We start from the raw sequence: 55,295 nt of genomic DNA on the forward strand, positions 1-55,295 counted from the left end.
TCTTTTCCTTCCTCCAAATCGCGGCTGTGCCCCCTCCCCCCCCCTTTCCCCGAGTGCCGCGACCCCGCGGGGTGGCTGACCCCGTCTCGGGGCGTGAAAGGTGCCAGTCGGCCCACCCCCCTCCGCGCCACCCCCTGGAGCCTCCAGTCTCCAGGCGGCCTCCAGTCGAGCCTCCAGTCGAGCCTCCAGCAGCGGGCTTTCCGTGTCCCGTCTCTCTCGCACCCACACGGGCCTGCGGAGCGCCCCGCGAGTGCGACAGAGAGAGACATGTTCGGCCTGCAGTGGCGCAGCACGAGCCCGGCTCGGCGTGGCTCCGCCTATCGAGACAATCCGAGTCCTCGCGCACGCACCCAGGCCGTGGACCCGGGCCGTGGACCCGGGCCGTGGACCCGGCAGACATGGCGGCCGTCAAGCCTAGCCTGTGGGCCGGATGCCATGCCCATGTCCAGAACAAAGGGGTCTGTGCGGCGGCGGGCTCATCGCTCTGTCTCCCTCGCGCCCTCGCGGCGCCCCATGAGTGCGACAGAGAGAGCCCGCGGGACTCTAGCGGCAGCCGCCCTACTGTCTGCGGCCCGCGTGCTGTACAGTGTACTGTTCACCACCGCCCCGAGGACCCGACGACGCGGACCTGAGGACAGGACGCAGCACAGTGGATTTGCCAGAAGACCGGTGGCGGCGGTCTAAATCCAGGACGCGTTTTGAGCTCCAGAGTCGCTAGGTGGGACTCGTATCGAACGTGTGACCCCACCCATGGATTCTCTTCGAACGGGTCTCGGTTCGAGCCCCATCTAGCGACTCTGGAGCACAATAACAAAACGCGTCTAGAATTTGGGCCGCTCTTCTAGCCCAGTGTCCGCCCAGGACAGGGTTTCACCAATCACTTGCCTCGACCGAACTACGATGAAAACGGCACGAGAAGCCTGCTAGAGGACGAAGACCGCCTCCACCGCGCCGAGGACCGAGTTGGACTCCAAGTTGGAAGTTGGACCGAGCAGCCCAGCCGGCGATGGGTGCGATGGGTGCGGCGACCCAAACAGGACGAAAGGGAGCGCTTTCTGGTCCGCGTCCAAGTTTTCACGCCGCGCTGTCTATGTATGAGAATGGGCCGTTCTGGGCGTAACGACAAGCTGCACTCTCCGCACCCCTGGCAGTGGCCCCGCTCACACACACACACACGACGAAGGCAGCCACCCGCACGCAGTTCTACAGTGAAGGTGGAATGCTTCTTGTTATTTTTCGTTCGTTCGTTGCATTCTTGCATTCAATCGTTCATTCATTCATTCATTCATTCATTCATTCATTCATTCATTCATTCATTCATTCATTCATTCATTCATTCATTCATTCTGGTGCTCATTCGGATGTGCTCTTCCATTCATCATCCGTCCCTGTTTACGTCCTTCCCCGTTCTAAATATACCCCGCACCCCCGTCCTTCCTGCCTGCAGCCTGCAGTGCAGCGCCTTACCCGTCCAGCTCTGCTGCCTGGCTGGCTGCCTGTTTGCCTGCCTGGTTGCCTGCCAGGTTGCCTGCCTGCCTGCTGTTTGCCTGCCTGGTTGCCTGCCAGGTTGCCTGCCTGCCTGCTGTTTGCCTGCCTGGTTGCCTGCCAGGTTGCCTGCCAGGTTGCCTGCCAGGTTGCCTGTCTGCCTGCTATTTGCCTGCCTGGTTGCCTGCCAGGTTGCCTGCTGTTTGCCTGCCTGGTTGCCTGCCAGGTTGCCTGCTGTTTGCCTGCCTGGTTGCCTGACAGGTTGCCTGCCTGGCTGCCTGCCTGGCTGCCTGGCTGCCTGCCTGCCTGCCTGCGCTGCCTGCCTGGCTGTCTGCCTTGCAGCAGGTCGTCGACCCACGGCCAAATAAACGCCGCGGAGCGGATTGGCCAATCCCCGGGAGTGTCGCCGAAAAACAATCAGGTGGATCCGGCACTGCAAATGACCAAAGAGAGAGAGAAAGAGCCGCAAGGGAGACGCGGTAAAGATAAAAAAGGAAAAACAAACTCCCCGCAGCGAAGGTCCTTATTTCCGTTCAAAGAGGCAAACACGGCATTCGAGGGATCTACTCGCAAGATGGATGCCCACGCCGTGGAATCCCCTCTAAGGTGGCGGCGCGATGAGGCGAAGGAAAGAGAGAGAAGAAAAAACTCCGTTTTCTTTTTTTAACGAGGAGAGGAGGGCAGAGGAGCCCAGCGCGACGCCGGGGCTGATGGAACCGACGCAGCCAGCAACAAGATACAAAAAGAGAGGACACATCCAAGTTTACGGTTTGTTTGTCTGAAAAACGCGCGTGGAAGGGAAGGTGCGCGGCGGGGGAAGGGGGAAGGGGCGACATTAAAATGGAAGCCGATACTATCGATACTATCGAAGCTCCGAGCCACTTGCTGCGCGCTGCGCTCAGGGCGGCCCAGGGCCTGCACACGCCGCGTGCAGGGCATGCAATCAGCCCGACGGGCCTCGCCGGCAGCCCGCACCGCACAGTGCATTACAGCCCAGTGCCCAAATCAGCCCTTCCATTTCATTTCTACACTGTAACAAAAACGTTCTATGGAAACTCAGACAAAAATTTATTTAGGCCATTTTAGTGCAGTATGATTTTTAAGATAAACCTTTTCATAACGTTTTTGTTTATTATGTATTTTTACGGGTTTTATCTTCAGTCTCTGCAGCTACCGGGAAAACGAAGGTGCACTCCTTGACTTGCAAATGCGGCAACCGATTTCTCATACCCGCCGAACGCTTGTCCGTCCTTCCCGTCCGCACGCCAACAAACACACGACTGCCTGCCGCCGCCTTTCGCGACACCAGGAAAATATTTTTCCGCCGGCCTGGCAGAGAGAGGGAGGGGGCCTGCGGGGGGTTCCAACTCTCGGGAGCAGCCGGAGAGGATCCCCCGCGGGGGCGTTTCCGCGGCCCCGCGGCCCCGCGTGCATTCGGAAGCTAGGGTTACCCTCGGGGTTACCCACCTCGGCGAATGGGAGAAGGGGCGGGCTGGCCAGAAAAAGCCCAAATTCGCCCCGGCTAATTTACGAAGGCCCGCCGGGCCCGCGGCCATGTAAACACGCTAGCTCGCCAGCATCAATATCACGCAGCCAGCCCACAGTGGGCCAGAAGACCGGTGGAGGGGGCAAAAATTCTAGACGTGTTTTGAGCTCCAGAGTCGCTAAATGGGACTCGAAGCGGACGTGTGACCCCACCAATGGATTGCTCTTCGAACGAGGAATTTATGGGTGGGATCACACGTTCGGTTTTAGTCCTGTCTAGCGACTCTGGAGCTCAAAACGCGTCTTCAGTTTTTGGCGCCGCCACCGGTCTGCCGGCCCACTGTGCAGCCCACCCCGTGGCGCCGTCTCTCTCGCACCCGGTCGGGCCCCCTCGGGCGTGCGAGAGAGACGGAGGCACCCTGCCCGGAATATCGGGCCTCCAGCGAATCATGGCCGCCTCGTTTCCATCTTGCCGATGATAAATGTGCATAAAGACGCGGCAAAACGCGTTACGCCAAAGACTCTGTCCGTTTCCGGAAACCGCAAATAAATTTACATATTCCCCAGCAAACTTTACACCACTAGTAGTCCTATCGTCCACGGCTGTAAATTTTGTCCCGTCTTAACGTGTATTTATTTCTTTATTTATGTGTTTTAAGTTTTTTTTTTCGTGTAGTTGGCCACCCTCTTTAGCGGTGGGATACACCGCCGCCTCCCCAGCTCCACTGCTGCCCGTACTGCTGTACCGAAAGACCCAAACCGCCCCGGGTCAGCAATCTGCTGCCCTCGCGTCCATCCCTTCCAGCGGCACGGGGAAAACTTTGACGGGGCGGGGGAGGGCATCCGACACGCCACCGACGTTTTTCGGGTGTAGGGTACAGCACCTCATCGTCCGCGTGGGCCAATGTACGTAAGACGCGCGCGAGGGAAGAAAAAACACAGCGCGGAAAGTCATATTTCTTCCCTTTTCCGAGTAGCTTGATTTTTCCGCCCGCTTTTAATTTGAAGAATTAAGCACGTCATCCCCCTCCCTCTTGGCAGTGGCGGGGCCGAGCCACAGAGTGAAAGGGACGGAAGCCGTGACGTCCCCTTTGAGCCCTTGTCGACTCCAGGGCCGCTCCAGGGCCGCTCCAGCCAGACTCCAGCGATCATAACAGCTGATTAATTAATTCACGAGGCGCGACACTGTACAGCACAAAAGGGCTAAAGCTAAAAGAAAAGGAAAGAGAGCCCTCTGGGGAGAAGAAAAAGAGAGAAAATCAAACAAATTTAACTTTGTTTTGCCCAGGGAAGCCTATTATGTCGATCCTCCACCCCAACTGGAGAAACTTCACCCTTCAAAAACAAATAATAGGGGACCGTCCCGTGACGTGTGCGTGCGTGTGTGCGAGTGCCTGTGTTTGTCCGCGTCCGTCCGCGGGACGTCGTCCGCAAGCCGCACGTGCGACGCTGCGACGCGGAGACGACGTCGAGGGGGAGTCCGACGACGAGCAGTCGATAGACGCGCAACCAATAAGTAAAGTCAGAGTCACAAGGCGGCGTCACGGCGCACGCCGACGTGACGAGCCGGTCGCTCCGTCTCTCTCGCACTCGAGGGGCGTCCCGAGGGCGTCCCGAAGGGCGTCCCGAAGGGCCCAAGGGGTGCGAGAGAGACAGAGCGTGCATGACAATGGCGTGATTTACCGACTCCGTGCATCGCTACACTGTTGGAGGATTGGGCCGCGGGGGGCAGCCCGGTCCGGCCCGGTCCGGCCTGGTCGGGCGTGCAGTCGCGGCATCGCGGCTACACTGCCAAACACGTCGCTGGAGCAAAGAATGCAGCACAGGGCGCGGAGTGCACGCACGGCCGGGCTGAGGGGAGATACGGGGCGATTGTCCCGGTGCCGGCGGTGCCAGCCCGGCGGTCCTCGGGGACCTCCAGGTCTACCTCGGGGACGCCGGGGACGCACGGGACGCAGGGGAGCGGGAACCCCACCCTAGCCTCGCGCATCCTCGCTCCTTGCCGCGGCATAAATTCAAACGTCAAAGCGAACAATATTCGCACTGAAATATTGATCCGCGTGTCTGGGCGGGGCGGGGCGGGGCGGGGCGCGGTGGCGCACCTCATGCCAACTCGAGGGGCGGAAATGGCCGGGAAGAAGCAGGCAAATGTCCTGTGAAACGGGCCGAGGACCCGGTTCCGATGGATCGATCCCCGCCGTCCGCGGGTTTCCCATTTCACCACTCCACTGATAAATCCCTGAACCGGAAAGAAAGCGGCCCTCCGAGTCCTTCGAGTCCCGGCGGCCCAAAAGGTCGACTGGTGTGCAGCGCCAGCCCGCCAGCCCGCCAGGCCGCACTGCAACTAGTTCATCGCGAGGAGCAAAGTTCAAACGCCCGGCCGGCCAGCGAGGCGCAGAGGCAGCCAAGCGGTTCTGTCGCCGCCTCTCTCGCACCCCCACGGGGCGCCCCGTGAGTGCGACTGAGACGGAGCGGCGCCGTTCGCAATCAGCCTGCAGGACTCCGCGGGGGTCCTTGAATCAAGTCCCTTTACCGGCGGCCGGGCCTGCGGACTCACTCCACGCTCTGCCTCTCTCGCACTCATGCGGAGTTCCCGTGAGTGCGAGAGAGACGGAGCGATGATGGCCGTGCTCGGAGTCAGCCGGCTGCCGCGGTAGACGACATCCTCTGGCACCTCCGCCCCCGCCTCAACCTCCCCAGCCCAGCCCATCCCGCCCTCCTCCAACCAAACACCCCCGGTTCCCGCCCGGCTCCACCGCCAAACTTTGGCCATCGTCCAAATAGCGCCGACCGCCATGCATTAATAAATAGAGACAAATTTGAACGTCCGGTGCGGGCGGAGAGCCGGGCCGAGCCGGGCCGAGGGACAGGCGCAGCGCACAGCGTCCGCGGGTCTGCTAAGCTCCGCTAAGGAGCCACTGGGGCTGCACAGGCTGCACTAGGCCCAGGCAAGAAGCGGCAGCAAGCGCACAAGTCTGAAGTCCATTCCTACAGACATGTACAAGCTAAGATGTCATGGCATGTCCTGCAAAAATTATAACCTGCAGACACGGATTGTTTGAATCACTCCTTGACATGGAGAGAATGATTCAATGACTGTACATTTTCATCAATGGTGAAATTTGAAAAAGACACCAGTCAGCTTCTAAAATCGCAAGGCAGGCATCAGAAATAAAACATAAAAAAAGCCATTTCAATTTTCAATTTTAAAATTTCTGGGTCTGTTACTGACTGAATAAATTCACCACACATTTGTAAGCTGCGGTGATACGGAAAGAAGTGTGTTTCTCAAAAGAATATGGAATAAAATATCGTACGATATAATCTTTTAGCAGAATAGTATAAATTAAAAGAACGGAAGGTGCACTAAAACATCTTTACTAAAAGCAGCAATTTAAAAAAAAAAAACTGTTTCAATTGACAAAATTAATTTATTGTAAAGTAAGATTATAACGAGCTTAAGTGACATTAATATCATGGAAAGCTGTCCGTCCACAGTACGGAAAGAAAAACTAACAACAAAACTGACAATGACAGAACACACGGACACTGTCATTTAAATAAGTTAACACATGCTAAGGATTATGTAAAACTTTCAAAAAAAATAATTTAAAACATTTAAATCTTCTGGTGGTTAGAGGGACGGAAAAATGAATACTTTAGTCCAGAAATGCCCAAAACACCGAGAAACATCCGTTCAATTCACCTCAACCACAATAAACATAACCCCAAAACTGACGTCCGCGACGGAATCAAAACAAAAACCGGCAAGGCAGTCCGGCGTTGTTTAGCGAGACTTGCCGGTCGTCAAGATGCCAGCGGCTCTAGATCAACAGAGGACGCGTCTCCGACACACTCGTTCGAAGAGTCTCCTCACCTTGAACAGCAGCCACACTCGGCGCGGCGAAGGCGAACACCGACACCAACAGGAATGCCAGACTCCGACTGCGACTCCGGGCGAGCGGAGCGCAGCATCCTCGCCGCTGGGTAATCCCAAACATATCGCACTGCACACGCATTTCACTGCAATTCACCCTCGCGGTCCTTCACATTTTCGCACAGGGAGTCGAGCCGAGGCAGGGGTCCGATCGGGATGTAAACAAATCACCAGTCACAACGTCCAGCACAACAAACGCAGCGACGAAGCATAGCGCGCCGCGGCGGCCGACACGGAGCGTGCGTCCGGCAGCTCGCGTCGAGCCCAACTGAAGTCGGCGCGGCGAGGGGGCGGGGCGGGGAGGGGCGGGGGTGAAGCGTGTCTGGGCGGAGGCGGCGGGGGGCGGCGCGGGGCGAGGCGGGGGTAAAACGGGGTAAGGGTGGCGCCCGGTCGACTGCCTGGGCCGCGTTCGAAGCGACACGTCCTTTCCAGGACCGCGCCGCCGGCGATGAGGAAGACAGGCCGACGCCTTCGGACGCAGCCAGAAACACCGGCTGGCTGTCTGGCCGCAACGCAGCGTGTATCCCTCCGCGCACCGGGACAGCCGGAGCTGCCGGAGCCAAAGACCAAAGACGACGAGAAGACGACTCTGCGGCTCGCCGGCTCCCACACTGGTTATCTTCCACCCAGTGCAAGCCCTGCAGTTTCAGCATCAGCGGGGTCACGGCCGCTTTCCGATTTTGCTAAACTTGCAGCTGAGTCAAATACGGCGGGAATTTGTTTCATTCGGAAGCCCCGCGAACGACTCCGCACCGCGCGTCGCACGAGCGCAGTGTTCCACGCCATCTATCGGAGGGACGCAGAACGAGACATTCCCTCGGGGCGCGGGGTAGCGACACATGGACACCGACGGACAGAGAGGGAAAAGACACGTGCCAGCATAGGCCTTTCCCTTCATTTACTGTCTACGTAAAACAGATAAACGCGCGTATTGGTTGGTCTTCGTTTTAATTACCCGTTCATCGCTGTCACCAAAACGGCCCTTTTCCCGTGTCTTCACATCGTCGTTCGTTCTCAACATATTCGGTTATTTTGGCGTCAATGCTGGTGTTTAGGTTGCCTTTTTTCTCGTGCTCCAAAGATTTGCCTTTCCAGCAAATCTGGCCGTAACTTTGCACTTCCCTGTGCAATCTGCATCACGCCGCCCCCAGCCTCCGACTAACTGAACACGGCTCGAGTCCAGGGGAGTGGGGGCGCAGATCTCGCTCGCCATTGGCCAGCACCGTGCGGTCGGGTGCGGTCAAACTGTAGTCGTCTGCTCACTTGATGACGTGGCTAACTGAACCAGTCCTTTGACAAGATTTGTTGATTTTGCAAATGCAGACACGTCGACAGGTTAAAATCTTTTAAAAAGGGACATTGTCACGGCCAATATACATGAAGTGTGAGTTGAATGTACGCAGTTTTGCTCTGACTTGCTTCCAATTTACCTCTTTGTGTACAAGTGTCCCAATTTTGTTGAAAACTTCGGTTGTTTTTAAGTTACTTGACGATTTCCCCCTACCTTTACAGGTTGGTGGAGCCTCCGGTCTCTTTAGTTATCTGCTGTACTAAGGTTTTACGTTTCACTTCCTTCTAACAGGTTCGTGACATGATCTGCGGCTCCATTTCATCATGAGAATCATTCAGCTTAGGAAAAATCGGGTGGTAAAAGTGGTGTTGGGGGCTGCCTGTCTGCTGCCCCTCATCTACCTCCTGTCAACTTACTCCAAAGACAGTAAAAAGAACGATGTGAGTCAGGCCCTTGGGCTTGAAAAACCCAAACGGACGGTAAGTCACTGCTTTCTCTTTAATTTCTGAATTATTGGACTTGATCCTTGGTTTTCACTTAGCAAACTGTCATGTCTTTTATTTCTTAATTTCATTCTTTTTATTTTTGACAGCAAATTACAAAACACACTGATGGTCTGGGTAATTTTGAACCTAAAAATGTCTTGAAGAGGGTAGGGCCAGGAGAGCATGGAGTTCCTCACAAGCTTCGTGACGATCAGGAAAATGACGCAGCCCAATCTTTATCAGAATATGGCATGAATATTGCTCTTTCCAATGAAATTTCCCTGGACAGGGCTATTCCTGATACCAGATTACCTGAGTATGTTCAATTTGTGTTGGATGTATGGATCGTGCATCTAGTGTAAATTCTAACATTCTCTTTCCTTTCTCAGATGTAAACATTGGGATTATCCAGAGGACCTACCTCAAGCCAGTGTCATAGTCGTCTTCCATAATGAAGGGTTTTCTGTTCTGATGAGAACTGTACATTCCATCATCAACCGATCTCCACCCCAGTTCTTAAAAGAGATTTTGCTAGTTGATGATTTTAGTGACAAAGGCAAGTACCTCCATTTTGTAAAATATTGTTTCATTTCTATACCACACTTTATTATACATAAACTCATTTTATTTTGATAATTTCAGAGGACTTGAAAGGGAAGTTGGATGATTACATCACAAAATTCAATGGAAAAGTACGTCTTATTCGCAATACCCAACGTGAGGGACTGATTCGAACCAGATCTCGTGGTGCTCTAGAAGCTCATGGTGAAGTTATAGTCTTCCTGGATGCCCATTGTGAAGTGAATACCAACTGGTTGGTCCCTCTGCTCGGTCCAATCTATCGTGACAGGTAAGGTTTCTATAAATGAATTTAGTACATGTAACCACCTGCATCTTTTCTGAATTTCTCTCCTAATTTTACTAGGACTGTAATGACGGTACCCATCATTGACGGTATTGATCACAAGACATTTGAGTATCGCCCAGTTTATCAAGATGGTCATCATTATCGAGGTATTTTTGAGTGGGGTATGCTGTACAAGGAGAATGAAGTTCCCTCAAAAGAGGCTCGTACCAGGAAGTTTAACAGTGAACCCTACAAGTGAGCACTTAATTTATTCCTTTTGACTTTTGCTATAAGAAAAGAAATCAGATTTTAGCCTCTTAGGAGCATTATTTAACTCATTTTTCTATTTCATAGGTCTCCAACACATGCTGGTGGCTTGTTTGCTATTGACCGTAAATTTTTCTTATCGATTGGTGCTTACGATTCTGGCCTTTTGGTGTGGGGAGGAGAAAACTTTGAACTCTCCTTTAAAATCTGGCAGTGTGGAGGTAGCATTGAATGGGTACCTTGCTCAAGAGTAGGCCATGTGTACAGAGGTTTCATGCCTTATAACTTTGGAAAACTTGCTGAAAGAAAGAAGGGTCCGCTTATTACAATTGTAAGTTATATATATTGTTTGTGAAATTTGTATAAAAAATAAGGGCAACATTCAAAAAATTAATGTAAATGTTTTTGTGTAACAGAACTACAAACGTGTCATTGAAACTTGGTTTGATGACAAGTACAAAGAGTACTTCTATACTCGAGAACCATTGGCTCGCTATCTTGATATGGGTGATATCTCAGAACAGTTGAAGCTCAAGAAAGATCTCAAGTGCAAAGACTTCTCCTGGTTCATGGAAAATGTTGCATATGATGTTCTTGATAAATATCCAGAACTTCCTCCAAACCTTTATTGGGGAGAGGTATGTAAGGGACTACTGTGGTGCCTTCAAGTAGCTATTATTATCATATGTGAACTCAATGCATTATTTTCAACTCCCTTTTTTAGTTGCGGAACCGAGCCACCTCAAATTGCTTGGACACAATGGGTCATGGTCCTCCGAGTATGATGGGAACGTCTCATTGTCATGGAGGTGGAAATAATCAGGTAAATACAATGTTCAGTATATCTTGAAACTAAAATTTTGTTTCTTGGGGATTCTAATTAGTTTTATTTCAGTTGATAAGACTTAATGCTAAAGGCCAACTTGGGGTTGGAGAGAGGTGCATTGACGCTGATTCGTCTGGTGTGAAACTAATATTCTGCCGATTGGGAACAGTTGATGGACCATGGCAGTATGATGAGGTTGGTGTCATTCTGTTTGGTTTTTCAGTCAGTGGCCTCTTATCATGTTGTACTAAACAGTCTTATCTTTTACAGACAACTCGCTTACTCCTTCATTCCACACACAAAAAGTGCATGGCTGTCCATCCTCAGACTTTGCAACTAATATTAGCTCCCTGTGATCCAAATGATAATTATCATCATTGGAACTTCAAAGAAATTCATCCTAATTGGTAACAGGGTGAACACCTTTCAAATGTCAGAAACATAATTAGTTTTCTGAAGACCAATTCATTCCATTGAATAACAGCAGAATTCTTAGAATGTGGTGTAAAAGCATTTATTTCTATCCACTATTCTTTGTTCTGAAATTTATCATTGTTTGTATATTACAAAATTATTTATGTGACTGAGATTTATTAGACTGATAAGTACATAAGCAGTACATATTGGGCACAGTGCTCTAGTAAATTTGGTCTGATGCCTAGACATTTAACCTTGTGCAGAAAAATGAAAAAGAACCCAACTGCAACTTCTGTGCATCATGTTTTAACCTAAGCCATTTGTCAGTTCATTCCTTCCTTGTGGAAGATAAAATCAAAGTTTATAAGATACACTTAATTTATAGTTACAAGATTTGAGTAAGATATTATATTTAATTATAAGGTGATTTGGCACAATTATGAACACAGAAATGTTTTTGTTTGACATTTGTGAGTAGATGATAAATTTTTGAATTCTTCTGCCAGAACTAAATTACAATACGTAATTTTGATTTGAAGTGAGTATGTATTCTCCGCCTGTAATGGTTATCATCAAATGAAAATTGAGTTTTGACCTTGTTTGATAATTTGCTTGCATGTTTTCCATGTGTCAAACACCCTTGCTGGGGTAAAGAGTAAATTCTACCAACAGACATCCTAACTTTGCTGGATGTTGTGATAACAAAAATCATGAGGGTCAAATGCTTCCTTCCTTGTTTTGCAATATTGTGCTCATGCTATCTAGTGGAAAAAGATTTGCTTTATGTGAAGGTGAAATACAGAATGAAGTATGGTGTGTGTATGTACAGTAAACATTAATTATGAGATCAGGTGCCAATGAGAAAATGTTTGAATGGATTTCCTTGTGGAGGTCAATTGTTTCTTATTTATCATACCTCATGGGAAACTTATCAAAATTATTTTTATTTTTGATGTTGACAGCATAATATATGGTGTGTGTGCATTTGTGTGCGCATGTGTGGGTGGCATTTTTCTTGTGTGAAAGTATATCAAAGGTAGTTTCTTAACAGGAAAGCGTGTCAAGGAGTGCTTATGTGTTTTCTTTCCTTCTTTGTCTGTGATAATTCCAGGCAGCGTCATCTAGAGAACTTGTTATATGGCGCTAACTGTTAACATTTCCCTACTTTAGTTATGGCAATGCTACTCCTTTGCTTTCATTTTTATTAATATTTTCACTAATGTGAAATATAATTGTTGACAATTTTAACCTCATACTTAAGTTTTAAAAGAAAACAATCCAACTTTTCGATTTGAGCAATAAATATCATGCCATAGGAAAGGGACAGTGCTACCATTTCTTCTAGTGAAATTTGTATTTTCTGCAAACCAGATAATTGGGTGTGTGTATGTTAATTGTACTTTGAAATGCAGATACTTAGCTGTCATCAACTTGCCAACAATTGTTGAGAACTGTATCAATTTGTGTTTATTATTTGCACCAGTAACTGTATCGGTCGTATTTGGTCCTGGGTTGTGGAATCCATTCATGAAGTTCATAGCATAGCAAATGTAGAATCGAAAATCAATTTTGAGGAATGGGGCTTGTGTACTTGTAGACCATTTGTTTCCAGACTTCTCTTGTGAGTATGATGTTCAAACTTATCTACCATAAGTATTGTCATTGTCATCTTATATTGTCATCATAAATGTGAAATTTAGTGAATGGACTCTCTGTTATTGTATCATCTGTTGTTAAGGGTGCTTATGTGGATGTATTTTTGTAGTGGGGTGTGTCATATCAGATTTTACACAAATATTGTGAATAATTTAAAAATCAAATTTTCAAATGATTTTAAATTGCGAATTCACATGATATCAGTGAACTCATAAAATTTTCCCTGTGTTGTTGTGTTAACGTTTTTTAAAGACTTCTTTTATACAAAGACCTTGCGCACGATTTTTTTTTTCAAACGTGATAGCTGTGCTAGTTTTTTGAGGTCTGCTTTCTTTTTGTTGTACTGTTGTTGCTAAATGTGGACATTAAAAAAAGATAAATGAAAAAATTTAATGCTGGGGTGATTTCTTTGCTGCTCCTTGACCTGTTGCTGTTGGTAGCGGCAAAAGCGGGTGCGCCCTGCTAGGTGTGGCGCGTGGGGTTCTGCTGAGCCTTCGACACCCGTCGGCACCCTTGGGGTGTCGGTAGCGACCTGGCGGCCTGTGACTGCCGACTGCCCTCCCCGAGGCTCTCTAGGCGGGCCTACCCGGCACTCGGCACACCCACGGGGTTCCATATTGATCCCTCGCCCTCCCCTCCACCCTCCGGACCCTGAGGCTCAGCGCCTGGCTCGGCCTCATGGCTCGGCCCTGGAAGACTGGAAGGGGAGGCCCAACAGCAGGCCGATTCGCGCTGTCCCTCTCGCACACGCGGGGCGGCCGTCAAGGGTGCGAGAGAGACAGGCCGACAGGGGCGGCGTGGCTGCACAGCACGTGGAGCCTTGCAGCCGGGCCGTTGCACTGCCTGGGCGTGGGCGGCCTGCGCCACGCCACTGGCGTGCCACTGGCTGTGGGGCTGCCGCTGTTGTGCCGACAAGTCCGCGTGGACTAGGAGGGAGTGCCGCTCCGGGCTTGGGCCAGAGGCTTGGGCCAGAGGCTTGGGCCAGAGGCTTGGGCCGCGCACCGACGCGCATGCTCTGGCGGTAGTGGCGGTAACCGTGCCAACGGAACGGGGTCGTCCGCCGATGGGCCCTTGTGGGCCTGCTGCGGGGTCGAGGTGCGCGCCCGATGCGCCTCCCGGGCGGTGCGTGACGGCGTGCCCGGCGTGCGTCCCCGGTGACCAGGTCGACCAGGTAGCCGCCTAAGATGTCCCGCGGCCGGCGGCATGGAGCCAGACGGGGCGTCGTCGGGGCTTCCAGCCCCCGGCAGTGATCGGCGCGCGCGGCTGCGGCACGGCGCCAGCGTGAGCGCGCCCCTCGACGGCATCCCCGAGGACCTGCTGTTCTTGACGCCCAGGCCGGGGCAGTCGCCGTCCCCGATCAGCTCCGGAGCCGCCGACGACGAGGACGACGAGGGCCGTGAACTGGTACGCGCACTGTGAGCCTGAAGGCTGGTGAGGCGGCCAAAATTCGGCACGCGTTTTGAGCTCCAGAGTCGCTAAACGGAACTCGAACCGAACGTGTGACCCCACCAATGGATTGCTCTCCGAAGGAGAAATCCATTGATGATGTCACTTGCTCGGTTCGAATCCTGTTTACCCACTTTGGAGCTCAAAACGCGTCCAGAGTTTTGTCCGCCTGCCTCCACCGGTCTTGGCCCACTGTGACGCGCTGCGCCGCGCCTCCGTGTTGTGTGTCGGGGCGTGCGTTTTGTTTGCAGTGCACCGCTTGTTTGCTCGCAGGAGCGCTCGCTAGAGCGTGCGGCGAGCAGGGCATCGCACCCCGCGCAGGGCGCACAGGGCGCGCAGGGCGGCCCTGGCGGCGCGGGGCCCTCCGCCGACGCGAAGGACGCCAAGGCCCCCCCTGGCGAGGTGCGGATCGGCGAGTGGGGCGTCGGCGAGCACGCCAAGGAGGGCGTCCCCGCGGTGGGGAACGACCCCGAGGACTGGGCCATCTTCGACGTGCTGGTGAAGCAGCCCGTCCACAGCCAGGACGACGAAGAGGAGGAGGACCTCAAAGGCCTCAAGGACTACGACGGCCTCAAGGACTACGACGGCCTCAAGGACTACGGCGGCCTCAAGGACTACGACGACTTTAAGGACGGCGACGGCCTCGAGGGGCTCAAGGACCTGAAGGACGTCTTGAAGGACACGTGCAGTGAGCGCGGGCGCCAGGGGTCTGCTACACCGGGGCCGGATGAGCTAGCCCATGTACTGGTGAGTGTGCTTGCTGGGTACACTGGCAGAAATAGAGCGGCTATCCTTCGCGTGTACTCGTTTCGAAAACGAGGGCTGCGCCCCGCGGGGCGCGCCACCGCAGGCACGCTTGTTTGGACACAGTGGTTGGCGGCTTCGCGCTCAGCCCGCCGCTCTGTCTCTCTCGCACCTACACGGGACGTTCTGTGAGTGCGAGAGAGACACAGCGACGATAACGACCCTCGGAATCAGACTGCTGTCGCCCTGTAGCCCCTGCAAACGGGAGGGCGGGCCAGCCCGCCGCGCGGCCCCGTGCCGCGGGTCGGCCTACCCTGGGATTCGCAGGGGCTGAGCGCGCTGCTGGCGGGCTGCTAGGGCTGCCAGCGTAAAGCGTGGAGCTAGCAGTGCAGGAGCAGGGCTCCCCGCCCCTTCCTGGAATCGACATCGCTGCCGTGCGTGTCGACGCAGGGCTCATCCAACGCGTCGTGGAAACCCCCCCCCCCTTTTCCCCTGCTGGGTTTGACAGGGCGCCCCCGGCTGTGTTCCCCATACACCAAACCTGACTGACCCGTTGAAAAAAATACGGCAAGCTGATTCCGATCAGTGCCTTCCCTACACTCATGGGGCGTTCCGAAAGCACCGTTTGCTGAAGTCCAATGCCCGACTCTGTCTCTCTCGCACCCCTACGGACGAGATTAGCTGGGTTTGCAGTGAATATTGATCTCACGAGGGAAGGGGCCTGCCTGCCTGCCTTCCTGACGCACGCCGGACCACAACGTCCAAAAGTTTGACCCGCTGGCTGGGGAGGAGGCAGTCAGGCAGCCGCAGCACGTCGCGAAAACTCGATCGTCCGTCGAAAGTCGATAATCACCAGCTCGAATTTTTTGCTTTGGGCAATACGTCCAAAGTTTAATCAAATTTTCTACAAAAAGCAAAAATTTGCATTGAAATTTAGTGGGGACAAGTTTGAGGAGACGGTTCGATGAGTCAAACCCGGCTTGCAATCTCCTCTCACCCTTATTCATTTTTTTTATTTTTTTTAATAACTTTTTTTTGGAGAGTTGTTTTTACTTGGAGGCGGAGTGGCGGAGTCCAAGTAGGCCAGTAGGCGCGCGGGGCAGCCTTAACAGTGCGGTGGGCGGGCAGGGCGGGCAGGGCGGGCCGCTGCATGTTTCCATGCAGTCGCGCTCTGAGCCGACGCGCGCTTCTCGCTCGAGCCAAAACTTTCAAGTGAGGCACTAGTGCCACTCGACTGGATTCCGCCACCCGAACTGCCTTTGGCGCCGCGAGCGAGAGAGAGAGGGACGACCACGCAGCCCCGGGCACGCACTGCGCGAAAGGGGTTACCATTACGTCATTCGTGGATCACATTGAACCGTTCACACTTTGTAAAATGAGTACAATCAACGGCGCTTCAAAGTTGCGAAAATTTATGTGGAGCGTTGGCCTGGATTTGTGTCCGTTCTTGATGCAGTGAAGCAACAAAAGCAGGATGTCGTGAAGCAGAGTCGTGATCGAAGATGAGACGGGACAGCCAGACGCACAGTGGGCCAGAAGACCGGTGGAAACGGCCGAAATTCTAGACGAATTTTGAGCTCCTGAGTCGCTTAATGGGACTCGAACCGAGCGTGTGACCCCACCAATGAATTCCTCGTTCGAGCAATCCATTGGTGGGGTCACACGTTCGGTTCGAGTCCTGTTTAGCGACGCTGGAGCTCAAAACACGTCTAAAGTTTTGGCCGCGTCTACCGGCCCACTGTGAGACGGCCTGCTGGGTCACTGCTAACGGTGTTGCCGCCCCAACCACCCGCTCCCCGCGATAACGCGCTGCTCGCGATACCATCGGACTCGTTCGCGATGGCGGTGGGGGTGGGTTTGTACAAGCACACACGCCATTCGCGGCTATTCGGCTTCGCAGCAGGTGTAGAATTGGAGGGGGGTGCACTGGGTACCGAGAACACACTTTTACGCACTGTACGCCATACTTTTACGCCTGTAAGCACGCACGCACGCTCAGGTGTGTATGTGAGCGTGACTCGACTAAGCGTACACTCTGCAAAGCTTTGTAGTGCTTTGCCGTGTTGAAAGTGCTGAAGTAGACACCCCAGTCTGCGCAGCAAGCAGCTGCCTGATTCCGAAGGATAGTTCCGAAGCTCTGTCTCGGAGATCTCTGTCTAGTCTAGAGACAGGGCGACGAAACGATCCTTTGCTAGGGAGGCGGCCGAGGCGGCCCATGACAGGGCGCGTTGTACAGTGCACTGTACAGTACAGTGTTGCGGTGTGTGGCGACATGCAACAGCGGGAGGCGTGGCTGGAGGGCCTAACCTGTCCGCGACCGCGGGGATCTTGACCCCAATGTGGGTGCCGCCGCGCCCCGCCACTCGTCTGCCTGCGTTTGCGTCTGAACTGGGTTGGCCCCGATGTCACGCCGAGGCACAGCTAGCGCCCTCCCCCCGGAAGGCCCCCCCCCCCCCACCGCCACGGCCGCCCCTCCCTGCAACCCCTTTCTCTCCGCGCCCCCTGATGCGCGCCGCAGCGCCGCCCCACTGCAGGGCTTCCTTCCCGAATCGCAATCCTGACCCGATAAGCCTAACCATGCCCTCGGCTCGCGCTTGCCGCTCTAGACGTTCCAGCATCACTCGTTCAAAAGCTAAAAGAAAATGAAATTTGCAGACGTTACAGACGGCGGACCGGCTGGCCGAGGACGCCATGGCGCACGACGTGGCCACCACGCTGCGCAGCGAGCTGGCCGCGCTGCAGTACAAGCGCGACCGGCTGCTCGCGGAGGTAAGCAAGGTCGCGGGTTCAAATCCCGACCAAGTCCGCATTTTTTTTAACATTTTTTCCGCGCTGTACGGCACCCTGTCTGTGGGCCAGAAGGCTAGTGGAGGCGGTCAAAATCTCAGACGCGTTTTGCGTTCCAGAGACGCTTAATGGGTCACACGTTCGGTTCGAGTCCCAGCTACTCTGGAGCTCAAAATTCGTCTAGAATTTTGGCCACCTTCACCGGTCTTCTGGCCCACTGTGCAGCGGCAGGCAGTCGCGTTCACGCCGTTGCTCTTGTTCGACAGCTGCAGGACATGAAGGGGCAGCTGCGGTGCCGCGAGCAGCGGGCCCTGGAGCTTCAGGTGGAGTCGGACCAGCTGCGGGAGCAGGCCGCCAGGCAGAGCTCCGTCATCGCCTCGCTCAGGAAGAGGGTCCAGGTGCGTCGCTCTGTCTCCCTCGCACGCCTACGGCACGGCCCATGAGTGCGAGAGGGACCGAGCGACCGCGCCAGGGACTAAACTACGGCAAAATGTACTCAAAAACTGCGAAAGGAATAGGCGGATTTGAACCCGCGACCTGTGGTTTCCGACAGGAGCTGGAGGAGCGCGAGCGCGCGGCGTCGTGCTCGCTGGGGCGGTCGGAGCTGGCGGTGCAGACGCTGCAGCGGGAGTCCCGGCAGGCGGCGGACCGCGTGTCCGAGCTGGAGGCCAAGCTGCGCCGCCTGGAGCTGGAGTGCCACGAGGAGGAGGGGCTGAAGGACGCCGCCAGGGGCGCGCTGTCCGACCTGGTGCGCAGGCTGGCCGCCGCGCTCGGCGCCGAGCTGGCCGACTCCAGCCCCGAGGTGCTGCTGGTGCGCGCCGCCGAGCTGGTGCAGGTAGGCGGCCGTAGGCCCACATCACAGTGGGCCAGAAGACCGGTGGCGGCGGCCAAAACTTTGAACGCGTTTCGAGCTCCAGAGTCGCTAAATGGGATTCGAACCGAACGTGTGATCCCATTCGAGTCCCATTCAGCGACTCTTGAGCTCCAAACGCGTCCAGAGTTTTGGCCGCCTCCGCCGGTCTTCTGGCCCTCTGCGCGCCGTGACGGCGAACACGTTTCAAGTTTGGAGCTTCACCTTTTGAATCGCGCGTCGTTCCTCCAGGAAGCGGGGCGTCTCCGCGCGCGCGCCGGCAACATGTGCGAGTCCCTGCAGAGCGCGGAGCAGGAGCTGCGGAACTGCAGGGAGGCCCTGCAGCGGCAGCAGGCCGCGCACATGTGCGAGATGGACCGGCTGAAGCAGGCAAGCACACGCTGCACAGTGGGCCAGAAGACCGGTGGAGGCGGTCAAACTCCAGACGCGTTTTGAGCTCCAGAGTCCCTAAACAGGACTCGAACCGAACGTGTGACCCCACCAATGGATTGCTCTCCGCAAGAGAAATCCATCGGTGGGTTCACACTTTCCGTTCGAGTCCTGTTTTGGGACACTGCTGCCCAAAAGGCGTCAAGAGTTTTGGCCGCCTCCACCGGTCTTCTGGCCCACTGTGCGCTGTCTCACTCGCACCCACGGGGCCAGGCGAAGGCGAAGGGGTGCGATTGAGACAGAGCGACAAGAAACTTGGACATGAACGCGCGTGGGGCTGGTGACCTAAACGCACCGCGCTCGCCGCGCTCGCCGCGCTCGCTGTGCAGGACAAGGAGAGCGTGGAGCTGGCCCAGCGGTGCACGGAGCGCGAGCTGTGCGAAGTCCGCGAGAAGCTGTCCGTGACGAGTCGCTCCCTCAGCGCCTGCACTACAAACTGCGCGCAGCAGGAGTCCGCCATCTGCTCCCTGCGAGGTGAATCCACCCTCCGCCTGCAGACCCATTCGCTTCCGTCTCTCTCGCACTGCCTCCAACTGTTGTCGTTTCGGCGTTGCTCGCAGAGGAGGTGAAGATCCGCGAGGAGAAGTGGCTGCGGCTGCAGAACGAGCTCCGCCACCTGCTGGAGTCCCTCGCCATCATGGTCAGCTCGCCCAGCCGCTTCGTCGAGTCCTCCGAGGGCTGCATCAAGGAGCGCATCCGGGAGATCCTCTCCGACAACAAGGACCTCGTCGTGGTGAGCCGGCCGAACTGCCTCTCTCACGCTCGTGCGAGAGAGACAGGGCCACGAAACGCCCCGTTAGGACGGGCCGCTACACCAACGAACCACAGTGGGCCAGAAGACCGGTGGAGGCGATCAAAATCCCGGACAGGTTTTGAGCTTCAGAGTCGCTAAATGGGACTCGAACCGAACGTGTGACCCCGCCAATGGATTCCTCGCTCGGAGAGCAATCCATTGGTGGGGTCACAGTCGCACGCTCGGTTCGAGCCCCATGTAGCGACTCTGGAGCTCAAAACGCGTCTCGAATTTTGGCCTCGCAAATCCACTGTGCGCGAGGACTCGAACCAGCGACCTTTTCAGCAAATGGACACGCTGCGCGAGAAGGCGTGCGGGCTGCAGCAGCAGCTGGGCAGGCAGTCCGAGATCGCCGAGTCGTCGTCGTGCCGCGCGCGCGTCCTGGAGGAGGACAAGGCCATCCTGGAGTCCAGGCTGCACAAGGCGGAGAGCGACCTCACGGCCTGCGACGTGGCCAGGGACGCGCTGCGCAGGGACAAGTGCACGGTAGGACATAGGGAACATAGGGAAAATGTTAATATTAGACAATTAATATTGATCGTACTCTCAATACATGAACATGAGCTCACGATGATATTGATATAAAGCGCGGATTGCTTGTCGCTTCGGCAGTTCATGGAGTTCCTGGACCGCCTGGGCAGGGCGCTGAACATGGAGGAGGTCTCCAAGGACATCGGCGTGGACATGCACACCGAGGCGCTGCTGGTGCGCGCCGACCAGCTGGCCCGGCTGGAGAGCGACAAGATGGTGGACAAGGTGAGGGCCACTGCCAGTGCCTTTTTGTGGTGTACCAGAGGGAAGTCCCGCGACACTCCCGGTGCCCCCGTTCCCTTCCTCGTTCCCTTTCTCCTGCCCCCTTTCCGTTTCCGGCTGCCCGGTTCCTCCTTCCTCCCTAAGTGGTGTGTTGATCGCAGCTGCTGTTGAGTGGGACTCTGCCCAGACTGCGGCGTCCGCGCTCGCCCCGGGACTCGCCCGGCAAGGAAGTAAGGCTGACCCGCCAATCGGCGCTAGGCAGAACTAGGGTAGTCAGCATCAGGTCGAAATGACGTCATGTTGACGCCATTTCGACTTTTCTGTTCTCACTGGGCATGTTTTCTTCGTCTTCTTTTCCATAGCTTAGCAGTCACAGCCCGCAAGTCACCCATCAAGGCCGCTACCGCATTCGACACAGATCTAAATAAAGTGCCAACCATCTGAAACTTGAAACTAACGCTGCCCCTAGGAGAGACACCTTTAATCATTTCCCCCCAAATCTCGGTTTTTGTCGAGTTTGAAAGCATTTCGTGTAAATGAGAGTGAGAGTTCGTTGGACTCGTTTTCCGCTGGAACCTCTTTAACGCTAACGCGCTGACGTCACAGCTGCCTTTAGTTCACCCATCGCTCACCACGCTCACTTAGCGTTAGTGGCGAGCCCCACGCACCATCCCCAACCGGTTCATGCTGCGTCCTTTCTTCGACGAACCAAGTTTACCCTCTTACAACGCGTAGTTGCTAGTTCATAGGACCAACAGGCGATACTCCTCCTCCCGGTCTTTCATGGAAAATGCCATATTCAGATGACACTTGTTTCCGCGGGAGTATCGTCTAACCTAACCTAACCTAACCTAACCCAACCCACGACTGGCGCTTCCAGACGGCCGCAGTGTACCAGCTGCAGCGCCGGGTGCGCACCCTCCGCGAACAGCTGCAGCGCCGCGACCTGCACCTGGACCTGCTGCGCCGCAAGCTGGCCCTGCAGGTGGACAGCTGCCGCGCGCGCGCCATCGTCGAGTCGGAGCGCGATGAAATCAGCCTCAGGCAAGCAGCCTTTCTCAGCATTTTGTTTGTAATTTTTGTAAAATTCACCTGTTTTGTCAGAAAAAAAAACACTTATTTCGTTAAAAAAAGATCAACCTTTTTTCATTGTGCAGAAAAAAATCTACCTTATTTCTGTAAAAAAAATCACCTTTTGTTTTTGGTAAAAAAAAAAACCGTTCTCCTCTGCAGGGCCAAGAAGCTCCAGAAGAAGACGGAGTGCCTGCAGCTGCAGCTGGCCGAGGCGCGCACGCTCAACAGGGACCTCAAGGCCCAGCTGGCCGACGCGGCCGACTGCAAGGTAGATGGGGAGATGGGTGGAATAGGTAGACAGCGAACGGGACGACTCTGGCCGGCGCTTTTCCCATTTCCCTGGGAAAGTGCCGTCAGGCGCCTGACGAGCACCGGGTAGGCCGTCCCGCGAGACTCCGCAGTGCTGCAGTACAGCCTACCTCGCAGGCGATTGCGATTAAGGGCTGGACCACAAAATGATCGTGTGCCTTTCGGGCACGCCCTGCCATGTCGGTGTTTCACCAGCACATGCTCGGCGTGCTTATTGCAAAGGGTCGGCGACACTGCTATGCTAACCGAGTGCATTGGGCCGCAGATCACGGCGCTGGAGAGGGCGCGGCGCATCGAGGAGCTCCAGAAGAGGCTGATGGACGCCGAGGTGGTGCGCACGCAGTACAACCGCAAGGTCAACATCCTCAAGGACCAGGTCCGCGCCACGGCGCAGTCCGCCAACCAGGAGCGCTCCCTGAGCGACCACCAGGCGCAGCTGCTGAGGGAGGACCTGGCCGCGGCCAAGACGGCGCTGTCCGAAGTGGCGCGCAAGGAGACCCAGGTCAGACGCGTCATCTTGCGTTCTCCGGTCACACTTGAGTCGCGATCCGCATCGCACAGAGGGCCACAAGACCGCTGGAGGCGGCCAAAACTCTGGATGAGTTTCGACCTCCAGTCGCTAAATGAGACTCTAGCCGAACGTGTGACCCCATTTATGGATCCCTCTTTCGGACAGCAATCCATTGGTGGGGTTACACGTTCGGTTTGAGTCCCATTAAGCGACTCAAACCGCGTTCGGGATTTTGGCCGCCTCCCACCGGTCTTCTGGCCCACTGTGCATCGAAAACCTCTCCGTGGCGCTGACACCACTCTGTGGTTGCAGCTGGAGAGCTTCCGCGGCTCGGTGAGCAAGCTGCTGGGCGTCGAGCTGCCCGCCACGGACTACGAGATCCTGGCGCGGCTGCAGAAGCTTGTGGCGGCGCACCGCGACTTCACGCTCGTGTCACGTCGCTGGGACCACCACGATCCGCTGGCCCTGCCCGTGCCGCTGCCCGTGCCGCTGCACGGACACGGGCCGTGCACGCCGCCGCCACCCAGACCCCTGTCGCCGCCGAGGTCCGCGCGATGCGCCCTCGCCGCGGCGGTGGCCGCGGACGAGGCGGACCTCAACTCCATGCTCGACGAGATAGACGACATCAACGGCATCTTCAACAAGCGGCCGCACCGCCTGGCCTCGTGAAGGGAAGGTCCACCGCGAGGATAGAGCTTCTGCACCGGGAAAAACTGAGGCATTTAAATACTATACGAGACATTGAAAACAGTTGTAAGCATTGTAGAATGTTTTTATTGTGCAATTCATAAGTTAAATTACAGAAGAAGGAAAAATTGTAACCGGATATTAAAAGATTTCCTAATGGATATAACAATTTTTAAGAGGGGAAAAATTTTAACATAGCAAAAGGACCTTTAGTACCTTTTAGGCGTTTGTAAACAAAAGATAAAAAACAGAAAACCTTGAAGAGAACTGAAAATACAATTCAAAAACGTTTATCAAGACATAAATTCTAAACATGCAATTCTGTCAAATATTTCCAGAAAGTGGATTTTTGTGATTTATGGGGAAAACAAACATTCTGATCTTATATGATACATTAAAACACAATGCACGAGCAGAGTTCTATCAAAAAGGCCCAACTGAATTACAATTCCACCACCATTCTCAGTCAAACACCACTAAAACACTAAAGTGAAGCTCATGACTAAAAACTTGAAAAGCACATCTAACCATTCAACACATTTCAAGATGATTCTTAAATTAAAGCAGATCACATAATTTCAAGGCTTCAGCCATTAATGAAACAGGAAGCCATAGAGATGCACAAGATAGATTATGAAATGATTATTGTAGTTTGTAGCATTGCTCATGAATGACTGAAGCCTAAAATCACAGACATCCACACCAAAACAATTCTATCAGTTCACAAAATAGAAATGTTTGATTAGCTAATCAACACATTGAAAATCAAACAAGAACAGGGATTCAGCAGGTACATACATACACATCATATAAAGAGACAAAAAAAGGGGGTAGAAAGTTATGGAGTTTCAAACAGCAGCAAGGTTTGCTCAAAACTCCAAAGGCAAAGAATAAGAGAAATTATTTCCTCTCCAGTACAAAAGCATCAAGATGCCAAAATAGATTGAGTAACAAAAACCTTTCATTTAAAAGTTTCAGAAACAAAAAATGAAAATGCATACTATTTCTGTAGAATGAAACATCCAACTTATCCAAAATTTTGGATTTATTAACGGCAGTTAGAAGGCAATTCAACATGAGCACGTTTGCGTGGCATTTGGCTGAAGAATTCTCGGATGTCTTCTTCTCTCACAACCTTTTTGTTTTCAGCAAACTTCTGCAGATACTCTTTCAATCGTTCTTTCATGTCATTATAACCTGAAACAGGTAGGCAAAAATGGATGAAACCTTCAGCAGACACATCAATGTCCAATCTACAAATACCGAAAGAAAAGAAAGAAATAATTTAAGGGTTAGGTATTTGATGTGATTTTTAAAAAAAATTATCAAATGATAACATACCATGCAGAGCCTCAATTTGAGCAGTACGATCAAGTTGGGAAAGAGCACGCATAGCATGGTCATATTGTGAGTTTCCTTGACCATTTGCACTCTTGGCCTTTCCCTGTTCTTCATAAAACTGAACGGTGTCTTGCAAATCAGTAAGATACGGCACCGCCTCAGCTTCATATTTTTCCTAAACATACACAGGAAGTTAGGTACTTATACTCGGTAACACCAACAACATAAGCAACAAAGACAGGACATATTTATCTCACCAGACACTTCTGGCATGTGCATAGTTGTTTGCGCCACCCTTCAGGCCAGAATGTCGCACCCTTATGCTGTTCCACTGGCTTGAATGTTGACAAAGTGCATTCTACCCCATTGCTTTGGGTGGAAGGAGTTTCTCCATTGTTCTAGAACATCATTAAAAACAATTAGTCCAGGAAAAATAGGGGCTCGAAAAGCAACTAAATTTTAATTTAAGGTACCTTTAGAGGAGATGAAGTGTTAGGTGCTCCTGCAGAGGTGGTAGGAGCACATGCAGTGGAGGTAGTTTCAGAACTTTCCGAAGCAGCTATTTTCTGAGGGGTCATTTCTACATTCACCTCTGTTTCGGCAGTCCCTTCAGTAGCTTTGGTTACTGTCATTTACACAAATATAGCAGTTAAATTATGTATGACAATTTGAAAGAAAATCAGTTTTTTTAGATGAAGAATAATGAACTTACAACACAACCCAGCGTAGTTCCACAGGAATGAATGTTGGCTCATGCAGGATCCACAGATCATCTCACCATAATCACTTGGAATGAACTTTTGGGTTCCAAGGTGCTGATAAAAAGAATATTGAAAGACAAGAATAAATTTATCTCATGTTGAACGGAGAACGAGAGGTGCAGGGTACAGAAGCAAGCAAACTTACTCGGCCATGATACCAATCTTCACATATTATGCACTGAATCATTTCATCATCAACTGGATCCTCAGAGTCAGGATAAGGTCTGTGGCAGGTACAGTAAACACCATTGAAGTTCTGATTGTACTTGTTATTTTCATTTATATCCTTCACCTGTTTTGAGAAAATATCACACAAAACATGACGCTTAGTCTACCAAATTCAAATCTCGCAAGAGAAAATAAACTTCACAGCAGGAGGTTATTAACGTACCGGCTCCAATTGACACTTGTTTCCTCCGAACAAAGAGTTACCACAATCACAACGGAAGTTCCTGGATGTCAAGAGAAAAGACCATCAGTGGCAGTCAAAACTTTCACGTCTTAAGAATTGGGAAAATGAATCGGACATGGGAAAATGTCACACATACCGCTTGGTGTACAATTCGACAAGGTCATGACCCTCATGGCACGAATAACTGCAGGCCAGACAAACGCCACCCTGCTTTTGCTCGGAATTGGCTGGAATGCAGGTAGTGCAGGCATAGAGCGCTTGACGTCTCACATATCCCTGCAACAAGCAAAGTCATAACACAACTAAGTCATGATAGCCTAAGCACAATAACAGAGACGAACAGGTAAGAAAACAATAACAACAACAAACACTCAATGGGATGACAACATGGAACAACTACATACTCCCAACACCAACTCGACAGGTTAGGTGTGCTGTCACACAGATGTCAGCGATCTCGATGACAAAGTTGGGAGTTCACGAGACGAATAAGTCACAATTGCGATTGCATTATCCGTAAATGTAACAGAAACCACCTCTTTACCTGAGGGTAGGTGCAGTTCTGGGGGTCGGAGCCTCCGAGCACAGCGTTCGCGTCTTCCTCCAGCTCATTTTCCTCCTTGAGCACATCAACCATGGTGATGGCATTGCTTTCGTCGTCCTCCGCATCCGCCCCGTTCCGCAGAGTTTCTTCACTTGTAGATTTCTCCGCCATTGTGCCGAAATTTGTCGCCAATTGAACTTGGCCAAACCGCCCTTACGCCTGGTTTCCTTGACAGTTTTCGACAGAAGTGATCGAATTGTTTTGTCCCGCCGAATTCCCGCGCAGAGATCGATCGGTCGAAGCGAAGCTCGGGAAATGTATGAGAAATTTATCACTCAAGTATGAGAAACTTGGACCCGGCAAAGGAACCGGAAATCGTGCGCCGTTTTATTCTTCTCACCGAGTAATGGTGTGTTGAGTAGCATCGCTCGTCCCAGTCCGTCCGGTTCAGCGCTGATTGCCGTGTTGCATTAACTCGACCGGATCAAAATGGTACGTCTAGTGCAGATTTTCAATCCCTTGTGGCTTATTTTGCAGCAAGTTCAGTTTCCACTTGCCTACTTGGCCCGTGAGAAAGCTGACAAATGCCGCCACGTGTTTTCTAACCTCTGACATCACACGTGAGACAGTCTGTTTACACCCGCCTCCTGTTGCAGAGTACCGCAGCTTACAAGGACCCCGAAAAGCCCGTGGAGCAGGCTCTGATCCACAGAATTAGGATCACCCTCACCTCCAGGAATGTGCGCAGCTTGGAGAAGGGTGAGTTTGACGTGCCCGGAGATGGGCCCGGGTTCCCGTTCCGCCACCCGGCGATCTTCGACAGCTCCTTGCTCTGTGCGTAGCCGCCTGTGGCTTCACTCGCTGCTTTGATTTGGAACTTGGCGCAGTTTAATTCGTCTACCTAAACTCCCCAGACCGTTCGATTTTAACTTAGTGAATTTTCATTTACTGTCGGCTTGTCATGGCCGTCCTCTCACCGTGTCTAGTTGCCCCCAACGGTTAAGTGGCTTGGATGAGTGTTCTGGTACTGATTCTATTGTGTTTCTTGTTCCAGTGTGCACTGACCTGATCAACGGTGCCAAGAAACAGAAGCTCCGTGTGAAGGGACCAGTTCGCATGCCCACCAAAATTCTCCGCATCACCACCAGGAAGACCCCTTGTGGTGAAGGTTCCAAGACCTGGGATCGCTTCCAGGTATGCCGTTTTTCTCTTAAGTTTGTTACTACTTGATGACTTTTTTGTGGAATCTGACTCCAGTGTGTACAGAGTTAGGAGTTTACATTGGGATTGTTTTTATTTCAGATGAGGATCCACAAGCGTGTGATCGATCTTCACAGCCCGTCTGAGATTGTGAAGCAGATCACATCCATCAGCATTGAACCTGGTGTAGAGGTTGAGGTTACCATCGCTGACTCGTAAGCTGTAACAACTGTACCTGTTTTTTATTCATATTGAATAAAAGGGAGATGCATTTCTATTCGAATGAATTATTTGACCAAACAAAGTTTGCCAATTCTACACATGCTCCCATTCAAAAATTATGGGTGAATTGAAATTTTTCTTTGTGAGGGATTGGAAGCTCAATCAAACTAGAGTTTCAACAAATAGCTTTTATTCACTTAAGTAATTACATTTACTTTCAATTTTGCAAGCATATCATAGATCATATCACAGCCTAAGCACTTGAGTACAAGTGCGACCATGCTCACATTCTTCAGGGCTTTTACCCTAGCCGCTCTTATGAGCGACTGCAAATCTTCACTGTATTGATAAATACAGTGGAAATAACTCTTATGAAGTCAATAGTACCTATCATGAGCACAAGATTAAAGAAATATCACAATTATTTACAAATGTTTCTACACTGGGGTAAAACATGAAACAATAGACAAAATACAATAATAAATATTTTAAATCTTACAACTAGCTTACTCATATCTTTTAAACAAACTTGAAGCAATAACAAATTTTGCATAAAATAACAATTCAAGAATTTTTGAATGGTAATGTCTGAGGCTTTTTCTATTCAGTAATACCCTGTAGTGGCAGTAACATGAGGTTCAGTGTTATTAAAGCCACGTAATTTGATTGTAAATTCCTTCAGCCTCTGAATAAAAATTGAGTCAAAATTTTGAATGTGTCCAAAGCTGTGTTATAACTTCATTGAGCCTTAAGCTTTTGGGATTCTTGGCCTGCTGTAGCAATCTTGTTGCTAGCTTGCTGCTTCCTATGCTGGCTGATAGCATTCTTCACATTTTGAGCGGGCATCTCGAACAAGAGAGTCAGGACAGCTGATGCCATGAAAATAGCTATAGTTTCCTTCATATTGAACTGTAATAAAACAGTAAATGAGTTAATTTCTCAGAAATTCAGGTCAAGTTTACTTGTTATTTTTTGAGTGAAACTTACCATTATAAACAAGCTGTACTGAATGGGAGCTTTGGTGAGTCCAACATTGTAGAAAAATACTGGGAATTGAGTGAGGTAGAGAGCATAAGATAATCTTGTGCAGACAAGAAATCCATGCCAAGAAAAGAATCGCCCAATTGATCCTGAATCAATATAAAATTAACTATGAGTCAAGAGCATAGCCTTATAAACCATTCATGATGATCAAAATGAAAACTTGCCTCCTTTGCCTATGTATGAAGTAAATATGATCCAACCGAACAGGAAGCACCAAGTAATAGGTGCGAAAGCTGCATAATTTGCGGCATGGATGGCTTCATACTTGTAGCCAACTGTTCCCATGAAAGATGGACTTACAACTGATAAATAGAGGCATACAAGCGCCAAAGTCCAGCCCAAGGTCAAGTGTGACTGAAAAAACAGAACAATTAAAAAAACCTTTTCTTAGAAAATTAAACATAGAATGTCAAAGTGGAATTTTTTGCCATATTATTTTTAATACCTGTTTCAACTTGAAGTCCCGACCACAATGGCGCAATATATAGCCAAGGGAAACTCCCATGAGGTACACAGTGAGGCGATGTGTTGGCATGACATAGGATAGATCGGCAGTTTTGAACATTTGTGAAATCCTAGGGGAGTAAAGAAGACAATTTTCAAATCCATTGCCCTGAAGAAATTTGAAGTAGGGAGGCAGTGATTAAGGAACTTACGAAGATCCAAAGTACACAAAGAAGCTCAGTTCATGGAAATATGTGTAGTAAAATCGGAGCATTGTTGAAATTGTGGCAATAGCTCCCAAGATAGCAAAGCCTCGCTTGGGCTTCGACCAGAGAATCCACACAAGCAGAGGGGAAACTAAAAACAGTTGTGTGTCAATTCCAACGTGGTGAGTATGAGTCAAGCACTGCAAAGAAAAGTGAATTCTAATTGAGTTTGAATGCAACCAGTATGTCACAAAGTTTTGGCACCATAGTAGTAACTTACCATGTTTTCAAAACCAAACCAGTTGTGGATAAAGAGAAGGTTTCTCCACCAGTGCCGTTTGCAAATGTCAGAGTGAGACTTGATCACCAAATTCCACAGTGGGCCAGATCCTAGCCAAGGCAGCACAAAGGTACAGAACATAATCAGGGCTGCCAGGGATGGAACCAATCTGGAACAGGAGTGAAGTTGGATTAGTCCCCATGGCGATAAGGTAAAAATAGTCAACTGATCATACTGATGTCTAATGGGTGTACCGAATGTATCGATTTTTAAGCTCTTGCAGCATTTTGATTTCTTGTCCACGCTCCAGCTTCTTGACATAGGCATATGATGTCAGCAGCCCACTCAGCATTATAAAAGGATCTGTGTACAGGCTGGCTGCACGAGCAATAGTTGTCCAGTGTTGACCAATACCCTGCAACATTCAACATTCCAGAACGCTTTTGAAAACAAAAACTTTATGTGGAATCAATTCACAATATTTGTTTGAAAGCATATTTTGTCACTATCCAAGAGGCAAAAAGTGGAATTGAAGACACACCTCGCTCATTTCAGTGCGGTTGCTGTAGCCGTTGTAGAAGACGGACATGGACTTGTGGCAGAGGAGGAGCATTATGGCGTTGAAGAAGCGGATGCCGTGCACGCTCTCGATGTCGTCGGCAGACCTCTTGGTTGACAGCAGCGCGGCCCAGTTCTTGGGCAGCGAGAAGGCGAGCAGCAGGTCCCCGGCCAGGCCCTTCTTGGGCACGTCCTTGGCCTCGTCCTTGGCCTTGTCCGTCACCTCGCCCTCGGCCGGCCTGGAGTACACGTCGTAGAAGGAGGCCACCACGGCCAGAAGCACCACCGCGCCGAAGAAAGCGCTGTAACCGGGTTTTCGGGTTGGGTCGTGGGTTCAAATCCGCCCAGCGGCAACATTTTTTTGTTTCAAGATTTTCCTTGCTGACCTTGCCATGACGGAGCTGGTGGGCATGCTGGCCCACGGCCGGTGCACCTGGCACATGTCCTGGTCGACGCGCACGCGCAGCGCGATGCCCGTGTTGGCCGTCAGCGCGCGGCTCCAGGCGTCCACCTGCAGCTCCACGTCGGCGGCGGAGCACACCGCGGGCACGCACACGCCCCAGTTGATGGTGGAGAAGCGCGGCACGCGGTGCCCCGGCTGAAACATGAGAAGCGTTAGCGCGTGGCGAAGGCCGCGGTCAAGTCATCTCCGGCGCTCCGCCTCTCTCGTGCTCTCGGCATGTCCCGTACAGGTGCGAGAGAGAAAGGGCGACGGAAACACTCTCGGAATCAGTCCACAGCGCCGCGCGTGTAGTCAAGCCCGCTCGCCGCGGCTGCCGGATGGGTTGCCTACCCCCAGGCGGGCCGCTTTGCCGCACAGTGGGAGGAGGAGACAAACAAAATCCCGGACGCGTTTTGTGCCCTCGAGTGTCTGAATAGGACTCAAGCCGAACGAGTGACCCCACCAATGGATCTCTCTCAGCACGACGAATCCATTGGTGGGGTCACACGTCCGGTTCGAGTCCCATTTAGCGGCTCTGGAGCTCGAAGCGCGTAGGGAGTTTTGGCCGCCTCCACCGGTCTTCCGGCCCACAGTGCGCCGGGAAATAGCAATGTGAGGACACTTACGTCCTCGAAGTTGCTCTTGAAGGCGTGGTGCGAGTAGACGCCGTCGTAGATGGCGGCCAGCACGGGGTGCGGCGGGCTCTGGGTGTCGCCGCGGTGCTCCTGGCGCAGCAGCAGCTGCAGGTACGCGACACAGTGCTGACCCTGCACCTCGCCGTCGGGACTGCGCACGGACAGGCACTGGTGGAAGTCGCCCATCTGGTTCACGTTGCCGTTCAGGATGCCGGAGGGGAGCTTGGCGGAGGCGTCGTGCACTGCGAGACAGAGAAGAGCGTGAGGCTAAGTTTCTGGCGGTCTCTCTGTCGCACTCGCGCGGCGACCCGTATGGGTGCGAGGAAGGCGGAGCGACGGGACCGACCGGGCCGTCTGCGCCCAGTGGGCCACCGGTGGAGGCGGTCTAAACTTTGAACGCGTTTTGAGCACCAGTCGCCAAATGGGATTCGAACCGAAGGTGTGAGCCCACCGATGGATTCCTCGTTCGGAGAGCAATCCATTGGTGGGGTCACCCGTTCGGTTCGAGTCTGGAGCTCGAAACGGGCCCAGAGTTTTAGCCGCCTCCACCGGTCTTCTGGTCCACTGTGCAGCGTCAGCCTGCCGCGGCAGAGGATAGGCCTGCCCGTAACGCATCCGAGCGCCGCGGGCGGCCTACCCTCACTCTCGCAGGCGGCAGGCGGCCTTGGTGCCTGCTCCGCCTGCTCCTCGCCGCGAATCAACTTCCAGTGCAGGTACGTCGCTGGCATTGTCGCCGTCTCGAGAAGACCCTCTTTACCGCCTTGCCTTGCCGCTGCCGTTCTGCGGCGCGTCCAGCAGGCCACCGGAGCGATTCAGAAGAATCGTTTGGTCGCTCTGTCTCTGTCGCACTCGTGGTGTCGCACATATGGGTGCGAGAGAGACAGAGCGACAATCCGCTCTTCTGAGTCGCTCGGCAGCGGATGTGACCAAGGCCCGGCGGCCCGGCCCCGTCATCGACGAGGTGCCCACTGGTCGTTCGGACGGCCGGGCTGCCTTTTCCGGGTCGGCCCCTGTGACAATATCGCGTGCCCCGCTGGCGCGTGGCGACTCTGCAGACTCTCTCTGTTTCGCTCGCACCCATATGGGGCGGCCCGCGAGTGCGAGCGAGACAGCGACAGCAGCCGGTCGCGGAAATCCCTGTTTGATGGATGTTGTTTGATCCGCTCGCTCCAACAGGTGTTGGCGCTGCTCATTGGCTTCCTCACAGACGGTCATTGTTCTGTCATGCTGTCAGGAGCCGCGTGTAAACAGACGCCACCATTGTACGCGTGCCCCTCTCCGCCCCGCCGCTCCCCCTTCCGTTTTTTGCTTTATTTTTCTGCACCCGCCGGGCCATCCGGCGGCGTTTCTAAACAGAGGCCGATCGCGAAGTGCGGCGCGGTGCGGCGCTGTGCAGTGCCGCGGCACGCAAGGGATGCAGCCAAGGTATGCATTTTTAACTCTTCTGCTTGAGATGCACCGGTGGCAGCGGTGCAGCCCGATGGCGCACGTGTGGAGAGCACACTGTGTTCGCGCGCCGGTCGGATGCGCGCTGCTACACTGCTACAAATAAACTGCAAAAAACCTCGAAATTTCGACTTTCTGTTTGTGGGTGCGTTCCAGCGTCCCCCAGAAGGGAGTCCTACACCGGGTCAACCTCTGTTTCGAAACAGGAATCTGTGGGGCCGGGGGCTCGCCCGCGGCGGCGGATGCATTTCGCCGAACCGAACGTCGAATTATCGGAGCCCCCGGAGCGAGCCGGCGACTATCGACCTATCAAACACCGCAATCATGTGTCGCCCCGCGCGCGTGTGTGGAAACTGGGGGAGGGCCTGCAGGCCCACCGCGTCGCTCCGTCTCCCTCGCACTCGTGGGGCGTCCCGCGTGGGCGCGAGAGAGACAGAGCGACGGACAACGTTTTTCCGGGCTTCGCTGCCTAGCATCGCGACGCGCCGTTTGTTTACTTGGTTGTGAAGGCTGGCGCAGGCTGGCGTCGTTTGCAACAGCGATCCGACTCGCTGGGAGGTTATTCCCACTCCTATGCGGGCGGGCGCGGCAGGCGGCGCGCGGCCGGGCTTCGACGCAGTCACAGAATTTCGGCCTTTTCTGGAAAACAGCCTTCCCTGCTTTCCTTATACCCGAAAATCCATAAGGCGTGAGAGTTTCCCAGACGCCCACGCCGCCTTGTGGCTTCCAGACCGAGGTTACGTAATTTGTGCACGCCTGCGACGCCCGCGCCTGGTTCCCATTCTTATGCGGGTGGGCTTGGTGGGTGACTCGACCAGCAACAAGCTTCCTCCGAGGCCGGCCCGCCAGACTGCCTGCCAGACAGCCTGCCCGAGGATCATCTAAATACGAAGGGCGCCCACTTCGCGCGACACCCGCGGTTGTCTCTCCCGCAGCACAGTGGGTCAGAAGACCGGTGGAGGCGGCCAAAACTCTAGACGCGTTTTGAGCTCTAGAGTCGCTAAATGGGACTCGAACCGAACGTGTGACCCCGGTTCGAGTCCTGTTTAGCGACTCTGCAGCTCAAAACGCGTCTAGAGGTTTGGCCGCCCGCGCCGGTCTTCTGGCCCACTGTGCGCAGCCCGCGCGACATCCTCATCGAGGCCCTGCCGCCTCATTGCGTCTCGTCACTCACTCTCTCGCACCGTCACGGCTCGCCCCATGAGTGCGACAAGGAGCGACGCAACGCGGCGGGGAATGCCGACGAAACAAAAAGGACCCAAGTGGTGAAGAAGCCCCGCGTTGGGTCCTCCTCGAGGACGCCGAGGACGCTGGCCGTCTGGATGCCGCCGCGCCGCCGCGCCCTCCATGGGCATTTTTCATACCGACGACACGCCTTGTTCCTCGTTCGGCGAATCATCGTCGGGGACCTCCGGCGGGCCGAGTCCAGACGCTCGCGCCGTCTCTCTCGCACCCGCACCGGGCGGCCCGCGAGTGCGAGAGACGGCGCGGAATGAGCCACGGCCGCGCCGCGACGCACTTTGCTCGTTTATTTTCTCATCCCCTGGCAAGTCATCCGGCGGACCGTCTTGCCCGTCTGCGGTGCAAGAGTGCCAGCGGCAAGGCGGCGCACAGTGGGCCAGGAGACCGGTGGAGGCGGACAAAATTTTAGTCGCGTTTTGAGCTCCAGAGTCGCTAAATGGGACTCGAACCGAGCGCGTGACCCCACCAATGGATTGTTCTCCGAACGGGGAATCCATTGGTGGGGTTACACATTCGGTTCGAGTCCCAATTAGCGCCTGTGGAGCTCAAAACGCGTCCGGGATTTTGACCGCCCCCACCGGTCTTCTGGCCCACTGTGCGGCGAGGCGGCGAGGCGTGGGCGGCGGCGTCTCAAGTACTGGGACGTCCTCGCGGCCGGCCGTCTGCGGGCCGCCTCCGAACGCCGCCGTCGTCGCTCCGTCTCTCTCGCACTCGTGGGGCCGTGGGACGCACCGCGGGGGTGCGAGAGAGACAGCCGTCGGCGTGCGTGCTGGGCTCGAGGTGGGGGCGGATGGGGGCCGCCAGGGACCGCCGCGGTGGCCAAACGGAACGAGGAGCCGGGCGGGGCGGGGCGGGGCGGGGGGGGGCGGGGCTCGCGGCACGCCCCGATGCAGCAGGTGTTTGCTTTTTTTGCGGTTTCTTACGCCTGACGCATCGCAAAGAAAATACTACAAAACCAAAACAAAAGAGTCTGTCCCCGACAGAGTTCATTTCACCGCTTCCTTGTACGTGCGTGCCTTCCTCCTGCAATGCGTCTGGAATCCATCAGGCACGGAATTCGCAGACAAAGGTGACAAAGTTTTATGAACCCCGGCCAATTTATTCGTGGAGGCAGCATTTAATTTCCCCCGTACCTAGCACGAATTTTCGCGCCGGCCTGACTATATGATTGCTCTCGTGTGCACTTCGGCGGACGAGCGACGTATTCAAGACCCACGTGCGCGCTGCGCCCTGGTTCGGTTCTCGACTGGATACAATTTAGCACACGGCGTTAATTTGTCTGGCAGACCCCCCTCCAACCACTCCGGTCGCCTGCCATCGCCTTGCCATTGCTTGCACTCCGAGCAATGAAACGGAAAGTAGTCCCGCGTCGTCCGGCCGCGAGGGGGAAAAGGGGGGGGGGGGCTGGCGGTCAGTGGCAGAGAGCTAACTGGAGCGGTACACACCACACACGCGCGCACGCACACACGCGCGCGGTGATGTAAGACTTGTCCGTGAACTTGCCGCGGGGCCTTCGCTCGCCTTCGCTGCGTCGGCGGGGCGTCGCGTCGGAGGAAGCCGCGAAGAGCCCCCTCGGCAAACTAGCAAGCGGATCTCCCGAAATAATTAAAACCCCAAGCAAAAAAACTGAACGCACCGCTTTCGCCATGCCGCCTCTCTCTCTCTCTCTCTCTCTCTCTCTCTCTCTCTCTCTCTCTCTCTCTCTCTCTCTGCCTCTCTCTCTTGCACCCTAGCGGAACGTCCCACGGGTGCGAGAGAGACAGAGCGACGAGAGCAGTCTTCGGACTCAGCCCGCGGCCCGCATGCGGCTGATCCTTGGGGTGAAAAAATGCCTGGCTCGCTGTTGTAAGCGAGACACATCGCAGGGGACAGCTTCGACTTTGACGCGGCGACGCGGCGCTGGCCGCTGGCAGGCCGAGGCGTGCCACTGCACTGCACAGCACTGGGTGCTGCAGTGTGGTGGCACCGCGCGACCAAGTAAAGTGTAACGACTCTTTTACGCAAGCCGGCCGGGTGCAGCGCAGTGCAGCGCGGCCAACGCATGCATAGGCCTTTCACTGAATCGAAGCCTCACGGTCAGCGGGCTTTGTCGCTCTGTCCCTCTCGCACTCACGGCGCGACCCGCACGGGTGCGAGACAGACAGAGCGACGAAGCGTTGTTTCGGCTTCGGCCCGTGTCTCAGCGCATGTCGTGTTTCCCTGCCGTTCGGACACGACTGTTTGGCTTGATTTGTTATGATCGACTCTCTCTCTCTCTCTCTCTCTCTCTCTCTCTCTCTCTCTCTCTCTCTCTCTCACACACACACACACACACCCTTGTTGCTAAGCTAACGGCAGCACCCCTCCTATCCCCCCACCCCCACTCTTCCCCGCCGTGCACAACTTGCTCGCCTTCTAATGCTTCCTTCAGCTTCTCTTGACAGTCTGCAACAGGCTAGGCCGCCGTAACAGCATTCCCGAGAGGAGCACAGAGAGAGCACTGACCCTCTGCCACACTGCCCATGCCTGTCACGCGCCTCTCAAACTAGCACACGCGTTTTCAGACGCCTTCGAAGAAAGCGCAGGAGTGTGTGTGTTCGGCCGGGGCGATTTTAAACACGTTTCAGCAGATGTTTGCAAAGGAATGTGGCACTAGAAAATTTTTCCTGGACACACCCTTCTGTCTAGGCCATTATTGACACCATTGACACACGCCTGCACTGCCAAACGTGTAGCACGCCACACAGTGGGCCAAGAGACCGGTGGGTGCGGCCAAAATTCTAGACGCGTGACCCCACCAATGGATTGCTCTCCAAACGAGGAATCCATTGGTGGGGGTGGGGTCACATGCTCGGTTCGAGTCCCATTTAGCGACTCTGGCGCTCGGCGTCTAGAATTTTGTCCACCTCCATTGGTCTTCTGGCCCACTGTGCGGCGGGCTCGCGTAGGGAAGTTGTGAGATTGGCACCTTGTACTTACTCTGGAATGCCCAGTAGGACAGGTCGGAGAGCTCGCGGGCGAAGCGCTCGCTCTGGTTTCTGCAGCCCTCGGACACGCCGGGCACCAGCGGCACGAAGACGGGGGACGCGCTCAGCAGACGCTGCGCCAGCAGCCGCTGAGGCTTGTTGTCTGCAACAAGACCAAACAAGGCATTTTAGGCTTTCGAACGCGAGCTTTCGTTTGGCCAACTTCGTGGGTCAATACTGCTCCTAAACTAAGGCGGAGGAAAATAGCTCTCCGTAAAGGCATGCTAAAGAAAGGACCAAAGACCAAAAGCCCGTGGAGGGAGTAGGTACGACTTCCCGCCTTGGATAGGAGGACTCAGTGGCAGCTTAAACTCATCCCAAACAACGATTTTTGCGCAATTTCAACCGTTTTGACGGACTTTGCGGCAACACCGGTGGTCACAACCCAGACCGGGGAATCACACACCCTAACCAGGGCCTTCAAAATGGAGTTCTTTTGTCTGCCTCTTTTTCTAGGGTCGCATTGACCTGGTGGGTGCCGTTGGCTCGCCGGACGTGGCCCGGGGGACGGCATACGTTGGCGCAACGGATCGCGTCCGAGGAACGCTTTCGCGCGTCGTGGTGTTGGTTCAAATGGACTTTCCGGACGCGTCCCCAGCTATGTGGTTTCCGGGCTGTCCATGCCGGGCCATGTTCCTACCAGGCCACCAAGAATGAAATCACCAACTGCGCAACACCTTGAACGCCTTCAAAAGTCCCAAGTCATCTCTGCGAAGGTCTGCATACTGCACCATAACTAACACACTAACACTAACGCCAAGCAGGTAAATGATGGCCGAATTAGAACGCCGTCATCATCACCACCACCATCATCACCATCATCATAATTTTCATCATCATCATCATCACACCATCAAATGTGGTTAAAATGTTGAATCTCGGATACGTCGCGTACATCAAAGTGGCGACAGTTGAGCGAGGAGCTGGGCGGTGCGGGACTGCGGGGGCTTCGAGAAATGGTCGCCTTGGAGTCCGTCGGGGAGTCCGTTCATTCCCCCGGGACGGGAGTCCCCTTGGACCGTGGAGGTGTGCAGGTGTCGGCGTGTCGCAAGCGGGACGACAGGATCACCGTCACTCAGGCGCCGCAGATTGCCCGGGACCCGCTCGCGCCTCGCTCGCGCCGATCCACTGCAACCCCGAAGGCCTCGAAGGCCCCGAAAATGAGGAAACGGAGAGTTTACTTTTCGGGAGATCGATCTTGCATAGGCTGCGAACGCGCGGCTTGCATTCTTAATGCCTGTCTCTACAACGGAAAACCGGTTTGTGTGCGTGTGTGTGCGTGTGTGTGCGTGCGCGCCCATGGGGGTATTTGTGTTTACGTGTGCGTGAGGTCAAAGAAACTATTTCCATTTCTTCGCGCTTCGGTTGTGGTGGCATACAGTTCAGACTGCGCTCCCCCCGCGCACCCGCCTGCACTTGGTGGCTGAGGCCTCGGCCGGGGCTCACTGTCCTCCGAATTTATCGATGGCAATCTGTTCGCCTCGCAGCCAATAGAAGGCCGGGGTCCTCAGATAATCTCGCGTCCATGACGTCACCGGGCAGTCGGCCAGCGACTCCTTGAGCAGCGCAGCGCGCGGCATGATGAAGACCCTTCTTCCATTTTGGCGTGTCGGTGAAATACGCCAAGAACGAGATGTAAGCGAAATAAGAGGAATACGGACCGTGCCGTCTCTCTCGCACTCATGGACTGTTCCGTAGGGGTGCGAGAGAGACAGAGCGACAGGTGACGGCTTGGCGACGCGTCGCGCGGCAAAGCCTGTTGCCGTACAGCGACGCTGCACCGCGCGTGCGCGAACGTAAGAACACGTTCTAGGACCGGAACGCCGAGCCGCCCTTGGACTATTTTTGGCCCGACAGACGAAAAACGCGTCCCTAGAGCGGATGGGCGCTTCGTCGTTCTGGAAGCCTGCTGCCGAACAGGCTCTGTCTCTCTCGCACCCCTACGGAGCGCCCCGCGAGTGCGAGAGAGACAGCGCGACGAGCGCGCCGTTCGGAGCCAGCCTGCAGCGCGGCGTTTTTCGAACCGAGTCTGGAAAAGTGGCTGGACGGGTCCGTGCGGTCGCCGCTAGTGCGGCTAGTCGCTGCGTGTCCGATTCAGCCAACTAGTCTGGCTTTATCAAGCTGGCATTGGCTGGCCGTGCTCTAGCACCTCGCCCAACACGCATTCCCAGAACAAACCGAATTCCGGCGTCCGGTTGAATTCGAGATTAGTCGGGCAGACCACTGGCCTGCCTGGCCCGAGGCCCGGCCGGACCGCCCAACGCACCTGCTGGCATTGTCAACGCATCCCGCCTCACAGTGGACCGGTGGCGCGGCCAAAACTACTCTAGACGCGTTTTGAGCTCCAGAGTCGCCAAATGGGCCTCGAACCGCACGTGTGACCCCACCAATGGATTGCTCTCCGAACGAGGATTCCATTGGTGGGGTCACACGTCCCGTTCGAGTCCTGTTAAGGGACACTGCAGCTCAAAACGCGTCCAGAGTTTTGGCCGCTCCACCGGTCTTCTGGCCCACTGTGTGTCGAGAGCGTTGTATGATTAAGCGCAATTACCGCCAATCTCGGCCTCTGGCGGAGCGCGATAACGCGCACAGTGTCGCACACGACCTGCAGTGTACAGGGCGAGAACCGCATGGCGTACCCTTGGCCGCTGACTGGGGCTGAGGGGCTGGGGGCAGGGGCTCGCGTCAGTGCACTGCCGCTAATTGACCAGATTGGTAGGCTGTCTCGCAGTTCCAGAACCGGCTCGATATCTTTGTTTTTACAGAACTAACAGACGCCCCGCTTGTCTCATGAGGGTCGAGTTCACGCTCTCTACTTGCAAATAACCGTCGCTTGCTGCCATCATCGCTGCCTTTAGTGTCGCAACGCGGCAGCGGGATGACGCCAAACGCCACTCTGTCTCTCTCGCGCTCGTGGGGCGCTCCGTTAGGGGTGCGAGAGAGACAGCGACAATCAGCTCGCAGAGATGCGCGCTGCACTTGTAGGGGCTTAAGGACCGACTCTTCGTGATTGATCCCGTGGGTCGGTGACCTCACGGCATTGTTCTGCGAATAAGGGACTGCACGGCCGCGCTAACCATACGGGGCACGCCCACGCGGCGAGGGCGCAGTGGATTTGCCAGGAGACCGGCGCCGGCGGCCGAAACTCTTGACGCGTTTTGAGCTGCAGAGTCGCTAAATGGGACTCGAACCGAGCGTGTGACCCCACCACTGGATTCCTCGTTTGGAGAGCAATCCATTCGTGGGGTCGCACGTTCGGTTTGAGTCCCATTTAGCGACGCTGGGGCTCAAAACGCGTCCGAGATTTTGACCGCCTACCGGTCTTCTGGCCCACTGCAGTGCAGCCTGCTTGCAGTGTGCCCGCCGAGCCCGCCCAGAAGATGACGACGGGTTCGCCGATTACCTCCAGATACACATCTTTCTTTTTTGGCGCCGCGTCGCCGCGTCGTCGCCACTGCACTGCCAAGGTCCGCGCCGAAGGCGGACAGGCGGGGCAGTCCCGGGCGGGCCGACTAGGAAACGGAGGCCGCCGGAGAGTACGCCGGGGTGCCGGAGGGGACGGAGGGGGGGTGCGGATCTAGATCGGGCAGCCTTGTCCGCTTCCCCGAAAAGCTCGCCCACCCCGGCAAGGCGGCCAACGCCGCAAGGCTGGGATGGCTCGCGGGGGGCATGCGGGGCAACCCAAACAACGAAAGAAACGAAAAGAAAAAGAATGGATTCTATTTATGAAGAACGCACTGTTACTCCACCTCTGTACAGTCGAAACGCCGTTTCCACCATTTGAGGCTAGACGTCTGTCCCGGTCCGTCCCGGTCCGTCCCGGCGACCTCTGCGAGGCAGGGGCCTGGCCGGGGCCTGGCCGGGGCCTGGCCGGCGGCCGGCAGGACTAGGGGCCTGCATTGGTATTCTCCTCGCGGGGACGCGGCGACGCGGCGAGGGCAAGGTGCTGGCCCTTGCCCGCCCTTGGCTGCCCCGCGGGGGGCCTAGGGGGGCCCCGCCCCCACCCCTTCCTCGCCTTGGCCGCCCCCTTTCCCCTACAAGGTCCCCCCTCCCCTCCCCCTCCCCGTTCGGGGCCCATTGACACTGGCACGCCCCACGAGTGCGTGCGGCCATTGGGAGTGACCTCATGACTTTCACTCATGACTAGTCATTAGCGCCCAAAGGCCTAGACGACACCCAGAGAACCTCAGTGCCAAATTGGGTCTGCGACCAATACGTTACTTTTTGTTATTTTTTTTGTAGCGTGGTTGAAGCGTCGTCGTTCCAAGTGTGCAAGAAAATGGATCTCATGATCTCCGAAGTAAAGCATCCCTGTTGTGCAATCTTGCTCCAACCAAAATCTATGGAGAAATGACCCTCCAGAATATATCAATCGCCAATTCATGGAGGACTCTACCAGCGTATCTGCTTCTCGCAGCTACACAGCCATTAATTATCGGATGAGACCTGCCCTGGTGCAGCGACAGAAAGGGCCAAAAACAACTGGACAAAAACAACAACAAACGACAACTGGAGAAAAACTGCAACGACAACTGGAGAAAAACAACAACAGCAAGCATGGCTTCGCGTGCCACGGCGGATTATTTGAATTGCCCGCCCTGTGGTCTGCAGGCTGCTCGCCGCAGGCACGCTGTAGGCAGGGACGCAGACCATTTAGCGCGATTTAGCGCCAATGGCTTCCCGTCCAGCAAGTCACACTCTGCACACCACGGGCGGCGAGGCGAAAAGAAAAGAAAACCTCCAAGAGCAACAGGATGCATGTGGGGCCTCGCATAGTCGCAGGTTGAGTTTCCTGGCCGCCAAGTGATCGTCATCGTGCTCCCGTCAATAAGTAGTAGGCTGCGGCGCTTCGGCAACGCACTTCCCTCGGTTCCGCTATTTTCGGCTCGAGCTCGCCTGCCCCCAAATTGCAGGTGTTCTGCATCCGTTTTTACGGCGAACGCACTCGCGTGCTTCTGTCCGTGCGTCCGTCGTCTGTCTGTCTGTCTGTCTGTCTGTCTGTCTGTCTGTCTGTCTGTGTGTCTGTCTGTCTGCAGGTCTGTCTGTTTGTTTACCTCCGTCAATCTCTGCGAGACAGCAGTCGATATTTCGTCTCCGAGTCAAAACAGGGGTCAGTCGTTTTGACACGTCATTTTGACACGTCATTTTGACACCTGTTGGGACAATCCCCGGCGACGCCCCTCGCACCTCGCAGTCAACGTGTTAATGATCGTTTGTTCGAATCAACGACACACCGCAAGTGCGGCAATGAAGCCTGGCTAGCGCGGCGCTACAATGGCAGCGGCGAGCCCGCCGGCGGGTTGGTAGTAAGTGATAACCAACCGCAGCGCGTGAAACAGCGCGAAAGCGTGCGCCGTCTCTCTCTCTCTCTCTCTCTCTCTCTCTCTCTCTCTCTCTCTCTCTCTCTCTCTCTCTCCCTCTCGCCACGCCGTGACCTTGGCGGCGCGCGGTCTCTCTCGCTCTTCCCTGGCTGGACGGACGGCAACGCACCGCCGCCGCCCGCAATATACAGTGTAGCCAACGGGATGCCGCGGATGCTGCTGCGAGTGATGCCGAAGTGGGAACTTTGGAACCGACGGGGGAGTTACTCCACCACATCAGCACATCCCTCTGTTGTGTGAGGCGACGCATCATATGGCTTGTTTTGCACTGATTGGTTGATTGATTGATCGATTGATCGATTGATTGTTTCACTGATTATTGCTTGATTTTCATTGATTCGTTTTATTTTATTCAAACGGAGGCAAAACGCAAACATCTGAAAATGTCTTATTGCTTGGTCAGCAGGTGCCGGCCGGTGAAGAAGAAGAAGAAGAAGAAGAAGAAGAAGAAGAAGAAGAAGAAGAAGAAGAAGAAGAAGAAGAAGAAGAAGAAGAAGAAGAAGAAGAAGAAGAAGAAGAAGAAGAAGAAGAAGAAGAAGGAGGAGGAGGAGGAGGAGGAGGAAGCGCTGAAGTAAGTAGACGGCACTTAGTTGCCTCAATGCCAAGGGCGTGCCAGGGCGGAGGCTGATGGCGAGCGCGGCGAGCGCTTGTTGTCCATCCCGAGAGGAATTGTTTTAGGCCGGCGCGTCCGGAAGGCAGCCGAAGGCAGCGCTTGGATCACGATCCGAAACACGCCAGCGTCGCACCTGCCGTCCGTCGTGCCGGAGTCCGTCTGCGGGAGTCTGGCTGCAGCAGGGCCATGGTCGGGCCGCCACCTTCCCGGCTTAAAAATCGGATTGTTTTCGCGTTGCCCCACGGCTCTCTGTCTCCCTCGCGGACTCAGGAAACGCCCCACAAGTGCGAGAGAGACAGAGCTGCGAAGACACTGATGAACCCGGCAGAGAAGCACAATGCATTGCGTGTTGTTAAGTTGGCAGCAGCGCCACCTAGCGGTCTTTACCTGTTGTACTACCACTTGTCTCTCGTCAATCAGTCAAGTGGGAAGTAACGAAGAGTCAACATCCAATCTCTCTTCAAGATAATCCGAGAAACTTTTCCACGCCGCTTTTCGGCGAGCGGAAGTGGCCGAAAAGAAAGAAGAGCCACGGTACAGCACACTGCCACGATGGCGGGACACAGTGGTAAATTTCACGTGCTGAATTTGTCATCCTCCGTTCCTTTCGTAATGACTCGAGTGGCGTCCGGATAGAAGTATGTCAGCATGCATATGCAATGTCAGAACAATCAGCAGGCACCTTTTTCTTTCCTTTTTTCTCTCCAAGAAACGCACAAGTCCGAATGAGCCGTTTCCGCCGTCCGGGGGATTACGGTAAAGCACTGCAGCCAACCTGCCGCCAATGGGTGACGTCACCTGCGTCTTTGTGTCTTACAGTGAAGATAGAAGAAAATGCGTTGGGGAATTGCCACTACTACAAGAAAGAGCGCAAAGTTTTATTGTTGGTAAAAATGGTTCAGTACGCTCAGTTATAACCTGTGTGATTTTACAGTGCACCGAAGAAGCGGACCGGCCGCACCCATATACGATCTGGCACGATGACGAAGATGGTCTAGGTCTGGCTGAAATGTCAACGAATGCTCCGCCGTGGCTGTGCCGTGGCTGTGCCGTGGCTGTGATAGCCGAGCCTAGCGCGGCCCGGCGTTGCCTAGCGCTCTCTGGCGGCGTCTGACGTCAGGCAGGGGTTTAAGCGGGGCCACAGTGGCACTAAAAGCCCTGGCAACTTGTCTCAGGTGACACTCGCGCGGCCGAGCCGTCCGCACCCATGAGGGTACCCGAATTAGACGCTTTGGCAACATGCCCTCGCAGGTTTGGTGATGAACTACGGCTTGTTTTTCTACGGCTGCCCCCTCCGCCTCCCCCGGAACTACAAAACTGCCTTCTGTCCTTTTTTTCGGCGACGAGCCCAGCCGGCCCGGTGGCGGTGGTGGGCCGCCCGTGGCGTCTTGGCGCGTCTTGGCGTAGCGGCCGCGGCGATTCGAAGACCAGCGGCCAAGTTCAAGGTTCAAGGGCGAGGCGGGCCGAGAATGCGGCTTTTGGTTTTGTTCGTTCTTCGCCAGCGCGTTTTTCGCGTGGATGCAGAAGGAGGCGCGTTAGCCACGCGGTTAGCGCGGCGGACTCTGGAGGCGCGCGTCGTAGGTTCGGTACTCACCTCCGTCGTGGACTTCGAGGCGCTCCAGCTGCGCCAGGAAGCGCTCCCGCTGGCAGGACCCGGGGTCCGAGGACGCCCAGGGCTCGGCGCAGGGGTCGATGGCCGCCGTGTCGCGCACCATGCCCTCGACGGCGTCCTGGACGGCGTCCTGCACGGCGACCTCGGCGTTGCAAGCCGGGTCCAGGACGCAGGCGGCGGCGGCCACGGTCGAAGAGTTGTCGTCGTTGAGCCCGGAAGGCCCCCAGCCCCACGCGTGCACCGCGAGGAGGGCGGAGCTCAGCAGGACGGCGGTGGCGGCCACCAAGCACCCCGTGCCGCACGAGCGCCGAGCACCGCGCCGAGCAGCCATCACGGCGACCTGCAACACGACCACGCGGTCAACACTCGTCGAGGCCCTTGCCCTCCTCGCCCTGCCCGGTGTTGAACTCGCCCTGTCACTCGTCCGTTCCCAGCCTAGTCGGGCCTGGTGCACAGCCTGTCTGCATCTCGAGAGCAGCTGCCGCCCGGTTCGAAGCCGCCCAGGTTAAAGTCCGGCCCAAGCCCGGCCAAAGCCCGGCTAAATTCGATCCATCCAAAGCTGGAACGGGATATGGCATGCCCAGGACCGGTTCGTTTGGGCGGAGGCTGGGCGCCCATTGGTGGAGCGCGGCGCGCCGACTCGCCTCTGCGACAGGCTCGCGTCTAGCGCGTCTAGCCGACCACTAGACGGCACCCACGAGCGTCTAGACGCGGGACGAGCTCTCCAAAAGCAGTGACTCGGCAACGCAGAGATGCCATAACAACACGCAGACACTGAGCGGAAATTCACCCTAGAGTCTAGGGCCTAGTCAGCAACAAGCTAGCCAACTCGACAGCGTCTTACCGGGCTTCCCCAGCTTCCCCAAAGCCTCCCTAAGGCATACCCCTAAGAAAACCTTTACAAACTATTTTGGGCCTTACAAAGAAAAGTAGTTTGTTATAACAACGTATTTTGAGCATACATAAGCTTACAAAGAAAATACTTCGTAATTTACGATCTATTTCTTCGTAAAACAAAGTAAATTAGTTTGTCATAAGTATGCTCAAAATACTTCGTGAGGTTTTAAGAGTGCCCAAAGCCTCCCCAAAGCCTCCCCAAAGCCTCCTCAAGGCCCCCAAAGCCGTACTGCCGTTCCAGTAGTTCCAGTTGGGACTCCAGGAAGCCCGGCCGGCAAAGAACGAGTGTGCAGCCCAGCCGGTGCGGTCTGCGTGCCCTGCGGTGCCCTTGAACTTGCCCTACAAATGGACCGCCCAGTTCGGCCACACTGCCAAACCGCAAGCTGCTCATGCAGCGCAGTGACGCATCGCGCTGCAATGAGGGGGAGAGACAGACCGAGTCAGACAGACAGACAGACAGACAGACAGACACACAGACAGACAGACACACAGACAGACAGACGGGGGCGACATCATCCAAACTTGTCATGAGAAACTTGTGCGGAGGTTTGCCAAGGGTGAGGCATGAGGGGTGCCCATTCCAGGTTCGAGGCTCGACACTCATCAATGACTGTGTTGCGCGCGCTTGCGTCACAACGCGCAGATCATTGCGTCTGAAACGGGAAAGGCGTTGCCGAAGCGATAACAGTAAAAGTAAAGACGTTTCGAGCGTCGTCCGCAGTGCCTCGGCTCAGCCAGGCGGACGGACGCACAGTGGGCCAGAAGACCGGTGGAGGCGGCCAAAACTCTAGACGCGTTTTGAGCTACCCGGGTCCAAAAGGGGCCGCCCGGGCCATTTGCTTCCGCCTCCTGGGGCCCATTCCGGCCGTTCCGGCAAACGCGGAGCCAAACGGTCAAGGCCGACCTGTCCTTTTGTCGGCGAGGCGGTGGCGCAACCCCTTGTCGCGAATTAAAACCACCCCTTCGGCCGACATGTGCCGAACCCACAGTCGGGCCAGGAGACCGGCGGAGGCGGTCGGAAGCCCGGACGCCCCCCTTTTTGGCCTTTCCCGGAGCCGCAGAACGGTCAACAGAACGTGTGACCCCACCGCAGAATTGCCTTCCCCAAAAGGGAACACCACAGTGGGCCAGGAGTTCGGCGGGGGGTTTCCCCAGCTTTTGAGCTCCAGAGCCGGAACGGGCTCACAGAAAGGTTGTACCGGGCCCCCACCGGTCTTGGTGGGTCACATGTTGGCGGAAAGGCTCGGCTGGCGCGTCATTCCCCTTTTCCCCCTTTCGGGCGTGGTGCCTAGCCGTCGGGGGCCGCCGCACTTTCGGCCTACATACGTGTCGGCCTGTCGGCCAACCGGTCGGCTGGGTGGTCGTCTGGCCGCGGCCTGGGCTGTTGACCGCGGCCACCGGCGGGGAGTGGCGGGGAGTGGCGGGGAGTGGCGGGGAGTGGCGGGGAGTGGCGGGGAGTGGCGGGGAGTGGCGGGGAGTGGCGGGGAGTGGCGGGGAGTGGCGGGGAGTGGCGGGGAGTGGCGGGGAGTGGCGGCCGCAAAGTCGCCCGGCCCCGGCGACGGCCGCAGCGGCGACGGCCATGCGACGCGGGGCGCGGCCGGCGGGTCCTTCCGAAGGCCCTCCCCGTCGTGGACGTCGTCTTGGTGACGCACCTCGGCATCCTCGCCTCCCCCTCCCCTTCTCTGTTTATTCACGGCCCTGGTAAAACGGCAGCACACCGCCGCACTGACCGAGTGCCACACTTAAGGTAACACTGAGAAAACCTTACAAACTATTTCAGGCCTTACAAAGCAGAGCAGTTTCTTAGAACAAAGTATTTTGAGCATACATAAGCTTACAAAGAAAATACTTCGTAATTTACAAACTATTTCTTCGTATAACAAAGTAAATTAGTTTGTACGAATGTATGCTCAAAATACTTCGTAAGGTTTTAAGGGTGAAGCTAGCTTAATAACTCTTCGGTTTCGATCAAAGCCTAATGACCACTGTGCTGACCATTTTTCGACAGCATCTGTGCCAACACAGTTTAATTGGGATAATTTTTAAAATTCCACGCAAGGGACCCAGCGCGGCGCCTAGCGGGGGACCTAGCCCGCGGCAGGACGCGCATCAGGATGTGGCAGGTTGCTCGGTTGCGACATCCTCGCACATGCCGGGCCGAGCCGAGCCGAGCCGAGCGGCTCCAAGACAACACCCACGGGCCTGGCATGGCCGGCATGGCTGGCGTGCGTCCCAGAATGGCTAACCTTTCCATTGATCCATGGTTTCGGAGCCAGGCCGAGGCAGGCCGAGGCAGGCAGACAGGCCTCGTCTAGCGCAAAGCGGCGCAGAGCCCGCCGCTGCTCGGGCTCTACAGTGTCAGGGTGTCAGGGTGGGTGCGTGCTTGTGTCGGGCCAAATGGTTCATCTCAGGGGTTCAGACGGGTCAGGGAAGCTCGGGGAAAGCAAGAAAAGACAGCTGGAAGAGACAAAACCACCCACGTAATTTTGTTGTTTGGTTGTACGTTTGGCCCCTCGATCATCACGAAAACATAAACAAAACAAAGGAAGCTAGAGAAATGAGTTTCCGAATTCCCTTTCTTTGGGTGCTTGGACCTCGGCTTCCCTTCTGGGGAGGGCCATGACCGCTCGGGTTGACAAGGTTGCGCCCTTGCCCCCCCCCCCCCCCCGCGCTGGCACCGCTTCAACGACCCCGCGGCACCCACCGAACAGTGTCTTTCTGTCTCTCTCGCACCCCCACGGGACGCCCTATCAGTGCGAGCGAGCCAGTGAGACGGAGCGACGAAAGCACTGTGCGGATCATCGCCCAGCACACCGCGCGCTCTCTCCCGCACTCTTGGGGCGGCGCGCGGGGTGCGAGAGAGACAGCGAGACAGCGCATCTGCCCCTACCTTTCCTTTCTTTGGCGGGAAAATCGAAACGACGCGTGTTGCGTCACTGTAGGAAGCGAGCGCGGCGCCATACCACTGCGAAGTGGCAAAGTGGCAGAGTGGCATGCCAGTCCGATAATTATAACGACCTGGCGATTTAACGACGGCCCCGCCGGCATGGTCGGCAGCGATTACCTCGGTAAAGGATAGAGCGCGCGAGGGGTCGTCACTCCTACACTGTCGAAACTAAGTTTTGACGTTTTGCTCAAATCGCCCACCATTTCAACTTTTGACAAGATGCTGCTGAGCAATTCGTCATGTCAAAATGATATCACCGAGATAGCCGACCTCGTCGATTTGACTTGACTTGTTTGCAGTGTGGAGTGCTCTATCTTTGGGCGCCGGACTCCCGGGGGAGGGGGGACGAACGTCATAGCGAGGGAAGGCCCTAGCTACTGTGGCGCCGCGCGTTCAACTTCCCTACAGGGCGAAACGGAAGGGATTAGCCACGCGGAAGACAGTCTTCAAACCAGAGAGACGCAATTGTCAGCGGAAACAGAACCGAGCGTGAACGAAGCGGCGTGCAGATACCGAGTAACAGGCCAACGGTCATCGGGCGTACACGGTAAATAAAATTGCCGTCACTACATACATGAAAAAAAGATGGACGACAATTTTTGTTGCAAATTCATGACTATTGTCATCAAGTCTCCCACGTTAATTTTGTGCAGCTAAGCCGATCTAAATGGGTGGACACGGGAAGATGAGCCTTGAAATGGTCATCAACCGAAGAGCAGATTTTCACCACCGGAAAGAGCGGGTATCGGGCTTTTCCAGCGCCTCTACGCCGTGTGCGATGCCACGCATGCGTCTGCAGATGCCACAGTGCCGTTCCGAGCACCGCCTTGCGTAACCTCTTCACGACCGCACAATGGTCACGCATGGTTAATCAATGGTCAGCCTCTTTCGGCCCGGAAACAATGCGCTCTCACTCTCACCGATGTCACACGGCCAGAAAAACATGTTCAAAGTCGGGGCGCTAACGACTTGTCCAAAATTAGTGCTACAAAGTCTCTCTCTGTGGCATCGACTTTGAACTGGGCAAAGAGGAGAAGCTGCCGAATGTTTTCAGGGCCGGGCGCTAACCACTGTCCGAATTAGTGCTGCCAAATATTTTGCAAGCTGGACAGCCACGGCGCCGTGGAGCGCGCGGTGCGAGCACCGCCACCCAACGAAAGCCAAAGCTGTGTACTCAGCCAGGCGCTTAGCTGGGTGGGGTGAGTCCAGCAGAACTTGTAAGCCGCGCAGCTACTAGAAACTAACCTCAACTACACCATCAAAAAAGGTAAATCAGATCCACTAAAACTCACTTGACTTTCGTCGTAGATTCGACTTAGATTAAATCTTGACGAAGAATAAGTCAACTCGACAAAAGGCAACAGGTTTTTAGTCGTCGTTTCGACATGGCATTTTTTACGGTGGGGCTCTTTTTTCCTGCTTGAGTGCACTGCAGGCTACGAAACGGTCGCCGCGGACGCAGCCTTTTTTTCCGTGAGTGCAGCGCACTGTCCGGCGGCCCGGCCAGCAGGCTCATTCCGAGAGTCGTCGCTCTGTCTCTCTCGCACTCATGAGGCGTCCCGCGTAGGTGCGAGATAGCGACGAAAACAACTCTCTCTCGGAATCAGTCTGCAGTGTCAATACCTCCAGCACGCTGGCCGCGCTGGCTGGGCCGCACAGTGGGCCAGAAGACCGGTGGAGGCGGTCAAAATCACGGTCGCGCTTTGAGCTCCAGAGTCGCTTAACAGGACTCACCGACCGTATGACCGCACCCATGGATTGCTCTCCGAACGAGGACTCCATTGGTGGGGTCACACGTTCGGTTCGAGTCCCATTGAGCGACTCTGGAGCTCGAAACGCGTCCGGCATTTTGACCGCCTCCGCCGGTCTTCTGGCCCACTGCGGGCCGAGGGGCCCGCGCTAATCTGCCCCTTCCCCTTCCGCGAGCTGTCGTCGTTTTTGTGCCTTCGGGCCTTCGGGTCAGCCGCCCACACCTTAATTGTAGGCTGCCAGGACAGGCTCCACCAGTGGAGGCGCCGCCGCGGAGGCTCTGCCTGTTGCGACGCTTTGCAATTATTGCAACACGTACGTTTATGACTGCATGGATTCGCGATCGGCATTGCGTTGCTTTAGCACGCTTTAGCACGCTTTATCCTCGGCACCGCCCTGCTGCACAGTGTCGTCGCTCTGTCTCTCTCGCACCCCTCCCTGAGGGCAGCGGAGACAACGACGAGGCGAGCAGAGGTCCGTAAGTCAACTGTGGAGCCCTGGCCATTTCAGCGCCCGTACTATGCACAAAATAACATTACTGAACTAGTGGTTACATCAAACTGACTGAAATTCGGTTGATCTCGGTTACCGCTACGGCACGAAACAGTGGCGTCGGAAGTCCCTCTCGCTGGGGGGGGCTCAAATATTTTTAAAAATCCTTAAGCGCGACCCCCCCCCCCCCATTTTACGTGATACTTACAACAGGTCAAATTTTGTTTAAAGAGAACAATAGTGCGTGCCTATTTTAATCCAAAGGTACTCCTGCACAGGTTTGCACTATGAATATTTGTCTAAGAAATTTAAGGGGGGGGGGGTAAAGCGAAATTTCGAATTTTTTCATGTTTTTTCAGCCTTCTATTCTTAGATATTGGTCACCCTGACATGAAAATGGACATCACCATTGGATTCTCCATGCCTTTTTACCATTTTACCATCTTTGGTTGGGGGTCTGGTGGCACTTTTTGAATTTTCGCAAACATTTTACATTTGGTCCATATTTGGGTTTTAATCCTTGCGCGCAGGATTTCAATTCCAAATGTTGTCCCAAAAATCTGACGAAGTTGCCACATCTTTAAGGTCAAAATGAAGAAGACAAGGGAGCCGGATTTCAAAAACATGTTTTCTTTCGCTATGAATCTTAAAAACTAGAATCATGACTGTTTTTATGCCGCTTTTGGACATTCATTGACCTGTAACTAAAGATTGAGACAAAATTTTGAAAAAAACTCTCCCTTGTCTTCTAGCTATTTGAACACTGATCATTTTAAGCTGTCGCACAACATTCTACCTCTTACGGTCTCCGAGATATCCTGCGCGCAAGGTCAAAAAAAAAAGATACCGAGGAAAACCGGTTTAAAGTTAAAGGGCCTAACCTAACCTCACAGTGATTGTACGAATTAGAAGCTCCCTGTGCCGATTTGACGGTGCTGTGGGTCGAAATATGGTCAGGTTTGGTTGTACCAAGGCCCAAAGAGTCGAAAAAAAGCAAAAACCGAAAATCGATTTTCTTCACTTTACCCCCCCCTTAATGTAAAATTTGCGGTTGTTTTCTCTTTAGATTTTCAATGTTTTTGACATGGTATATATTCATGGACTGTGAACGACATGTTATTGCATAGAAATAAAGTCACTTCGAAAAGCTACTTCAAAGTGCGAGCGAAGCGAGCTTCAAACCAACGACGTTTGTTTACTTTTAACTAAAAGATGAAAGCAAGGAGCATGCTTTGAAATGTCCATTTGTTCGTGGCGTGGTTGCTGCGACACGTCAAGTCGCCTCCAGGAGCGTCCAATAGCGTTACGCGCAAAAATTAAATATGGCCATCGCTCCGCTCGGGCCAAAAAATGGGGGGGGGGGGGCTCAGCCCCCCCTGGCTGGCGATGGGGGGGGGGGGCTCTGAGCCCCCTCGTCACCCCACTTCCGACGCCACTGGCACGAAACGCCCCCAGACTCGTACCGCCGAACAGGACGCGGTCCAAGGCTCCTTGCAGCACGGTGGCTGAGTCCGTGTCCGGTCCGGGGCGCCTCCCAGTGGGCCAGAAGACCGGTGTAGGTGGCCGAAACTCCAGACGCGTTTTGAGCTCCAGAGTCGCTAAATGGGACTCGAACCGAACGTGTGACCCCACCAATGGATTCCTCGTTCGGAGAGTAATCCATTGGAGGGGTCACACATTCGGTTCAAGTCCTGCTTAGCAACTCAAACCGCGTCCAGAGTTTTGACCGCCTGCACCGGTCTTCTGGCCCACTGTGGGGCGCCCAGACGCCAGTCACCTGCAAGTTACCCACCATTGGTCTTCGACGCTGCGACGCGTTTCGCGCGTTTTGCGTGCGCCCGGCGCCCAAGTCGCTCGACACTGGTCGCTACGCGGCGACGCGGCGACGCGGCCGGGGCGGCGGGTCGGGGCCGCGCTCTTTCCTAACGCGCCGCGCAGCAGGTTCGGCCGTCTCTCTCGCACCCACACAGAGCGCCCAGTGAGTGCGAGAGAGACGCCCCAGTGTCCTGGGCTCTGTTCGCCGGCCGCGCCTCCGGGCGGATACTAGTGTGACTCTTGAGTCGTTTCCTAACGACTCTCTGTCTCTCTTTGTCTATCCCTCTCTTCTAGACACGCGACGTCTTACAGTGGAACGCGGCAGTGTTCACGATCAGATCCGCCGGGGAGGCGGGTCCACGCCACTGCGAGGCGAAGTCCGAATTTCTGCCGACTGAACGACTCGCCTCACTCCTTGGCATTCCCCCGAGCCTTCGAGACCGACCGCTTGTTGTGAGTACCGTGTACTGAGTACTGAGTACCGAGCACTGAGTACTGAGCACTGAGTACTGAGTACCGAGCACTGAGTACTGAGTACCGAGCACTGAGTACTGAGCACTGAGTACCGAGCACTCAGTATCGAGCACTGAGTACCGAGCACTGAGTACCGAGCACTCAGTATCGAGCATCTGCGCAGACGATTGCACCCGAAAAAGTCGTCTCGTCGCCTATCTCTCTCTCACCCTTAATCGAGGGGGCATGCTTAGGGGTGCGAGAGAGACAACTGCATACCTGTTGGTTTGTTGCGATGCTAATCCAGGTGGTCGCGAAAGGTGTTGTTAATCACTCTCACTGTCAAACGGCCCGGCGAACTGACTGGCCAACTGGCTGGCCAACTGACTGGCACATCGGGGAGCACACTGGAGGCGCACAGGCAGCCGGTCGACTGCGGACTCCAGAAACACTGGCGTGCTATCAAGGCGATGCAGCGCGCCGCGCAGACCCACTAGGCCCCCGCGCCCTCCGCCACGGGGGGCCCGGTGGGGGAGGGGCGGGGCGGGTGAGGTGGGGTGAGGTGGGGTGGGGTGGGGCGCGGCGGGGCGCGGCGAGGTGGGGTGGACCAGACTGAGCCGCGAGTCTCGGTGTGGACGCTGCACCTTTCTGTGAAATGAGACAAGAATTTTCTACCGCTTTTCTAGCATTCAGGAAAAAAAAACTTATGGAAAATTGCCAAAATTGTGCACAAAAATGTCATAATTCTTTAAAATTTTGTGGGTGTTTTTCAAGCAACCCTCTGGTTAGAGATTTTTCTGAAATTTTTTGTTATCTGGAAATCAGGCGACTCGATTGAGCACTGTGCTGTGGGTGAAGATGTTTTTAAAAATAAAATACAAAAAATGGTTACATGGTTTGTCAAAATACAAAAAAAAGTTACATGCTTTATCACTCCGAATGTCCAAGGCGTGAGAATCTGCCGGCCGCCCCCGGCGTCTTTGACTCGGACCGCAGCTGCCATCTCTGTCCGGTTGGATCGCCGTTATTTCTGATAAGGGCTGCAGTGGGAGTCTAGGCCGTTTCTCAAGGCCGTGGGAGCTCCACTTTGATTCGATATCAGGCAAATGGAGCAAAATAATCTTACAGTTTTACGCATGTTCAAAATGTGACACAGTATAAACACAACTGTAAAAATAGTGAAGATTACATTAATTTTCTTACCTTGTTACTTTGTTGCAAAAGTATTGAAGTAAGAACCTTTCGAAGTATTTTGAGCATACGTGAAAACTTTTTGTTTCGTCAGTCGGAGTATCTATGAAAGTGTGTTGCGAGGCGCATTGTAGGTTCAAACAAGAGCGCACCTGCCAAGTTCGTCTGATTTACCTCGAGAGTAGCCCCTTCGCTCTTGAGAAAACTAACCTAGCTGGATCTCTGCGGAGGGAACGAGACGCAAACTGACGGAAAAAGAGAGGGAGGGGGTCGACCCTGTCGAGGCTGGCGTGGCAAGGCGGTCTGCTGGCCAGTCGATCTGACTGGGCAATGACTCCAGTGCATGTAGTCTCGCAGAGTGGCAGTCAGGTGACGCACTACCCGACAGAGAGAGAGACAGACAGATCATGGCTATGCTGCCGGCGAAGTCTCTACTTTTCCCTCGACTGGGTGCTATTTTGAAGATCACGTCCGCAAGCGAGCATTAGAGCTAATCTTTTTACTTTTAATTGAAAAACGAAAAAAATTTCATGTGAGAAATGTTGAACACTGATCCAGGGTGAGGTCTGCTTGAGCTCCATGCTTTCTTGCCGGTACTTGCGCGGCCGACGCGTTTTTGGGGCAAAAACGGCGAGTGTTCCATCGCACACTCTCAGTCTCGTATTGACTTTTTATCTCTTGCCAAAAAGTTGGCTACTTATGCATTACTTTGTTCATTGTATAATGTATTTAGTCCATTAAACCTGACTTTTTGTCATTTCCAATGTACTTATCAATTTCTACATGATCTATCGACAATTTTGTCTTTAAAACGATCAAAATTGTGCATAGTTAAAGAGAAAATAGTACATTTGACGTTGCTCAAAGAACGTTGTACGCAAGAGAGAAAAAAGTCCATATAGGTCTGGGAGTGCACGACCACACGCGGAGGGTGCGTTCACCTCCACGCTTGCGACACTATCGCGAATGCACCCACCGATGGTCAATGTTGCGGTCATCCCAGGGGTCAGTACCGCGTCCAGGGTGGACCGGCGGCGCCTGGCTCGGCCTGGCTCGGCCTGGGTGCGCTCCAGTCGCCGTCTCTCTCGCTCTCGCAGATCCGGCCGGCGGTTTTCGCGCGCGGCCCGCCCGCCGCGGTCGCGTGCGGTCGCGGGTAAATTTGGGTCAAGATGCTGCCCGGCGAAAACCGCGCAGGTGGTCCGAATTGCCGGGCAGTTGCGACAGTTATGGGTGACTTGATGTCCCAACCGCCACGCCCCGCCG

The 55,295-nt window shown here is 54.5% G+C and overlaps 5 protein-coding genes across 7 annotated transcripts; 3 read left to right on the forward strand and 2 right to left on the reverse strand.

The window, feature by feature from the left end:
- The first annotated feature begins 8,141 nt into the window (after nt 1-8,141).
- On the forward strand, nt 8,142-12,579 carry LOC117653113 (N-acetylgalactosaminyltransferase 7). Of its 3 annotated transcripts, none has more exons than XM_034398512.1 (11): nt 8,142-8,291; nt 8,490-8,677; nt 8,791-8,999; nt 9,073-9,239; nt 9,326-9,533; nt 9,609-9,785; nt 9,885-10,128; nt 10,214-10,435; nt 10,522-10,620; nt 10,693-10,818; nt 10,894-12,579. In XM_034398512.1, exons 2-11 carry the CDS (start codon nt 8,522-8,524, stop codon nt 11,032-11,034), a joined length of 1,749 nt encoding a protein of 582 aa, XP_034254403.1. In that variant the 5' UTR covers nt 8,142-8,291; nt 8,490-8,521; the 3' UTR covers nt 11,035-12,579. The 3 variants fall into 3 exon arrangements, with proteins under 3 accessions (XP_034254403.1, XP_034254411.1, XP_034254420.1); XM_034398520.1 differs by having other exon boundaries at nt 8,170-8,302; XM_034398529.1 differs by lacking the exon at nt 8,142-8,291 and adding an exon at nt 8,305-8,419.
- A 1,320-nt stretch (nt 12,580-13,899) lies between these two features.
- On the forward strand, nt 13,900-23,082 carry LOC117654529 (coiled-coil domain-containing protein 170). Its single transcript, XM_034401223.1, has 15 exons — nt 13,900-14,100; nt 14,416-14,889; nt 17,542-17,655; nt 17,940-18,071; nt 18,227-18,508; nt 18,776-18,913; nt 19,303-19,447; nt 19,534-19,706; nt 20,052-20,252; nt 20,379-20,522; nt 20,681-20,749; nt 21,400-21,563; nt 21,753-21,861; nt 22,168-22,404; nt 22,726-23,082. Exons 1-15 carry the CDS (start codon nt 13,900-13,902, stop codon nt 23,080-23,082), a joined length of 2,940 nt encoding a protein of 979 aa, XP_034257114.1.
- A 1,045-nt stretch (nt 23,083-24,127) lies between these two features.
- LOC117650756 (putative E3 ubiquitin-protein ligase UBR7) lies at nt 24,128-26,446 on the reverse strand. Its single transcript, XM_034394356.1, has 9 exons — nt 26,159-26,446; nt 25,751-25,890; nt 25,594-25,654; nt 25,348-25,494; nt 25,154-25,256; nt 24,915-25,066; nt 24,699-24,839; nt 24,442-24,616; nt 24,128-24,297 (listed from the first exon to the last, which is right to left on the reverse strand). The coding sequence occupies exons 1-9, from the start codon at nt 26,327-26,329 to the stop codon at nt 24,149-24,151; spliced, it is 1,239 nt and encodes a 412-aa protein (XP_034250247.1). The 5' UTR covers nt 26,330-26,446; the 3' UTR covers nt 24,128-24,148.
- Nucleotides 26,447-26,498: 52 nt separating this feature from the next.
- Nucleotides 26,499-27,635, forward strand: LOC117650764 (40S ribosomal protein S20). The gene is made up of 4 exons (XM_034394368.1): nt 26,499-26,650; nt 26,815-26,917; nt 27,213-27,352; nt 27,461-27,635. The coding sequence occupies exons 1-4, from the start codon at nt 26,648-26,650 to the stop codon at nt 27,575-27,577; spliced, it is 363 nt and encodes a 120-aa protein (XP_034250259.1). The 5' UTR covers nt 26,499-26,647; the 3' UTR covers nt 27,578-27,635.
- A 118-nt stretch (nt 27,636-27,753) lies between these two features.
- On the reverse strand, nt 27,754-53,281 carry LOC117650749 (O-acyltransferase like protein-like). Its single transcript, XM_034394348.1, has 13 exons — nt 53,121-53,281; nt 44,471-44,828; nt 36,836-36,985; nt 31,181-31,431; nt 30,499-30,710; nt 30,096-30,414; nt 29,809-29,969; nt 29,555-29,723; nt 29,281-29,474; nt 29,070-29,199; nt 28,789-28,978; nt 28,568-28,710; nt 27,754-28,489 (listed from the first exon to the last, which is right to left on the reverse strand). The coding sequence occupies exons 2-13, from the start codon at nt 44,817-44,819 to the stop codon at nt 28,319-28,321; spliced, it is 2,439 nt and encodes an 812-aa protein (XP_034250239.1). The 5' UTR covers nt 44,820-44,828; nt 53,121-53,281; the 3' UTR covers nt 27,754-28,318.
- Nucleotides 53,282-55,295: the final 2,014 nt, after the last annotated feature.

This window comes from Thrips palmi, unplaced genomic scaffold (genome assembly GCF_012932325.1).
Source record: "Thrips palmi isolate BJ-2018 unplaced genomic scaffold, TpBJ-2018v1 HiC_scaffold_10, whole genome shotgun sequence".
Lineage (NCBI taxonomy): Eukaryota > Metazoa > Arthropoda > Insecta > Thysanoptera > Thripidae > Thrips > Thrips palmi.

Coding starts and splice junctions, on each gene's coding strand:
- LOC117653113 (XM_034398512.1), top strand. CDS start 8,522: ATGAGAATCATTCAGCTTAGGAAAAATCGGGTGGTAAAAGTGGTGTTG. Junction 9,000..9,072: donor CCTGATACCAGATTACCTGA/GTATGTTCAATT, acceptor TTCCTTTCTCAG/ATGTAAACATTGGGATTATC. Junction 9,240..9,325: donor TGATGATTTTAGTGACAAAG/GCAAGTACCTCC, acceptor TGATAATTTCAG/AGGACTTGAAAGGGAAGTTG.
- LOC117654529 (XM_034401223.1), top strand. CDS start 13,900: ATGGAGCCAGACGGGGCGTCGTCGGGGCTTCCAGCCCCCGGCAGTGAT. Junction 20,253..20,378: donor TGCGCAGGGACAAGTGCACG/GTAGGACATAGG, acceptor TCGCTTCGGCAG/TTCATGGAGTTCCTGGACCG. Junction 22,405..22,725: donor TGGCGCGCAAGGAGACCCAG/GTCAGACGCGTC, acceptor CTGTGGTTGCAG/CTGGAGAGCTTCCGCGGCTC.
- LOC117650756 (XM_034394356.1), bottom strand. CDS start 26,329: ATGGCGGAGAAATCTACAAGTGAAGAAACTCTGCGGAACGGGGCGGAT. Junction 24,840..24,914: donor ACACTTCATCTCCTCTAAAG/GTACCTTAAATT, acceptor ATGATGTTCTAG/AACAATGGAGAAACTCCTTC. Junction 24,617..24,698: donor GCACATGCCAGAAGTGTCTG/GTGAGATAAATA, acceptor GTGTATGTTTAG/GAAAAATATGAAGCTGAGGC.
- LOC117650764 (XM_034394368.1), top strand. Junction 26,918..27,212: donor TGTGCGCAGCTTGGAGAAGG/GTGAGTTTGACG, acceptor TTCTTGTTCCAG/TGTGCACTGACCTGATCAAC. Junction 27,353..27,460: donor AGACCTGGGATCGCTTCCAG/GTATGCCGTTTT, acceptor TTTTTATTTCAG/ATGAGGATCCACAAGCGTGT.
- LOC117650749 (XM_034394348.1), bottom strand. CDS start 44,819: ATGGCTGCTCGGCGCGGTGCTCGGCGCTCGTGCGGCACGGGGTGCTTG. Junction 31,432..36,835: donor GTCCTACTGGGCATTCCAGA/GTAAGTACAAGG, acceptor TCTGTCTCGCAG/TGCACGACGCCTCCGCCAAG. Junction 30,415..30,498: donor ACCAGCTCCGTCATGGCAAG/GTCAGCAAGGAA, acceptor ACCCGGTTACAG/CGCTTTCTTCGGCGCGGTGG.